This window comes from Anser brachyrhynchus, assembly GCF_964034855.1.
Source record: "Anser brachyrhynchus genome assembly, chromosome: 1".
Classification (NCBI taxonomy): Eukaryota; Metazoa; Chordata; class Aves; order Anseriformes; family Anatidae; genus Anser; species Anser brachyrhynchus.
In genome coordinates, this window is record NC_137694.1 from 147,190,074 (window position 1) to 147,262,162 (window position 72,089).

The window sequence follows — 72,089 nt, forward strand, 5'->3', positions numbered from 1 at the left end:
AAATAGCAAGCTGCATTTGGGGCCAATATGGAACTGGGAGGTGTCGGAATCAAAAGTGAGGACAGGGAAATATTACAGCAGGACCTGGAAAGTGTGCAAAGCCTGCGTGGGCAAAGAAAAGCCACGAAGTTCAAGCTGGGGAAGGAGCAATCCAACATACCTGGGGAAAATAATCACAGGCATGCCATGAAGGAGGTACTCAGACAGGACCTGTCCCCTCCGCCTGTCCCTTGGGACGGTGCCCCAGCCATCCTCCTGCCACAGTCCCCTGCTGCCCCTGGGACTGCTGTTATTTGGACATCGCTGGTCCCAGAGCGTCAGGAGGCCGCCGGTGTCAGAGCAAGAACGTGCCGACCTACTCGAGCCCCAGCACAAAGCATTTTGTCACACCCAGAGGAACAACTGTGCAGAATGAAATAGAATTCACTGTTTTATTTCACTGGGGTTTGTTCAGAAAGGAGAAGAAAACACCTTCACATTGCTAAGAATCATTTTGTGCTTTATTTGACTGAAATACGAAGCTCTTTCCCATAAGGAAACTGTAGGAAATTGCCAGCAGGTAGTTTGTTCCTCTCCAGGTAAATTAGATGTCAGCGGGGAAGTCTCTCCTCCTGCAACAGCTGGCGAGGAGTTATTTCTTCCACTGTCCCTACCATTTGCTTTAGAGGGACTGCTCCCATCCTATGCCCACCCTAAAGAGGACCAGACATCACTCCTCCGGCCCTACAAGAAGTCGTCACATCGGAAATCCCAGGGACTTCTTTCTCCTAAGGAGGGAGTCTTCTGATGTATGTGTTGTCTTACTTGGTTACATCTGCACCTCTAACCTCTACCTTTCACACCTGGCCTGAGAAAACATTACAGAATATCGCAGGAGGAAGCAGTGAGCATCTGCACAGTGCCTGGCAGAGCCAGCGCATCCTCCTGCTCTGGTGTTGACAGTAAGTGCAAGAGGACAGAGCCATCAGCTGTGGAGTTTTTACTTCAAAGAATGTTTTATGATGTAAACCACTGAATATATTACTAAAGAACATTCCTTCACACTTAGGTAAGGCACATTTTTAGATTTTTGAGGCTGAGAATCATCACAAGGAGATTTACTGAGCAAGTAGTTAACTTGGAAGAGGAAGGATGTGCTGTTACGTCTGGTATTAAAATAAAACGTGCACGATATGAAAATACACTGGTCTAAATAAAAACAACAGCAACAAACCTCTCATATTTGACAGCTAAGACAGAAAAATCTCAAAAGTCTTCCCTCTTGAAGATCTAGGTTTTAAAACACACTGTATGAAACTCGTCACATTTGGAAGGTCGAGATCCTGCCGTGCCATGCCTTCCCCAAAGGCTCTCATCTTCACCTTTTCTGGCTGCTCTGTGCCCTTTGGGTTTCTCAAACCAAAGACCTCATGATGTAGCCTTTCACATTATGTGTTGCTGAATTCTTTGTGCAATTATGATCTTACATGGACTTCGGATTGCACAGGGATTTTCCATCCCACTTGCTTCTGGGAAATAAAATCCTGACAGTCCTTTTTTTTTTTTTCTTTTTTCCTCTCTCTATAAAGTGAGATTCACACAGCTTTTCTTTGCCTGTGGGTTCGGTTTTTACACTTAAACATCATTTTTGGCTTACAGCAGGACAGAGCTCCAGAAGCTGGCAGTCTTTAAAGCATGGTTATTTAGCACCCCTCTCTGGCAACTTGTATAAAATCGACTAAAATGGGCTTTAAAATACAGAGAGAAGAAATAAATTTAAAAATGTATTAAATACACGATTGAGAACAACCACAATGTATCTTTCCTTTTTAATTTCCCAGAAAATTGTAGTATTCTTTAAAAATGGTCTTTCATGCAAATGGTCTTTCATGCAAAGAGTTGTGGTGTTTCCAAAAACACCATCTCTGGTCTCTCTCCCCCCCCCCCCCCCCCCTTTTTTTTTTTCTCTGAGCAGCTACCTCAAAATGTTTTATTTGAAAAATGCTTTAGTAATGTTTTAGGGCACTACCAAGTCAAACTCACCCATCCATCCACAGTCTCCCAAGCTGCACAAGGCAGTTTCTAAAAACTGAAACTAACACTTCTGCATGGAGGTCCTCTCTGTCAGGGAGCAGTGAATGTACTGCTTCAGGTGTGATGTCCTCAGAAACGACTTTTATTTTAGTGCATTTTATAATTTTTTAAAGCTGCAAATCTTTTTTAAAGAAGAACACAGGATTCTATGTTGTTTTTTTTAAACACCCAGTCAAGGCAAATTTTAAAACGTGGTTTTTAACAATGGGCATACTGGGCTGTAATTCTTTTACTGGCATGCTTATACTGACAGCAACCTGACCCAACTGTTTGCAGCCACTGTTCATTCACAGCTTGCAATGCAGTACCTTTATTTATTGATACAATAAGCTCTGTCAACACGCACACTCCATTATATCATCCACTAAAACTCTTGAGGATCACTCCTGACCTCAAAGGCAAAGTGCCACGTATTCAAAACATATTACTGGCATGAAAGGCCTTATTGGGGAAATCTACTGTTTCATCTACCACAGTTACATCTCGCTTACAGGAACATTAGCAGCAGTGCCCACAGGTTATTATGCTTTGTAGTTTCTGTGATCATATTTCCAGCAACTGGATTCATAAACTGAGCTGTTTCCAGCCCCACCAGAGTATTAGGATAATATTTCCTTGTATGCCAGGATTAATAACAGAGCACTGATTTTGCTGATAATCTTTAAAATTTGGCTTCCTGAATTGTAGCATCCCAAAGAGTCTTGGTACGTCTCACATTTTCCCTAAGGTTGTTTTCAGGTAATGAACCCAGGCCAGAGCCAGACTTACGAGGGAGCTGCACGCCTTTGGAACCGCTCCTCCTCCTCTGCCAGCGGTGCCCCTGGGTCACAGGATGCCATCGGAGGTTTAGATTGGATACTGGGAAGAATTTCTTCATGGAGAGAGTGGTCAAGCGTTAGAACAGGCTGCCCGGGGAGGTGGTGGAGTCCCCCTTCCTGGAGGTATTTAAGAGACGTGGGGACATGGCACTAAGGGACACGGTTAAGCAGTGGGACTTGGTAGGTCATGTTGATTATTGGACTTGGTGATCTTGAAGGTCTTTTCCAACCTCGGTGATTCTACAATTCTGTGATGTGCAGCCTTCCCAGCAGGGGGAATTCGGGGTGCAGTTTGTTCACAGGACTTATTTTTGTCCTGGTGACTCCCAAGCCTCACAGCAGTCACAAGAACACGTGTCCTCCCAAACAGCACCTTCAATCAGCAACCTAAGAAAACCCTGCTTTGTGAGGAACTAGAGGAAACACATTCACAAAAAAAATCAGTGTGAAGAATTTTAAAGCCAGCTCTTTGCACTGCCTAACTTGGAGCAAGGATTTAAAATTCCTCACCTTTCAGATAAGGAACTTGTCCACCAGGCCAGGAAACACTGAGGTATGTCTTTCTCATCTCCTGCTGAAATAGTTGCATTTAGTATGAACAATTGCATCCGTATTGTAGCATGCGCAAAACGTGACATTAACTTAAACTTGGTCATTTTTTTCTTTCAGGATCAATGCATACTTAATCACCTAAATAAAGCTGGAAAATGGCAGCAAGATGGACCAACAATTCAGGATAAATTACATACAAGTCAGTGGCAGTCTTCTCCAGTGAGGACAGACACAGATGCTTCAGGCCCACACCATAGACCACGATGCTCCAGGAGTTCCAGTACAGTTTTGGAGACATTAAACTTGTACTTTAGCACCTCTCAAACCTAAGTGACTGGGAAATCTAGAAGCAACAGCATAAAAAACAGCATAAAAGCTATGATGGATTTATTTCTGTGGCTTGTTTACATTGAGGGTGTGCAAATGTGATAATAATAATTAAAAAAAAAAACTAATTATGCTTAAAAATCGAAGCCCTATCCACTGTGGGTTTCATCTTCTATCTGTAAATGTAAGTAGTACCTTCCCACTTTTGAATATATTTTGTGCAAATAAATGTATCAAAGATTGAGAAGCACTCAGAAATACTCTGACTTGCCCATGATTTTTTTTTTCCCCTGAGAAGCTAATATTAGCAAAAAAGCTTCTGTAACTTCAGAAGCAAAACAAACACGCCAATCTCAAACTCCATCCAGACAGGCAGTGAAGTTATTTCTCACATATATACATTTGCATTGTGCATTTGTACATTTTAAATTATTAGGGGTATAGAATGATTTGACCGTGGGGCAAAGCTTGGATGTCATTCATCGCCTGTGAACACGGCCATAAAACAGCATCTGTGTTTCGTATTCCTCAGTACAGTCCATCAGTCTCGCCTGCTGCGTTTCTAGATGGCAGCTAGTAAGAATCCCTCGCTGGGGTTTGTAAGCCAGACGAGCGTTTAACAGAATGACGGGGGGCTAACACGCACTGGAGAGGAGGTCGTGACATAGTTCGGCATTTCTCACCTCTCCAGCTGTTCGCACACCCCATCAGGACAGCTCAGCTGGTTCTCCCAACCTGCACCGGGACCATCATGTTTCCCCAGAAAAGCAAGAACCTCTGCGCTGCCAAGTCCCGAAGACTGCAGATCCAATTCCTCAGGAGCACAGAACTGCCGTAATTACACTGATTCTGTGGGGAAGGCATCCCTGCCCACGGCAGGGGGTTGGAACTGGGTGATCTTTGAGGTCCCTCCCAACCCAAACCTTTCTGTGGTTCTGTGACTGCTTCAGAATGCATACCTACCTGTTCCTGAGCTATGGGGATAGCCTTCTGCCAGCCTGCCAAAGTTCTAGCTGATAAACAGGAGATTTATGATTCCCTCTCACAACACCACCAGAAGCCGAAACTCTCGGAGCCGCAGAAGTGCAGGACTTCAAGTTCTAAAAAATCACGAGAAACACTATGTGACCAGGAACCCGCTCAGTCTCTTCTTGATGGAAAGCATCAGCCCCTCCGAAAGCATGCAGACTGACGGGGGGATAAGGCTTTCCTACTGCCAACACAAGGGAACACAGAAGTTGCCAGCAGGCATCGAGACCAAGCATTACATACTACAGTGGTCTCTTCATATTGATCAGGGATCTCAAATCCTGGGGACCACTCTTTTCAATCCACTTTAATACGTACTTCATCAGGTTACCTACAAGGATGTTATGGGAGACAGCACTGAAAGGCTTGCTGAAGCTGAAATAAATAACACTCACAGCTCTTACTTCGCCCACTGATTTTGTTGTAGAAGGCTGTCAGGCCAGTCAAGCATGATTTCCCCTTTGTGAATCCATGCTGACTAGTCCTAGTCCCAATCACCCTTAAATATCTTCTGTGACAGCGACGGGACACAGCTTGGGCTTTTCTAGCTGTGCAGATGACATAGGGGATGACAGTCTGAGCAATTAAAACAACCGGGATCTTCAGCAATTTGTAAATGCTTTGGTACAACAGAAAGCTTTCAAATCAGGAACATGTAGAAAATAAGCCCCCCCCCACACACACACACACAGAAAAAAAAAAATATATATATATATATAAACATACACACAACTGAAGGCTAAGATGTGACTGGGGTGAATTAAAATACCTTTGACACTTGAGGGAAATCCCGAAGATCCAGGAGCAGAACTCAGCATTCCCGGACCTTAGTTCAATGCTTGCTTTGTCTCTAGCTACACAAAATAGAGGTCATAGTAAATGTATCAAAACGAAGTTACAAGATTATAAAACACACCAGAAAATGCTTATTTTCAGCACTTTAATCCTCTCTGGTTAAGTACATGCTTAATTTGCTAGTCATAGCTGACAAAAATGGAAGCCGCGTCCTTCGAGCGCACCCTAGTGAAAATAGTGCTGAATCCCTTTTTCTGGTTTAAAATCCTGAAAGCATCTCTACCTTGCAGCACTTTGCTACTTTGATAGAAGGGTCTGGATTAAAAAACATATACAGGAAAATAAGCAGAGACAGATGCCTCAGTACCTTATACAAATCCTAATGGGTAATTTGCCTGGCTGAATTACACTAAATTATTTTCTGCAGTGATTGACTGAATGTGAACTGTGTAAGTCTTCCACAATGGTCTTGAAAAGCAGTCATTTTTCTTTTATTGTCCTTTCTATACAGAAATGATGTTGCTACTATTATGGAAAAGGTTCTTGTTTCCATAATTTAGAATGATCCAGTAAAGTCCACGGCATGCTTAATTTTGGAAGAGCTGTATATTTCTATTTCCACAGCACGACTCGAAACGTTTCTGTCATCAAATATGTTGGCAATGCTACCCTGTTAGCAGAAGATTAAGATAAAAACATTAATGCGTCCTGCCTGTCTTTTCATAGTAGTTATTTAAAGATATAGTTAAGAACAAATACACCATAGATATGTCGAAAGGATCAAAAAAGGAAAAGGTTTTGCAAGGGAACAGATGTCAGAGTAGCCACTACAGAATCCGTAACAATAGAGGCCTTTTATTAAGGTCTTGAAAGCATTTCATCTGCAAGATGAACATCTCAGAAGTGTTCAATTAAAAAGCACATAGCTAACACAAGCTATAGTGAAACATTTTTTTATTTTTATTATTTACTACCACTATTCTCCTTTTTCAGGAGATACTGCTAGCTGTTCCTTTGTAATTCCTTGAACTCCATTTGACCGTCAGGTTGTCATGTGCACTTGCATGCTTATCTGGTATCTAATCTTCAGGGTAACTTACGTAAAATGATTATGGACTTTCCTGCACCTACAGATGACACTCCACAGCTTCAATGGATCTCAGGAAAAAAAAAAAAACTCCATTAGCTCTCAGATCATCCTGTGCTACAACTGAACTAACAAACTCCATCTCTCTCCTGTTGCAGAGCCCCGTGCAGGTGCCTGCACCACTTCTGTTTTGCTGCCGAGTCCTGCAGGGCCCACGTGGACCCCCCAAGCTAACACGTGCACGCCAGTATAAACCAATCCTGACCACGGTGTGGTATCATACAGCATCACTCAGAGTTCCCAGCCGTCACAGCACAGCATATCCTCCAGTACTGGCCAGGCGCAGAGCTAGTGAGGGCAAACTGCTTAACCATCTCCAACTTCGTCCCCAGCTAAGGGGCCCCATTTCAGCCAGCTAAGTCCACCTTTCGATGCAGTTTTGCAATGCTCATGAAGAGACGTGCTTCTAATCAGACAGACGCAAGCGGCCAAGTCAGTGGCACAAAACCAAACAAAAAGTACAATCTGTCATCATGCTAAATTTGCTCAGGAAGGAGCGATCAGGCAACAAACGCACGGCCAGTTTTCTTCTCACGAAAGAAGTGTCAGATGCTGGCTTAGTTCCTCTTAACCTTTCCCTCCTATGTTACAGGCTGCTTTGGCTGTGGAACTGACTGAATTAGCTGTTTGAGCCTTTCCTGGCCAATTAAGGGTTTACATACCATATATTCCTTCCCATTGCTATGGAACTGAAGAAAAACCATCTTATGGGCAACACTCTGTGAATAAAATAGACAAATCCTGGTCTAAAGTACAGTGGTATATGGCAAGTCATACTGCCTTTCCAACACAGCATTCACACTCACCTAGTTCTTCCAATCGATAAATGACTTAAGGTACTTTAAACAGATGCAATACATTTATGCTTTTCCAGATGAATGTGGAATCCGACTCCTCAGTTTTAATAACAAGGGAGGGAGAGGAAGATAAACAACACAAGCGCTTAAGCAAAGTATTTTATTTCTATCAACTTAGCACTTCATTTTTTAGAAGTCATACAAAACACCTTCAGAGAATGTCACCTCTTAGAGAACGTTTCCGATGAGTTGTAACTACTGAAAATACAAAAACATTTGAAACTTGTTTTAACCTGAAGCTCTTGAAGTTGTTTTTGTAAAGTTTCATCTCTGCTGTAACTGAGCACCAGTCACAAGCAACAAGAAGTTGTAGGTACTTTCCAAATTGTTAGTAATGTCAGATAAAATATCGTGCAACAGTGCAGCATTGCAAAAATATCTCAGTAAGTTTTGATTACAAAGGTTATATCGGAAAAATAGGACAGTGCTTGTACATAAAAGCCTATAAATAAACCAGTCAGCAAAATCAGTAAATGGTTGCGCTATGTCAGCAGTTGTATTAAATAATATTTAGTAGACTGATCTACCAAACCTTATGAAATAATAATTCTTTAGAAAATAATTCTTTAGAAAGGTTATAGTAGATATATTCACTGAATACTTTTGTAATACAGCATTCATATTATGAATGGAACTCTTCATGGCATGCGCATTTTCTTTGGTACAACGCACTTAAAATGAATGCAGGTTGGCCACGTACGTAAAGTAAGTGCACATCGAGGCAGACACATCCTATAAAGTCCACAGTGACATTGACAGTAATTGCCACACTGTATGCGTGTGGATCATGTTTAAAAATTCTCTTGTAACCTGTGGCAACGAGATTCTCCAATTCCTTTATTAAGAAACTGCAACTCCTCCACCTCCAAAAGCACGCTGTGAATCATAGCTTCCTCAAGAGAAATTATCAGTATTGCTTCTTCTATCAGCAGCATTACATAAAGCCAGAACTGAAAAACAAAACCAAGCATATGAACTCTACCATCCTCTGAAGAAATAAAGCTAAAACAGAGAAAACAAATCTGGAAATCTTCTCAACTTGAGAGTTAATCGCAACAGTACACATATTGACTTATGTTACCAATCATTCCACTTTCATATATAACTCCATTTTCTCCTATGAAGACATGCTGAGAGAGCTGGGGGTGTTCAGCCTGAAGATGAGAAGGCTCCAGGGAGACCTCATTGCACCTTTTCATTACTTCAATGGGGCTTATAAAAAAGATGAAGAGCATCTTTTCGCTCAGGCACATAATGACAGGACAAGGGGGAATGGTTTTAAACTAAAAGAGGGGAGATTTAGATTAGATGTTAGGAGGAAATTCCTCACTCAGGGTGGTGAGGCCCTGGCACAGGCTGCCCAGAGAAGCTGTGGCTGCCCCATCCCTGGAGGTGCTCAAGGCCAGGCTGGATGGGGCTTTGGGCAGCCTGGTCTGGTGGGAGGTGTCCCTGCCCATGGCAGGGGGGTGGAAAAAGGTTATCTTTAAGATTCTTTCCAACCCACCCAAGCCCTTCTATGATTCTATGAAAAAGGAGTCTAGGAAAAGGAACTTAGTAACAACTTAGTAATATTACTCAAAATTAGAAAAAAGTGGGGGTGGGGGGGCAAAACCAAAAGCAGGCTGCTAGCAGACATCCCAAAAATCCCAAAGCTGTCCTGTTGATATTTGTGGCAGTAGGTGCTTCTATGTAGCTTCTGAAGTTTTTCATAATCTAACAGTTATGCATGACTTGTGTACAATAAAATCTGCTTTCAACTGCAACAAGACATTAACCAACCCAATTTTATCTGCAGTAAAGTTGTAACCTATCAGGATCAAAAAATAATAAATTAACTGACAACATCTCTTGTTTTTGTTACTTTATTTAATGTCTATTTATGAAGATGAGCATGTTGTTCTGGAGACTACCTTCAAATGTCTTTCTAAAATTTCAATTTGTTCAAGCTTTTATTTTTTGGTGGAGAGGGAAGAAACATCAATACGCTCTGAAAGTGAGATGTGCATCAGGTCATACTCCGCACTTGGTGTAATTTTACAGCCAATTTTATCAAGCTCTCCTCTCAGAAGTCTGCAATAGGAAGACACATCTAGCGTTATGGGACAACAGCAATTGGACAGCTTCATAAAACTAACATATGCTACATTCAAAACCTGAGCGCTGCGATCAAATACTATTTCTGGAATTCCCTGGGTGAAATTTCTCTCCCTAACTTCTCCCTCTCGCTCTGTTCGTGAACATTCACAGTTTCTTCATTTCTGATATCAAAGCACAGGAGTTCAAGTCGAAAACCTTGTTCCCTTAATGGGGGGAAAGAAAAAAAAAAGAAAACTCATAGAATATACAGCAATTACTCTAAATGTTAATCTTAGAGCCAGAGATCCAAGCATGATAGTATTTTACACACTTCTATCTTCTTAGCGCATAACACTTGTATCTTTTCTAAAAGATTACTAAAAGTCGTGTTATAAAAGTGAAACGTAAAGCATTTTTTATTGCCATTTCTGATGACTAGCATCAGCACTTACTTTTTGCGGTCCTTGTCTCTCTTCAGACTAACAACAGGAGTAGAGACAAATGCTTGTGTTTGGAGTAATTCAGCATTAGCTTTCTTCTTATTAAACATAGCCATGTCATCTTCTAGAGCTTTTTTCTTCCTCTCTAATTTCAGTTTCTCTTCTTGATGCATTAGCATAAGATGATCAAATTTAGTCTGTATCTATTTAAAGAAAGCACAAAAAATGCATTTCGAATTCGTAGCACAAGGTGGGGCTATCACAAAACAAATGCACAGCAATTAAACAATAAAAGCTACCTCAGCTTGCACTGAAAATCACACAAAATTGCAGTTCTTTCCCGAAACTAAGAAGACTAAAAATCAACAATCCAGAAGAATAATATTCATATCAGATTGTTCTCCTGGATTCCAAGTGACTGCATACAAAGTAAGGGGTGAAAACCACGAAATGCACTAAGTGTTAGATTTACTATGAGATATACCTTTATTAGATCAAAAATAAGGAGTTCTTTAGATAGGAAACAATCATCAACAAAATTATTAAATGAGGATGGGTCAGGCAAAATCTGCTTCCCTATAACCAGATGGACAAGAAACCATACATGCTTTAGTTACGCAGGTATGTATTTTAAAATGTGTATTAATTGCATGTATATATTAATATGTACACACACGATAAGTCTAGCTGGGAGAGTTACTTGTGAGCTGTCAGCAGTTAACTGCTTTTCTGCAGCAATAACTCTTTGTTCTTTTGATGTGTTAATGGATCCTACACTTGGGATGTACTGGATCAGCTTAAATATACTGTGTAGCTGTGCATGATAACCAAAGGGTGCTGCATGCCTCACTTCCTCACCCCCCATCTACCCCCCACACTCACCTAAAATCCTGCTTTGGTATCCTTGTGACCAGCTGGATCAAGATGCTGATATGGCTGAAAACTGTAACCCTACCAAAATACCCCTGGATTTCAATTGTGTCATATCTCCGATCCAGCTGAATAGATTGAACATTTACAATCTACATGCACAGCTGCAGACTCAAGTGAACTGTAGTGCCTGCTGAAGTACAACGTTTTTGCCCCTAAATTACATAAATATAGAAGTGGTGTAACTCAGCCTAAGCTAAGATATTCTGGTACAAAAAGCAGGGAGATTTATTTCCATCTTGAGCAAAGAAGGAACTAAGAAATAACTATAACTAATACTATAAATGTATCAGTTTGCCTATCCTATATAGCAGAGCTGTCAGATTTTATAAACGTATGTGTGTATGTATCCTTTCGTTATTTATTTAATTACAACAGTTAATCAGATGCATTGCTGTACCGGGTCTGGCTGGGATGGAGTTAGCTTTCCCCACAGCAAACATAAGGTCCTAAGCAGTCCTAAGCTTAGTTCTAGCACTCAGGAGCAGTGATGCTGCACGTTGTCGCTACAAGTTTCTTCTAAATGAAGGACATGAAAGCAATCTCAGGTACAACAGAAACTCCTGTTTTTCTTTCACTTCCATACACACATACATGCTTCTGGGAGAGCAAGCAGCGAGAGTATACGACAAACGTTCTTTAGAAGTGACTGCATTATCACTTTCTCGCATCAGGAACTGGGAAAACTAATATCCATAATTCAATGGCAGCACGCAGAGCTCACAGAAACTGCGTGGTAGAAAGCATACAAGGGAAAATACGAAAGGTTATCACAGACAATGTTTAAGACCTAGCTGTGCCTATTTGGAACACAGCCAAATATTATTCCAACTGGATAGCCTCGTACTCAGAAGGATTGAGCCTGATTCTTTTCCTCCACCCGGAGCACAGGGGATTTAGCAGGTTTAGAAAACAAAATGCTCCTCGTATTTAAAATGTGCATCTGAACATCTTGCAAAGAAGTGCTGCATCTTTGCTGGGAGACTGAGGTACGGAAAAGAACATTAATAAACAAACAGATTTCCAATTTCAATTAAACCACTGTTTGAATATAAATACATATGACCACGACAGAGTCTGGCAGAAAGTAGATCAGAAGATCCTGTTTTGCTGGTGCAGTTTGACAGAGCTACATCTTCAATAACATATTCAAGAAATGTTCCACATTCACAAATCCCAGGTATTTGACATTAGACAGGGATCTAGAAGTTGTAATATAAATTTTTTCATTCCCCGCTAAATCTCTTAAGGTAATTGGAAGCAGATTTAAAAACAAAACAAACAAACGCTTTCAAACCTCTCAACGTGCAGGTCAAGAATATATTAAGTAACTCAACCTGGAGGTCATGCAAGCACACATGCCCTACTACTTGAGATGAAAAACAACCCATGTGATTTTTTTCCTGAGATCTTGGTTTTACAGTGAAATGATTCCATAAAGCATACATTTAGATTACCAACACACTGACCTTACACCCAAAGTAAGGTACATAAATTGATTAGTATCTTCCAAAGCACTAAATAAGACACTTGCCCCTATTTTCAAAACATTCCAAAATCTACCACAATTTATCAATTTACTATTGTATTTTAACACTCAGACGACAGCTGTTATGATACTCTTCTCTGCTTAAAACCTCACCATGAAACTCATTTCTACCACAATGTAGAAAAAAATTGCAATTGCATGGCACAATAGTGACTAGGCCACGGTTAACCACTGTGAATTGCCAAAATGTGATTTTTAGAGGCCCCAGTATGCAGCCTATTCTTCCAGCACCTATGCCTGCAAAGCACCTACTGTACTGATACACATAACCATTATATTCATCACTCTTTTACGTCATCGTATTTCTTCCTACTCTACTGACTTGGTCCCAGCTATCCACCAAAACTTACAGATCGTAAGTTCTCTCACCCCAAAAGAGACTGATTAGACTAGCAAATAAGTGGCAATCTGCTAATCTAATCTGTGTAACCAACCTACTTTTGATTTTAAGTATTACTGCCACCTAAATATTATAAAATTATGAAGATCAACTAGTGATTTTGCTAAGAACAAATCACAGCAAACAAACTTGAGGCAGATAGGCATGCTTACTTGTTGCTCTGCTTCTTTCAATATTGTTTCTTTCTCCTTCACTCTCTGCACAAAGTGTTGTCTCATCTCCTCCTCCTTTCTTTGCAGCTCAAGGTAGAACTCATGTCTCTTTGCCTCATAGGCTTCCTGCAGACTGAAGTCCAAAAATGTTAGCAAGTCTCTGGCATGCTTCTTTATTCGATCTGGAAAACTAACAACTGGGAACATTATTTAAACAATTTATATCCATACGAAATAATAACTATCACAGTTCTCCACATAAAAATTCATAAACAAACTTCAGTAGAAAGTTTCTTTCAGTAGAAACCTTCTAAATTTTGATTTAAGTAAACATCCCTACATAAAATTATTTAAGCTAACAGATCCAGGGCACTTTATATTACAAAGTAAATAAAGCGAGTTAGGAAACTCGTGTTCTAAAAGACTGGAGTGTTATAACTTTCTGCCTCCAACCTGAATAACCTTTTTCTTGAAGTTACTTATTAATAAAGGCACTAAAATTGCCAGAAAAATCCCCCCAAACTTCTGCAAAATTAAAACCTCAGTCTTAACATGGGATGTTACAAAAACAACGCATCTGGAGCATTAACACAACAAACTGGTTATTCACCCATCATATTATGCACTTGTCTAGCCGTATGCTGGGCATTTTGTCCAGAAGGATGCTGTCAGAAACTGTACCAAAAACTCTGCTGAATTCCAAAAAGATTACATCAACTGGCTTCCCTTGGTCAACTAGATGGGTAACCTCATCCTAAAAGGAAAAGAGGTTCGTTAAACAGGACTTTCCCCTCACGAAGCTGTGCTGGCTGTGACCAATTACTATGTTGTCTTTCAAGTGTTTTTCAATAACTCCCGGAATAATGTTCTCCATAATTTTAACAGGCACTGAAGTGAGACTGACAGGCTTGTGATTACCAGGATCTTCTTTCCTGCTTGTCTTGAAAACTGGGACAACATCTGCCAGCTTCTAGTCAACTGGGGCCTCTCCAGATTCCCAAGACCATTGAAAAATAATTGAGAGGTCTCACAAAGACATCAGTGGGTATTTTCAGTATCTTATGCCTTCCCATTTTTTTCTAAACTTACTCTACTAGACGTTCCAACATGCAAGACAATTTTCTTTCCTTTGAAAAACAGGCACTTGAAATTAAGAAACTTATTTTGTATCAAAGCATATCATAGCACATTAAAAGGTGCTGATAATTTATACAAATACTACCACAGATTTGGTATTTTTGAGGTGCACACCACAACTTTCTATCAGCACTGTGGAGAAAGGAAAGTTGTTCTTCTCAGGGAAAAAGCAATACAGCCTGTGTACAGATGTAATTCATACCCCAAAGAGCCGGCTACATTTGAAAAGCATACCTATTGAGTGATGCAAGTCTTCCAACAAAACATTTACCACACAACTTCTTTAAATCATGATTCCACAAAAGCAGAACTGGTGGATCAGAGTTGTGATTGTTGTTATCACAAAACCAAAAGGATCTCCCCAGTGTCCTGTAGGGCTTATAAAAGCATCAAAACTTTGATAATATTCTCTCTTTATTCTGGGGCTATTCTTGTACACCATTCAACACTTCCTGAAAACTGACTGGTCAGCCTTTCTCAGTTATCATGAGTTGCTATTCCTTTGCCAGGAATCTCATGTCTTTCATTCTGATGTAAATATATAATATATATATATATATATACACATACATAGTATATACTTATATATTTTATATATACAAATATAAAATAAAACAGCTTTATATTATTAATATATTAATTTGAATTTAAATGCATTATACACACACTTTTGAACCCATTTTTAAGTCTCATTCTTAATTTTTTACTATTTTTATTGAAAGGGTTCTTAAATGGAAGGACTTATGAAACAGGACATCTAAAAACTTAATAATTTGGAGCAACAGTAAGATGAAATATCTCTTATTTATTTAAACTTATGATGACCGGGCAATTTCCCAATCCCGAAGTTACATAGTTTTATTAAAAATATAAACAAAGAGAGAAATCATCTTGAAATAGCACATGCAGACTTAATGTTTTCTACGATTACAAAGTCAAAGCACTTTTCCTATCCTACATTATCTGAGCCACACATTGCAACTAAACAAGTTCAGAAGAACAACTTTCTGTTTTGTTTTTTAAATCAGCTGTGAACTAATTTAGGTCATCCTGAAATTGTATCTACCACTTGAAACAAGGGCATGGTTTTCACACAGGTATATTAATTCACGCTATCTTTGAGTTTAGACAGCATATGCACTAACAATAAAGCCACTGAACAGTGGATATTCAAATGCTAAGTCTCACTATGTGCCAGTTCTGCTAGCAAACAGACTGCCTTCTGCAATAAAGAAAAAAAGAAAAAGGAAAAAAAAATAAAGCAAAAGCTAGACTAAAGTAACATGCTGCAATTGCACCTTTATTTCAGTATGTGCACATTTTTAGACTCAGTCTAAGCTAGCTTATCAGGTAAAATCAGCAAAGGAGCTGCCACGATATTAGTAACATACTAACATTGCAGACTCTAGATTTACTAAATAATCAAATTACACGTTTAAAGAATATGAGAAACAAAAACGTACTTTTAAATCCCCCTCCCCCTCAACTGACTTGTTTTGGAAATCACAAAGGAAATAAAAGCGCTTTCTGTGTTTGACATGTCAGCAACATGATCATCTAAAGAGTCTTTGGTTTTAGCAGCAGGGATGGGAGGTGGAAATAGTTCACCAGACTGTAAGCCAACAGGATCTTTTCAACGTTACCGCATACACTACCTGCAGTAAAACACTTTTCAGTTTACCTGAAGATTGTTCTCACTGTTTCTCATATAGCACATTACAGCAAACAAATTCATGTATTCTCTCACTCTTCTTGGTTGGACCCCTGTAATTTTATACCCCATTCCCTGTTTGCGAAGAAAGCATACGCCTTACTAATCCATTACATAGCTCGTAACAGCACTATCACCTACCTTTCTACAGAAGCAAAGCTGTGACATACAGTTTTCCTATCTGTGTAAGACTTAGAACATGAAAGCCTAAAAATAAAGATGCAAATCAGACATGTTCTGTTCATAAATAAAGACTCTAACCGAAGTGAATTCAGCTCTTGGTGGAACACAGCTGTTGTGTGCTTTGTGAACTTTGGATAACAGCGATACTCAAGTAATATTTTACAGTTTGTTCATTTAAATTTAAAATAATTGTCAGTTTTGAAAAATACACTTGGAACTTTTTGTGTAGGGTTCCAGTATCAGTTAAAGTATACCAGAAAAAAAAAATTAAGTTTAATTTAGTGGCAGGTACTGTTAGCAGTCCCTTGACTCAGTAGATGACTTATGTTGATACAAAGCAACACTTAGGACGTGGTAGATCTAAATATTACTGTTTTCCCAATAGGGGCTTGAAAAGCATGTATTTTAGATGGGGTTCAGTCTTGCCATAAGGAAGATAAAATATTTAGCTCAAATGCAAACATCAACAGTTGGTCAGATGAACTCCATTCCCAAACTTCTTGAGGAAGAAGTCTAATGGCCTTTCAGATATAGTGGTTTCAATTTTTAGAATCACAGAATCATTAAGGTTGGAAAAGCCCTCCAAGATCATCTGGTCCAAGCATCCCCCTACCACCAGTATCACCCACTAAACCACGTCCCTAAGTACCACCTAGAAAATACAGCTAGAGTCGTATCAACCCTCCTCTGCACATGAACTCGCTCATGTTATTGAATCCTTCCTGTTTTTCTCTCATCATCCTCAAAATAGACTGACAATCAACATGTTTTTGCTGGGGAACTGGAAGGTCCAAATATTCCAGTTTTAGGGAGGAGTAAAGCACAGAAGAGATGGTTGCTCACATACTGAGAAATTGAGACATTTAAAATGGACAGATTGTACTTTTGAACACAGAAAAACAACTAAAACAGAAAATAATTAATATCAGAGAATCCAAACACACAAGCATACAGTCTGAATATCAATCATGGGCTTTTTTCAATAGACCCATGCGTATCATTTTTCTTCTTTAAAAACCAGCACGTCCCTTAGGTGACAACACAGTTTAGATTAAAAACTGGATTTACAAAATGTCCAAATTCAAAACAGTAATAAGCCTCTCCTCCCTTGCAAACATCTAAGCTTACTAGGCATGTATATTCACACACACACCTTTCTTTATATTCCAACATGATCACAGAAACACAAATCTTCTTAAATATTAAAAGATGATAATAGAAGAAATTCCTAGATTTTACATCCATCAAGTAATGCACAAAATACTTAAATTGTCCCCCAAATATTCAGCTATCCATTAACTTCATTACACAAATTTAGCAGTAACATGCTTTCCAAGCTCCTTGCTGACTGTCTGCTTTTCATGGATCAGAAACCAAATTATATCTCCATGACTATGTTTAGTCTTAGATGGGATGCACCATATGATGGATTGTTAATTTTTAAGATGGTTTACCATATATTGTAATTTAATCTGATATGGTAAATACGTGACTGTAATTCTTATGACCTTTTGGAATAATACCCACTAAATGACTGAACTCTTCATTAAAAAAAAAGAAGTTTTGCATATTGTTTTTGCAAGGTGTATGAATTAAGATTCATTAAGCTCCCAAGTACCCGTTAGTTTCAGCTACACTAGTTATTGTTATCCAATTTGAATATATAATGGTTTGAAAAAATCCCAGTATAAGCAAGGTGTTCTGAAAACCGCAAAATTAATAGCTTACATTCTGGTGGATGATATTTTACATTCTACTATTCCCTCAATTATTCTAAAGACTGAAGTCCTACCTACATCTTTACACCTTTTTAACTATACAGTTAGAATCCCTTCAGACTTCCTAAGTATCGTTTACTTATTGTGAGTACCCTCACGGATCTTTTACGTGCAGTATCCTTAGGTACTTCCAAATCACCCATAACCCTCTCATAGAATTACAATACGGCCAAGTTCCCAAGAATTACAGAAGACAGTACTTGGTTCATTCAGATGTAAGAATTCACTGGTAACTAATGCACACTGGCTGGCCAACATCTGGTAAGAGCCGAGGTCTTCTGTTTTTCCTGCAGTGAGAGTATCAATTGGATAATCCCCTGGAAGCATCCAACACTAGCATCCAACTGAAGCTGGAAAACGGACAGCGGGTTCAGAAGTTATTAGGGAGAGACTGACAAATTCATAGGGCAAACTTTAATTTCCCTGGAATCTGGTTAACAAATAAGTTAATTTTTAGAATGCAGTTGCAAATAAACAAAAAGTTAGTATGACACAAATTCACAAAAAAAAAAATAGAATTATGGAATTGTTATTTTTAAGAGTGTACACAAGACAGTCATTTCAGACTGCTCCTGACTTTATTTTCCCTCCTCCCACCTAAAAATAAAGGTGTAAATATATTTTCAGTTGCATCCTGAAAACATCTTTTTCCACATCTTCCATGAAAATATGATATACATCTGGACATAAAAGACTTCAAGCATCCCATAAAACGTAAAGCTTGGCAACTTTTTTTTTTCCACATGTAAGAGCTAAAACCTTTACAGATGTCTGTCTGTAACTTATCTCGTAAGGTACCTGAAAATCCGAGAATTACTGGTTTTGCTTTGCACTGGCATACAGTTTTGGATGAATAAATTACTATTTTACTTTTAAATCCAAAAGAGTTGTACAGAAACTCCACAAGTAGTTTTTTCACAATATGCAAAAAGGTAGGGCATGTTAGCTACTCAAATGCTACAAGCACCAGTGCTGCCAAAACAGCCAATTTCTCAAGTCTAGCAGAAGTTTTCTGAATTAACATAAAACAACCCAATCAGATGACCAAATTTAACATGTAAGCAGCTACACCGCAGGCATAAAATACAACTTTTCAACATGCATTTAGACCATTATTTATACAAGAGACGTGGAATTCTAAAAATCAGTTATGTACTGCTATGTGTATTAACTAGACTTTAAAACTAAAGCTCTTAGAATCCATGCATGTACCTTGTAAATACATTTGAGGACAAATAAGATGAATAGAATTCAACAGTACATATTTGCTTACAAGAACATGATAGTCTCTATTCAGAAAGATATTTAAATTCACACGTCAGCAAAATGGGAACCACTGAACTTCCTCTATGGAAAGAGACATTTTCTATCACAGCACTGAGGATACCACACCTGAAGGTTTCATTGGTAGCTCCATAAAGCACCTTATCAATAAGGCTAGGTTAGTCTGCTAATTACACCACATACAGATCCTCTGCATTCTCTTCCTTTTCTTGGTATCATAAAGCTTCTCTCCCAGAAGACCAAATGCCTTCTCTTTCAGACTTCAATGCCATACATCCCAGATCCAGTCCCACTTGTTTCTTCCTGTCTCAGTAAGTCTGGGAAAAAGTTATTTTTTCTAGATTCTTATGCAATATTTATTCTCATCCTTCCAAAACAATGAAATTTTCAACAGGCATGATATACCAAAACTAATTTCTTAAGAGCACTGTTTTGCCCCATCATTCTCAATAAACTGATGTATAGCGAGCCCTATGTAAAAAACAACACAAGAGAGGGAACACAGCTTTTCTCTAACTCCGTGAAGGAATTTATTTCTAAATCAACTTCTGATGTGTAAAATACTATGACATTCTGATACAAACCTGCCACTTTATACTGTAAGCAAAGTGGCAACTGTTTACGGGTGTCGCAAAGACAATTTTTGAATTTGTGGCATAAAATATACTTTAATGTACATGTTAATTTTTATAATTTAAGAATGCTTATCTTGAAATGGCTGTGCACTGTGAAATTCAAATTCAGAAAAGCAAAAGGTACCACAGTCAATACCGCTATAAACACATCTATATAAAGGCTTTCCCTGGATAAAGCAAGTAAGAAGCAGCTGTTAGTGTATGTTCCTAAACCCAAAAAAATGTCTATGGTCAATTTCAGTGGGCTTTAAATCTCAGTCACCTTCGGTCCTCTATTCACGAAAAGGATTTGTTCCCTTAAGTCCAATGTCTTCCTTGACCACATTACTCTTATTTATTATTCTTTGAACAATGTATAAATTAGATCTAGTCAAAGCAGAAGAAATGCTGCAACACACAGTTATAGTAATTGCAACTGCTTTACAACTTCTGCATGAAGTACAGGTGAAAGCAAAGAATTTAAGCCACTAAAAACAGTGATTTGGAGGGAAGCTATCTATTTTTACCAGAACAGAATGGGTAAAGACAGTCTGGATCACTAAGTAAAACAAGTAAAAAAACCTGTTGGTTCAAAGCACTAGAAACTGTTTTTAATGCAAATCCATATTTTGTTTTCATGTCTTGTTTAAGTGGGTATTTTCCAAAATAACTATGCAGTAATACCACTTTGCTAAATCATGAACACTTTGAAGACTTCTGAAGCATCAGTTTTTCCCTATCAGCATGTTAACAACTGGCATACTTGCAAAATACAGTCCTACATATAAAATCACCAAAGGAAGTTGGAAAAGGAAAAGGGAGATGACAAATTGAAATAATGATTAAACAAACTGGATATAGAAATTGTAAATACTTCCTACAGAAAAAAAGCTTTACTACATGAAAAAAAACAAGTGTCTCTAACCCCTAATCCTCTTAATAACGTCCTATAGGCTAGCAAGAAATTTCTTGACCTGAAAAGGCTAGACACTTGTTATTACAGCAGATAATGTGGGAAGTCAACGGTGTAACCAATGATTTTGCAAACGTTTTTGGTTCACTTCCTTTTGAGTCCAACCAAACCATTGTTCAGAATCAGACATTAAGAGAAAAAGTAAAACAGCATTCTAATGTATAATGAAAATATTTTAAAAGGCATAAGGTGTACGTACCTGAGGAAAATGAACATCCTCCATGCTGAAAATTAAATCCTCACGTTTTTTATAACAGACATATTTCAGAAGTACAACTAGCTCATACGTCTGTAAAAGCAATGCTTATATAATCCCATATCCTGCTCCATGAAGATAACTGAATGAACATGTATGTACTCACTCTGATTAAAAAATAAATACATAAAAATTCTCTTTCTTAGAAGAACTGTATGAACCTTGTGTGTATGAACCTCTTAGAAGAACAAGTATGAACCTTGTTCTGTATTGCATTGATACAGTCAAATGCGAAGTGAATGAAAGCTGAAAGCCAGTGCTGTACACGAAAATCCTTTACCTTACTGGTTTGTTCTCAGGGCCAATGTCTCTGAAGCCCATCTCTTCCAGTCTGCAGCGCCTGTACAGCTCATAATGGCGTGCATGAGTCTGCTCTCTTAAGTCTTCCATATTTGTGCAAATAAGCATCTCACGAAGCTTCACAAAGTCACAGTGGTTCTCATTTTCCACTAATCAGTTACAAGAGGGAAATTTAATTATTATACACAAGTATATAAATGATCAATATATATTTTAAATAGTATTGAGATCCTTTTGTTTACTAGCTATACTTCCAGGAAAAGGTATCTGTATTTGTTGTACCTCTTAGACTTCCCTGTAATTTCTGATATAGACATTGAAGCACTAACTGTAAATACCAGTAAACATGTTCTAACATGTCCTGACTTCCCATTTGAATTGAACAAAAATCAATTTCTTTCTTTTTTTGCTCTTCTGTTCTGACAATCATGAAACTTTAAAATTTGGTAGCGCTGGAGGCACTGCCACAATACTAACCTACATAAATCTTACATATACCACCTCACAGCTTGATTCCAGGGATGCATCAGTGTTGAAACTACCAGTTACTGCAAACCTCAAATATTAATTACTAAATTCCCTGAACTGTTTACCCAAAATACAATCTATATGACATGAGTGGCTAATAATAGCCACTTTTAAAATTAGTGAATTCTATAATTTAAAAATAAAAAAATAAAAACATAAAAATACCTTTGAGAATTCAGTTACCTTGTACGATGCCCCAAGGGTATTGACGAGCTTTCACCATTTTGTTTCCAATTTTCACCTCTTCCGTACTTCCTACTACAGCAAATGGCAAGTGACCCTGTAAAAGTCACACCAACACGGCCTTGTCTCTCCACGTTCTTATGTAAGAACTGAAAAGCAAACACTTCAAAAATAACCTGGGGGGGTGGGGGGAACAACACACAACACCGTTTCAGAAAAAGGCAGAAAGGCAGTTTTGAGCCAAACCCTACTTTGAAGGGATCTTCTTTGCTAGGCAAACCACTCATTCAAAAGTCAATTTACAATGACAAAGCCAGGAGAAGCCACTGACAGACCAGACGGCTGTGCTGCCACTGAGAGGAACCCGTCAGGCTGGAGAAATGGGCTGACAGGAACCTGGTGAAGTTTAACCAAAGGAAATGCCAAGTCCTGCTCCTCAGGAGGAACAACCCCATGCTCCAGCAGATGTTGAGAGCTGACTGACTGGAAAGCCTCTCGACAGAAACAGACATGGGGATCCTGGTGGACAACAGGTGGAACCTGATCCGGCATGTTTGCCCTCACAGCAAAGTAGGCCAACATCATCCTGGGCTGAATCAGGAAGAGCATCACCAGTACATAAATGTCTCTGCCACTCTTATTTGTACACAACCAGAGCTTGAATCAGCGGTATCAGCTTGGAGACAATCACAGGTCTGGACCTGAGATGCTGTTACTGCTATGGGCTCTGCCAAGTGACCAGAAATACAGGACTGGGTGCTGCCTGTCTGGGTGCTGACCCACTACAACTGACCAAATAAAGATTTATCACTAACTGGGAACAAATCTTTAGAAAAGCATGACATTGCCTAAGTAACAGAAAACAACCTCTGCCCACAGAAGACTCTGTTTCTGAATGATGTTCAGAGTCCCTGGCACAAAGCATGGAGGCTGGGGCTGCAGAGCCAAATACTTCCACATATCGGTTCCTCCTCCATGATTTCAAAATCAAGTACACGCTGGGATAAGATACAAACATATGCAGATGAACAGCAGATACAGATAAGAGTGCTTAAAATACTCAAGTCTAGCTTTACAAGCTTAGTTTAACCTGGCAGGTACCACTGGGACAATCTGAAAGCACAGCAGTAAAAAAGACAGAAGGATATCTGACTTAGTAATTCCCAAAGAAAATTTGTCCTTATTTGGAAGGACAGCAACAGATAAAAGTAAAAAGCAAATGAGAAAAAAAAAAAAAAAAAAGATTTGCAATCATAAAGACCAGAGAAAACTGGAGAAGTGAGGCACTTTAATATCTTCCGTAACAGATGTAAGAACGTTCGCTATGGAAAAGAGCAAATCCAATCTGTCCACTTATGTTAGTAATTATGTTTTAATTATCCAGAAACTAGGAAAAGTATTTCTGAGGGAGATCCTCTTTTCTGTTGCTGAGCCAGGAAAGAAAAAGCCTCCTAAACATGCAGCATCAACAGCAGAGGGACAAGAAGACTGGGATGAGGGAGGGCAAAGGAAGCCCAAAAACACAGGAGGTTTTTAAGGAGAGAGAAGATAAAAATCCAACTTGCTGCAAATACAAACCCATAAGCCTCAGAATAATCGTGGAAGAATGGGCATGAATCAGCACCAGAGAGTGATGCTTTAATACTGAAATATTAACGTCATTGCCATTTACTTACATTCATAACGGTATTAACTTGAGAAACGGTTTCGTCATCAGTTGGAAACTGGTATATCTGGACATCGTTGCTAACTAATTCACTCATGAGTTTGTTTTTGAACTTCTGCAGTTCTGTTTTCGAAATGCTGTCTGCTTTGCTTATAATTGGTATAATGTTCACCTGTTAATGACACAAATTATACGGAATGTGTAAGACTTCAGTTTTGAGATGACAACTTTTATGAATGTAATTGTTTGGTGATAAACTCTTCAAAACTTTCCTCTCAGTCTAAACTTTCCCATCAATATCTGATGAGTTTCAACAATAACAAGGAAAGCTTCACAAACCATTAAAAAAAAGTATTCATTGGCATCATCTTAACAAAATAATAACATATTATTTAATCTATTTCCTCATAAGTGACTCTGAGAAAAGAAGAAGGAAGGAGAACTCATACAGTGTAGTACTCAAAGATAAGATCAGCAATGTCTACCTACTACTGAAATGATATTAAGTATTTATATCTCTGTTAAAAATAGTTATTTTTTTTAGTTCATAGCACTGGGGGACGTAGTTTGGGTGTAATATGAAAGCTGACAGTTTAAATGCACACAGAAAAGGAAGCTGAGCGCCAGGCTCTGCCAACCCTTCAGCCTCTTCCCTGGGCTCATTCATTTCAGGTACAACACCCTGTTCATCTCGCCCCTGTCCCCCATAGCTCTTACCTTAGTCTCTAATACAGCACTGAGTTTCACAAGCATCTGCTGAGGGCAGGAATGACTGAGATGGAATGACTGAGTCTTGCCTACAAGTTTTTACAGTAATTATTCAGAATTCAGCATGCAATCCTACTGCTGTAAATTGCCCTATTTGCTAAAATAGTTATGACAGTAACTCAGTATTTTTAAGAATAATTTGGCATCTATTATCTTCCTATCATCACTTCCAAAACACGCACTTTTCCTAACAAGATACAAAGAATTGAAGTCAACGTCCAAAATTCTGATGGAACAATACAAACAATCCTTCCAGATTTCAGAAGATTTGAGAGCTGTGCATAGTCCCTTGATTATAGATTTAAAAAGAAAAAAAAAAGAAGAAACTCCCCCCAGTATACACGAACACATTCTTTTCATTGTTCTGACTATTCTGTCTGAATGGAAATTCCTAAGCATGGAATTTCAAGTCCCAATTCAGTATTTTTTTCTGAGACTGTAAGACAGAAAGACTTCAAAAAAAGACTGAACTGTGTCGAGAGGAGAGGGAAAAAGTAACAAACACTAAATCAAACAACCCTCCTAGAAACATAGCCGATTATGCTCAGAAGTGCTTGCAGAGCAGATATGTGTAAGGCCTAGCATGTCAATATTTCAGGAATATTTCAGGAAAACAAATCTTCTGCTCTCCCCCCAACTCTGCACAAAACAAATGGTATTTCAATTTCAGAAAAAAATCTCTCAAAATCAGTATCAATAAAACTAACATTGTTTTTCTTAAACTAGAAGTTTCTCATCCTCACCCATTTTATCTTCATGCCCCTAGGGCTCTTCCCTTCCCAGTTTCTTCTAGTGCAAATACCTTATTTACAATTAAAAAGCTCAATCCAGGTGAGCCAATTCTGAGATTCAGTGTTTTTGAAATAAGTCATCTCAATGTCTTAAGCAAAATGTCAGAAAGAAGAAAGCATACCAACAAAGTATGACTTCTAAGACTACCTGATGATAGCCCTTAATTGCACAGCATATGCAGCCTAAGCACATATGCTGTAAAACATCCAAAATCAAAATGCTTTATTTTTAATTTTTGATGACTGAATTAACTTCAGGTTGTATAAATGACCTAATACACCTAAGAGAAACTTAGAGCTCCAACTAAATTAGTCAAGGTATATCGATTTAGGTTTTCCACTGTGTAGCTTTAAAAATGGATGGGAGAGAATCCTTGAACTGAAATTAACCTTGACTCTGTCTTCTCAGCACAAACCACTCACAACTAGGAGAGACTGGCTGGACAAAGTAAAGCAGAGGAAGACTGCTGTGGAGGCAAGTAACAAAAGAAAGCAGGATCACCGCAAACTGATTCCAGCTATCAATATTGATGTTAAATCACACCTGTCATTAAAATTTAAAAGCAGTACTACTCTGACTTTAGATAAGCAACAGAAATGGTTATTTTTTCTTAATCTGTTAAGAAAGATTTATTTCTGCTTGTAGCACTTAAGGTTTTCTTGATTACTAGTATCTCAGTACTTTCATCCAAGAACAACATTAATTGAAAGCACACACCTGTACTAACAGGAGGCTTAAAGGGTTTTGATTTGGACCACATCCAGATGTGTCCCAAGCGCCAGTGCTCCCTTCTACGCCTGCTGCTCACTTGGACACCAAGTGACTCCTTCCAGCTTTCTCCACCGTTACAACTCCCACTGCTAACAAAACTGAATTTTGCTAGAAAGCTATAAGCCATTAATATAAAAATCACTTTAACCCTACATTAAAAAAAAAAAGTCTACATCTGCAACTAAAGCAGCAGTCCTGATCTTCCCCATGCCTGCAGCTGCTCCCTTCCAGGCAGAACTAAAATTAGTGCAGCTGTCCAAGGAGCCAGACACTTTTCAGCTTGATCAGTTCCCTAACCAAGCAAAAATCTTTAGCTTTCAGTTTAAATCAGTTCCTTCATCCAGGGAACTGGCTGCTGAAAGCACTTAAGCATGCACACCGTGAAGAAGTAACTGATACTACTTCATTCAATGGCAATGCAGACCCCTGTTTAACTAAAATGACCATACAAAGTCACCAGGATAAAGGTTAAATTTTACCCATGCACTTAACTTCCCTGTTTGCTAGAACCAAATTTAGCCTTTTTTGACCATCACACTGTCTGAAATATAAATTATCACTTTTTTTCCCCGTATCAAGACAATATGCTATTATTCTAAATTAGGATTTCACGTAACACCTTACATGAATGTTAAGGCATCTACTGTCCCTTTATGCTACAGAGAATGAATAAAATACTTATACTTGAAATTAGTATTGGTTGGTACCTTGCAGATTCATTTAAGTATATTGGTAGGTGTCTTCAGGTTAAGAGGTACACTTAAGGCTCACATATACAAACAGTAAAAACGGAGTAAAATTACAGCACAAACGAAAAGGCAATAGGAACAGAAAAAACTCTTAAGTTTTCCAATTTCATAACATTTCAACAGTTAATAGATAATTTCTGTCTTCTACCAAATGATATAATACTTCTTAAGATGGCTTAAATATTTAGTTTCATCCAATTCATACAAGCGGGAAGAATTATAAGAATTTTGAAAGCACAAGTAAACACACTAGAAAATACTATTTTAAAGTTTTCCAAATAAATCAAGATGTAAGTTTAAAACATTAATGCAGTGTACTGTAGAAAAAAATCAGGGTGGCAAGGTGCTCTGCTCACGGCATTTGCCTATTCAGTTATATTTAATAAAGCTCTTCACAGTGCTGTAAAGCTTTTTATATGCCAAATTTTCAGCAGCCCCAAAATTCGACAGTGTACTAAAACCAAACTTTATTAGAAAGATTACAGCAGTCATGGATGATACCCTGTCCAATCACTGTAAGATGTTAACAGTTTGGTAAAAGAACAATTAACAAATTTATTTTCTTTTTTAAACCATGCTGTTTCTTTTTTTCAAACTTGTCCTGAAGAGGATGTCTCTCTCTGTCTTTTTGATTTGTAAATAACTAGGTGATGAACCTCAAACTGTCTGCTGAACTAATTGGTTTGGAACTTAAGGTACACCAGTACCAAAAAAACACCCTAAAACCAAACACGCAGATATAGAACTAAGATGTGGTAACACATCTACAAGCTGCAAGATGATTCAAAAAATATGACAAATCCTTACAACTGCTTCAGAAGTCTTACCTTGCTGTCTAGACTTTTCATGGTTAACAAATCTAGAGTTTTTAAGGAATGGCCTGTAGGTGAGATGAAATAGAGGCAGGCATGGATGCGAGTATCATGGTAGCTAAATAAAGAACGTTTAATTTTCAGTTCCTCCTGGAGATAGGCTTCAAATTGGGCATCTATATAATCCACTATTGGCTGGTAGCTGCAAGAAATAAAATAAAATTTAGCAATCAGATATTACTTACTCCTAAACTGAGCAAGGCTAAGAAAGGAATTCATCTTGTATTCTTTTGTGGATTTTCACTTTACAATTCAACAGCATGCCTATATATCTATATAATATATCAGAAAATTAAATGTACTGAGTGATCCTAATTTCTGAGAGACTACTCAAAAATTAATTGTGTGCCTAATATATTATCTATATTCTCTAGCTACTACTAGTGAAAAAAAAGCTATGTAAAGTTACTTTTGCTTATTATCAATCTTACCAAGTGATGTATTATAAACTTCATCAATCAAGCTGTGCAACTGCAGAACTCTTAGGTACAGGAAAGGTACAAGAAACTTTAGACACAATACAAGAAAAGAAAGAACATGCAATTACCAGTACCAAGAAATAGGACTTCCAGTATCTTCTGAAGATGAAGTACTGTACATGAGAGAGCTCTTAATAAACAAAAATTGAAAAGGAGGAATGTGAGAGAAGAATGAAAATCTGATTTGCAATATAAGTACAGTTTAAGTAAACTTTATCCTATTTAAAACATGATTGTAATCTGCTTTCAAAAAGAAAGCGTTGCTGGACATACAAGCAGCATGCCCTCACTTCTGCTGCTACAAAAAGTTTGTAAACCAGAACAAATGTGATCAAAATTCAAAAGTAGTTGTGGTATCCAAAATTAATAAAGAAGGGTTAAAAGGCAGCTTCCTGCAATATAACACACATCAACACCAGTATCTATGCTAGTATCTACTTACATCACATTCATCCAAGTCTCTAGCAGTAGCTATTTTCCTTACCATATCATAGGATAGAGATCTCATGACAATCATAACATGGCTCTCTAACTTTCACCTATAATAACCACTGTTTAGGCACTCATATAGCACAAAGGACTGCTAGAATTCATTACAAATAAGGTGAAAGAAACAAAATTTGCTGAGGTGCAGTTCAATATTTTAAAATCTTCAATTCATAAAAGCAGAGACTCAAAAACAAGTTCTGAAAAAAAATAGCATTGTACTTCCATATTTTTTAGTTAAGCTGTTCAACATAAAAACACCTTCAGGATTCCATGTAACGTTCCTTACAGTCTGACGTCTTTAATACGCTCCAATAATTTTTATAAAACACTATAATCTGCATAATGTGCCGTACCTCATAGCCTATTTGGTTGTTTAAATAGTAGCCCTGTAGGCCTTCTCCCTTCCACCCCAAAAGAAATTCTAGTCATTATTGCACGTTTTATTTACACATATTTATAAAATATATCATAAAGAGGGGGCAGAGTTCAGCTGATTTCTCAAACTGTTTCCTAGACAAGAAGAAAAACATGCCTGCTTTGGTGCACAGAGAAAACAGTTAACCAAGTATTTGAATGTACTTAAGAAAAATATTTACTACAAAGCAAGGAGAAAACTCACACTGGAATTGAAGACCAAGACTTCTGCTCACCATGGAAACAAGACAACACTTACCTATCTTCTTTGTTTATCTGGTCACCAAAGCCCACGGTATTTACAACGGTTAGTTTCAAACGAACATTGCTTTCCTGGAGTTCGTATGTCTGAGCTCTAAGTCTTACGTTTGGCTGAAAATGAGTTGACACAGGGTCATCAAAACTGGTGTTAAACAGACTGTCTATTAAGGTCGACTTCCCAGTTCCAGTTTCTCCTAGAGTTAAACAGAAGGGGTGAGGTAGAAATTTTGCACATCAAATGCCTGCTAAGTATATAAAGTGTTATTGCAACAGCTTGACAAATTTATCAAAAAATTGACAACTAATTTCTTTGAACAGAACAGTTGCCTGCATTCCCTCTTTTACAATGAGCACTAAGTATCTTTTGTTAAATTTTTATCCGACAGGCAGAGGATAGGTACTACTTACCTACTGACGAGGAATAAGCAGAATGACCCCGACACTTTAGTTTTTTTAAAAGTGCAAACAAATATCCATCTGAATTCAAAACGCTAAGCAGTTGTGAAACCACAGGGTTGAACATCCGGTTTTTATGAAGACAGGTGAAATACCAGAACAAGCACTTGGTTAAGTACAGAAATATGTCAGTATCACCACCTTGGATTTTAGGACTTCCTGATCTAAAACTCTGTTACGGTAAAAACTGAGTGTAGCCCAGTTTACTCAAAAGAATCCAAGAAGCTGCCCATAAATCAGTAAGTGGATGGTTTCTATTTTTAACATTCTGGGTCTTCACATTGTTTATGAAAATACTAACTATAAAAACAAAGGATTGATACAAATGACCAAAGTTGGGGCAAGGGTGGAATTATAGCTCATGTTTAATATTAAAGAAAAAAATGAATATTGCAAATGAATTTAAATTTCAGTCGCTTCCTTAGGAGAGAGATAGATAGTTTACAACCAAAACCTTAAAAACCCCATACATTACTTACCGATACAAAGAATGTTGAAGCAGAAGCCCTGCTTGATGGATTTGTTAACCAGCTGATCAGGTAAACTATCAAAACCAACATGACCAGACAAGGATAAGGATCGACAGCCATCATTTTGCTATTAAATAAAATAAAATATTGAAAAATGTATTAGCAAAGTGAGCTGCAAAGCAATTAGTAAGGGCAACAAAAGAACTCTGATATCAAGCTAGAACTCATTCCTTATAATTTACAAGGAACCAAGAAAAGCAAAAGTCCAGGAAAAAAAAAAAGTAAAATCAGCTTTATCCTGTGACTTGAGAAAATACTCAGACCTACTTCACATGGTGGCTATTTGCAGTGTAAAAATGAAGACAATGTTATAGAAACAAACAAACAAACAAACAAACAAACATGAATGAAATAAAGCAGATAAGCCCAGCTAAAAATGTAAACTGAAAGCCATAAACAGAGTAATAGGTCATAGGTGATTTGCTCTTAGAAATGAAGAAAAAAGCATTTTAAAACGACTTAGTAGGCAGATTTCAAAAAAGGGACCATAATCACAGGAAGGCATATGTTAACTACATTCTGCGTAGCTGGAACGGCAATTATTATTTATATAAAATAATACCTTACCTACACACCAGAACCCTAATATATATTATTAGAAATGTCTAGAGGAGCACAGTCAGTTTAAAATGTTAGGAATCCTGCATCACAACGCCAAGGCATTGCCCATATAAAAAGCATGTAAGATTAAAAGGAAGTATCTTGGTTCATACACACAAACTGTGTTTTTAAAGAAACATTCCATATCAAATATGTAAAAAGCGACAGGTCCATGCCGTTCTGTCTCTTCTGTTTCCAATCCACATGCCATTAGCGGTTCCTGGGAACATGTACATAGCCAACAGCAGAAACATTTTCATTTAATACTTACAAGCCCCTCAAAAGTGCCACCTTTTATAATAGGTATGCATCAAAAGTTTCAAACTTCTTGTTCCTAAAGGATGTGGACATCGCAGCAAATAGTTACCCTCTTGTTTTGCACAGGGCTTCTCGTCTGGGACAACTGAGTGCACTAGCTCTGATTTCAGACCGATATGGCCAGATAACTCCATTTAGACTAATACAATGATGAAAAATATGGGTAAGCAAAGTGTGAGATTTAAAGAGAAAAAAAATAAACATTCATTCAAAGCATGTCTGAACATGAAATTCCACAACGTATTCTACTATAATGAAATTACTATTAAAAGGGGCAGAGAAATGTTGATGACTGCAGCATCTTAATCATTTAAAGACAAGTGTCCAAGACAAGCCAAGAACATACAGAGTGACAGACAGGGAGCAACTACACTTACACAGTCTAACACTCAAATAACCTCTGTCACCACCAAAATAAGCTCTCCTAAAGCAAACCATTAGGTCTCCACACCCAAAGAAAGCACAAGAGGCTCAGCATAACTGTAGAAGGGAGGCCTTTCATCTGCGGTCACTAGCCCAAATCCAAATTCTGCCGGGCTACCCTCAAAATCACTGCCTAATCATTTGTTACTCTCAAAAAAAAAAAAAAAAAGAAAAAAAAAGCAGGAAAATTTGACTTTCATTCAAGTCCATTTGAATTTCCATGGGCAAACCAACAAAACCCACAACCTTACTGACCATTTCTGAAGGTCATTAGAAATACTGCATCACCCACAATACACGAGGACAGGATTAAAAATTGTGTAGACTGAGAAAACCAGTATTACAGCTGTGCCTGCTGTACTGGCTAGGTGGGAAAACAGATGGCAGGAGTCCTCATAGCCATTGCCTCCATAAATTTCATTTTCAAAAGGAAGAAAGAGATTAATTGCAATCTAGCAATTCTGCACAAATGTATCGTTTTCCGGGAATGAAACTAAAAAATAATTAGTTATTCCACTATTATATTGGTTGTTTATCAGAAAATTTGACAAACATTTCTGCGAAACAGAGGACAAAGGGAAATAATAAAGATGCAAAACAAGGTGCCTTCTCTGTGCTGAGCTTAGAAAACTATGGCTGTGTTTATAACAACAATATGGCTGTATCACTATTTAAAAAATCATATCAGAAGTCTAAGATGGTTAATTTATTTGTATTTCCGAGTTCCTCCCTAAGATAATTCTTATGGATATGTATTTCAGTCAGGAAAGTGAGTAACAATTTTTGCAACAGGTAGTGATGCATTTGTCAAGATATTCTGAGACATCTAAAATTCAGTATTTTAAAAATACCATTTTTCATCTTTCTTCACTACACGTAAGTTAATTTAATGACACCACACAGGAGTGACAATGAAAACTGTTTTTCTGGAAACGTAAACATACAGAAATATATTGCAAGTACTGTGTCGTTTCAGACGAAACCTTGACACCAGACAGAAAAGCCCTGGTAAGCTGTAAAAGCGGATTACAGCACCCGGAGCTTAGAAGAACTTCCCCGACACAACAGCAGAGTTTTAGACTGTCTCCAGCCCTGGCCTAGGGGAGGGAGGCAAGTCAGCCATGTCATCTTCACTCCGTACACGGGGCGAAGCTGTTAGCTGGGATGATAAAGTAAGGCCACAAGAACACGAAGCTCATTCACCCCACTTGCAGCACCTTAATGACGAGATCACTCTTCCCACTTCTTTCAGCCAGAGGTAATGACTTGGTAAACCAACAAACCACCGCCAACACCTCCACCCCAAACCTCGCGCATCCCCAACTCTGTATGGCCTGACAACGAGAACGTCAGCAGGAGAAGGTACATAACCAGCTACGTAACTGCAGGAATTTCAAGCAGGGGAGAGTATTACTTATATCCGTCATGAGAACGTGCTTAAACGTCTTGCTCTAGTGTTCACATTTTAATGAGAAGATTGACAAGCTGAAGGAGGATCAGAAAAGGAAAAGTCACGGTCTATGAAAATCACTTCTGCAGACAGGCAGTAAGACGCATAGCCTATTTAAGCCATTCCAAAAAAGTGGGCAGAGTTGACTTGATTATAATGCCTACAATGAGGATATTTCTGGCAGGATGCACACACACAAAAAAATCACTATATTAATAGTAAAATTTGAAGAAAAGCTAGAAACAAAGATTCAGATTCTATTTCTATTTCAAAATGTTTACTTTTTTAGGGATTTTAACTGCTCCTAAAGTGTTCACATAGCTGTCCTAAGACAACTGATTTTCCAGGAACCAGTTTCACCAAAAATGTCCCAGTAAAAGCTTTTAATTTAGACTGTTAAACTTCCAAGAAATACTGTGTAGTTCCATTAAGCCAAAGCCTCAGCCACACCGATATAGAAGACTGTATCCTTGCACGGTTATACGTCCCTTCTCCACGTGGCAAACATGACAGCATTAAGGCCTACGGTCCTGATTTGCAGACCTGCCTCCCCCCAAGCTCTTATTAAAAAAATAAATAAATAAAAACTGGGTCTCGGACTATATATAAGTCTCCTAAATAAGCCTCCTGCAGAACCAGACTCGCAACCCAAGCAAATAATCATCAGCAAAGACCACTGAAAAGCACCCTCTGAAGCTTGAGGGAAAATAGAAGTAGATGCCGGCCAGCCGGGCCCGTAACACCACACAGGCGGACGGCACGTGGAGGCAGAAGACAACATCAGCGTGCCCACGGGCACCCCAGACACAGCTCTTTCAGTGCCCCGTGTTCCCCACTACAACAAACAGCTGTGGGCATTCATTAAACTAGGGAATCGCACTACTCCAGTATAATCAACTATTCCCCTAACATCGTTATGTTTAACCCAATAAATATTAATGTCACTACTGCCTCGAAATGGAGGGGTTTTTTTCCTACTCAAAATTATTTTCCATTTTTGGGTGGTCAAAACCTAAAATGTAGATGCATGGTGCACGCATGCATACCGATGATATCTCGCTATTCAGATACATGCACGAAGAAGAGAACTGATGGGATGAGTAGAGGGAACTGAAAGGAAACCTTGGCAAAATAACACAGAAGGAAGGGAACCAAAAACATATGGGAGGCAGAAAAATACAGAAGGAAAAGTCTATGAAGATGCAGAATAAGAAAGGAAATACATTAAAATCATGTAGAATTAATACATTGGCCTATTCTATAAAACAAAAAGCGACACACAGGAATCAAGTATGAAACAACACATTCCAAAAACATTCCATAGGAAATAAAGAAGTAATGGCCAAAAGACGCTTCAATGAAAACTCATTTGACAAATTTAACTCAAAGTTATCAAGTAATTTATTCAATATGACAGAAACTGTAGCCAGTTTTTAGGGATTGGTCCAAAACACCACGAGCTCAGAATTCTTCCAGCAGCTCTTGCAAATGACTTTTTACATGGTATTCTGGTGTACCTACAATTTTCTTTTTCTAACCCACTTCAACACACAAGACAGCTTATGTTGCCTTAAATCATAGGTTGCCACAGTATTTCCTTGATGCACACATATATAATATGTCTGATTCTATATATATGTATGTATATATGGAAATATCTTAGAAGGAACCTTAAAGAAAAAAAAAAAAAGTGACATTTTTGCCCTAAGCTTCTGTCTGAAAAGACTTGAGGCAGTACTGAATCTCCACGAATGCCCTGAAATCCCCCAGGCCAGGTAGAGGAAAAAGTTGTAGCCCCCTCAGCAGAGAACAGGAGGCACAGCGTGCAGGCTGTTACTGGAGAGAACTGCTGGACTGTATTTTAAGGTATTTAGGAACAAACAAGCAAAAATGCAGAAATACCTTGCTCATTTTTCAGTTATGAGGAGGTGATTTCACAGACAGCAACGTATGCATTTGCAAACACCACAAAGGCCTCTCTTCACCAGCACATGATCGAGTAACCTGAAAATCCAGCACATGCCGTACCTGTTCCTCCTTTGCTGGAGGTAAGGAGAAAAACAAAGAAAGCGACCGAAATCTGCCGATGCCCTCTGAGATGACCGCAATAAGGCAAAATACTTAGCACTGACACCGTGACTGCTGTCACTTCTGAAGATTTATGCTGGTCTGGCTGTGCTGGCTCAACTGGGCGTGCTGCAGCTGTAGCACTGGGTTTCTCTCCCGGAGAGCAGCAATTCAGTCTGCACAAGAGCCACAGCCCTCGACCGCAGCCACCCTGATGCAGACCTTCCTTGTCCGCATGAGAAAGAAATGCTGGTCCTGGATGTGAGAATGGCAGCTGCTATCTGCAGGCATCTGACTGCAGCGAGGCCTTTTTTTTCGCCTCCTTTTTAATTAGTCAATGGCAAGCATTGTGTGCTGTTGTACGGCAGCAATAGCTGCCAGAACTTTCCCAGAAGTCAAAATTTCAAGAATTGGAAGTACTGAATGCTTGCATCTCAGACTTTGTGTAGCCTGATTGTAAATAGATTTACAGGGTAAGGTCATGCTGCATTCTGCGAGTGATTTTGCATTTCTTTTGTGAAAGGACTGAAAACAAAATCCTTCCCACAATACAGTAAGAAATGCTTTAACAATTACACAGCGTGTGTTAAACTAGAAAATCTTAATTTGATGTCACTCTCCGTTACTTATAAAGCTAGGACTAAATCACTCGCCTCCATTACAGACCTATCTTACACCTCTGGTTTTAGTTTTCTCTTCTGTGAAGCCTTCCATCTCCATGTGTCCCTCAGCAGATCTAGTGGACCCTCAAGCCCCACTCTCACTCACTTTGGCTGGTTTACCGCCTCTCTCCGCACTCTTCATGCAAACATTAATCAACAAAAACATTTTGTAATGTTTCTTAAACTTCGGCTCTTAGGCTTTTCTTCTTTCCGGTCTCCTGCAAGAGCCAGCCCATGAAGCAGTGACTCTCAATGTCGCTATATATATGTACGCATGGAAAGAGAAAGCTACCATAAAATTAATGCATCGCACTACATCGTACCGCCACTCCAGAGGGTTTATCCATGCCTTAAAGACAGCATCTGTGAAATGCACCTCTCCAAGCAGGAGCTCGGATGTAAAACAATCTATACTGAACAGCCAAGTCCTGGCCAAGCGGGGGAAGATGAACGAAGAAGCCCTTTCATTCCCCTGCTGAAGGTTAGCTGGAGCTCGGTGGATGGCTCTGACAATAGCAGGATAAATAATTCTTTCAGCACCAGGCACAAGGGTAGACCTGGTCCTCGTCCGGCCCCCGCTCCCACGTCGCCCCACACGTTGTGTCGCGGAGAGCCAGGGCGAGAAACCAGCCGGGATGAGAGCTGCTCCAAGGAATGAAAACTTCCAAGGAGCGGGGGCCGTTCTCCATTTCTCCAGCTCCCACACAGGCTGTGCCGCGTACCCGAGGCGCAGCAGCACAGCACCGGGACGAAGCCAAGAACCACCCCAGACAGGTACTTCACCTGCCCACCACCAGAAAACGCAAGACCCGCTGGAAACCACTCTTCCTCCCCTGAACAACCCAAGTGCCCCTGCCCTTAGCGATACCTAGAACCGTTCTGCGCTGTCACCAGGCGTGCAGCACGGCAGCAGGCTCCATGCATAAATAAGCCCGTGTGTCTCGCCCAAAACGGGGACCGATGCTGCAGCCCCTGGAAGCCCCGGGGCCGCCAGCTGTGCCACCACCGAGGTCCTTCAGCCCGCTTCCAGCCCTCTCCCCCCGGCAAATTCCGGCCGCGAAGCGGCGTGTCAGGGCTGCTCCCCCCCGGGCACCGCGGCGGGGACTTACCGGCTGCCGGCCGGCACGGGGGGCGGCCATGGCCGCCGGGGGGGGACGGAGGGAAGGGCGGCGAGGCGAGAGGGAGGGAAGGAGGGAATGAGGGAGGCAGGGAAGGAGGGTAACCCCCTGCCGGGGCCGGGGCCGGGGCCGAGGGCGGGCGGCGCCCAACGGGCGGAGCGGCGGCCGGGGGGCGGAGGGGGAGAGCGGGCGGCTCCGTGGGGGAGCCCGCCCCGGTCCCTCCCGGCCGGAGGAGGGGCTCGGGCCGCCGGGGCTCCGCCGCGCCCTCAGCAGCAGCAGCAGCGGGAGGAGAAGGAGAAAGAGGAGAAGGATGGCGGTGGGGCGGCGGTGAGATGGCGGAGCCCGGCGAGCTGCGCCAGGAGGCGGTGGTGCGGTTCCTGCGGGAGCGGGGCGGGCGGGCGCGCAACGCGGAGCTGCTGGAGCATTTCGGCGGCTGGCTCAGCCCCGCCGAGCCCGGCCACCGCGCCGCCGCCCGGCAGCGCTTCAAGGAACTGGTCAACGCCGTGGCCACCGTCCGACCGGAGCCCGGCACCGGCGTCAAGTACGTGCACCTCCGCCGCCGCTTCTGCGAGCCGCAGCCCCCCGAGGGCGGCTCCGGCCGGCAGAGCCCGCCGCCCTCCCCGCGGGCAGGCGCCGGGCAGCCGCCGCCGCCTCCTCCTCCTCCTCCTCCTGCCGCTGCTCCTGCACCGGCGAGGGGGGATGAGGGGGAGGAGGAGGAGGCGGCGGGGGGCTCCCCCGGGGCGGCGGGGGGCTCCCCGGGGGGCCGCAGGAGCCTGCGGGAGGCGCCGCGGGGCGGCTCGCCCCAGCTGAAGCGCGGCGCCCTGCCCGCCGCAGCCCGCGGCCGCGACTCGGACAGCGGCTCGGTGGCCTCGTCGTCGGCCGAGGAGGAGGGGAGCGCGGCGGGGTCCGTGGCGCTGGACCCGCTGGAGCACGCGTGGATGCTGTCGGCCTCGGACGGGCGGTGGGAGAGCCTGGAGGGGCTGCTGAGCTGCGAGCCGGCGCTGTGCTGCAAGAGGGACTTCATCACCGGCTTCACGGCGCTGCACTGGGCGGCCAAGCACGGGCGGCAGGAGCTGCTGGCCACCCTGGTCAACTTCGCCCAGAGGCACCGGCTGCCCGTGGACATCAACGCCCGCACCAGCGGCGGGCACACGGCGCTGCACATCGCCGCCATGCACGGCCACACCGAGGTGGTGAAGCTCCTGGTGGGCGCCTACGACGCCGACGTGGACATCCGCGACTACAGCGGGCGCAAGGCCGCGCAGTACCTGCAGCAGGGCACCTCCGGGGACATGCGGAGCCTCGTGGGGGCACTGGACGAGGAGGAGGAAGAGGAGGACGAAGGGGCTGCCGGCAACGGGAGCGGGCGCTGGAGGCTCTCCAAGGTGTTGCCCTCCAACCTCATGAGCTACCGGCTCTCCCACCACCACCATCACCACAGCGCCGGGGAGGAAGCCGAGGGCACCGACGGGGCAGCGGTGCCAGGCAAGGGCAAGGAGATGACCAGGAAAGCCTCCGGCAGCGGGCGGATGAAGCCCCGGCTTAATAAGATCCGCTTCAGGACTCAGATCATCCACAACACGCCCTCCTTCCGCGGTGACACCGAGGAGGAAGAGCACGAGGAGAAATCCCTGAAAGCGTCGTTCAAGCTCAGGCCGAAGTCCAACGTCTTTGGATAGGGCCGGGGAGCAGGAGGTCGGGGAGGTGGGCGCACGGACCAGCGCGCCCCGGGGTGTAGCGTGGAAGGGGAGGCAGCTGCAGGCGAGGGCTCCTCTGGACTCGTGTGCTCTGCGGAGATGGGTCCCGAGCATCTTGCTTTAACCCTCAGTGCGGCGGGCCGGCAGGGCTCGGGTGGCTGCCAAGGAGGCAGCTGCCTCGACTGGGCCCTCGGTGCTGAAACGAGAGGCAGTCGGGTGCGTTGAGAAACGCTGGGGTGTCTGAAAGCTGTGCTCCTTTCTCTCTAAAGGCAGACTTCTGGATCAGAAACCTGTGTCTGTAAATCTAGGATTAGCGAGTTGACCGGGGGAAAGAAAAATGCAAATGCTCTACTCTTATATTATCAGCTGGTACTATAAACTCTCTACAACTTGCTGTGTAAGAACACCACCTCAGTAATACGCAAGTATATTTTAAGTTTCTTTTTAACAGCAATACCACCTGGCACAGCACAGACTTGGATACCTGAAGTGAGACCGTAGATAAGTTTCCTGTCAGAATCCAAGTTTCAGTCCAGCAAAGACCTGAGCCTGTGTTAACTTTGTGCGCTGAGAATTGCCTGATTTAACATTGTGAATATCAAAGGAAAAAAAAAAAAACATTACACTGCAAGCAATGAACAAAGTTAACCATGTGCTGAGGTCTCTGCTGCCTGAGGTACTACTGAACTTGCTCATCACTGTTGTAATACTGATAGAAAATAACATGAGCGAAGAGTCTTTTATATAGTTGGTATCTCATGTTTTGTCTTAGGCAAAGCAGTTTTGTTTTAATCACTGTGAATTCTCAAGTGCCAGACCTAGCGCAGTTCCGTTTATTCAGTCTGGTCAAGTCTTGTTAATGTTTGTGTAACTGACTGCATTTAAAATCAGAAAATTGTGTTGTATGTGTTACATGTGAAACTCATTTTCTGTTAGAAAAAAGCACAGACACCATTGCATGCAATCTTCCTGAAGCTGATGTGGTCCCGTAATGTAATAGGTACAGGTCTGTGTTTGCTAGAAACTTAGGTGCCAATCCCTTCAACTTACTTTGTGGAAAAATAGAAGGTAGGGAGAAAAAGGGGGAGAAGGGGTATAAGGTGAATAACCAGAACTCTGAAGCTTTATCCCCACTTACAATGCTCATTAAAAGCCAAATAATGACATATTTTAGTTAAGTGGCAGCAATGGTGTTTGAGTTCTTTTAAACTTGCATTTCTAGAGAAGTAATAACTAAGGCTTTGAACATCGTGTCTGTCTGCTAAAGCTTTCCGAAACCTTGAATTTTGTTTCTCTGCTTTAAAGGTAGCAATTCCAGTGAAATCTAGGAGGCGCTCCTTAAGAATGAGGTATTGAGCTGACCCTGAATCCTGAATGCTGCTCAAGGTAGAAGTCACCTGTGCTTAGATGTTAAGGTACTGCCAATTTCAAGGCAACGCTTGTCAGAGCATGTTTCAGGTTGGCTTCCTCAGAATGTTTGTGCGTGTCTGTCAGGTAAGGAATGGAAAGTAGGTAGACTTTGACTTGTTACAGTCCAAATCTGAGACACTGATTAAGTGCGTGCCACAACCTCTAGAACACTTCACAGGGAAACTGCTGCTGGGAGTTGTGCACTTTGAAGGTAACAGCTGTCTGTAGCTGTTGCTGGTGGTTTACTTTATTTTAGAGACAGAGGAAGGGAGTGGTAGCAATTCATCAGTTTCAGGCTTCCCATGTACATGGATTACCAGTATCTGCACTTTGTGTCAAAACCTAATAAATGACAGTATTTGATAGGCATGCAAGCAACACTTAACTGTTTCTGGGAAAAGTTACATGGAACAAAAACTGAATCTGGAGAGGTGCTGGTCATTACTTTCATGCAAAAAGACTAAAAATTATACAGAGGTTCAGCTTTAGTTTATAAATTATAGCTATAATATAGATTTCATGTGCCTTCATTTTAGGTTGGTTGCTACAAATATGATGGATATAGTCAGTTTTGCAAAGCACTTGGTCTTTATATCTGTGGGACAGGACCAAAAATTTTTCCGCAGCCCTTCCTGTTTAAGCTGTCAACTCATAGAACAATTGGGTGTCTGAAAGGGGAAAAAAAAGTCATAGGTATTATTCTTCAGAGCTAATTCTTCTGTAACAGAGAGGAGAATTAAACACTTAAATTTTAAACTTCTTTCACTACAGAAGATAAATAGCTTTCTAGGCTTCTGCAAAAAGGTTTTCAATTGGACATGAGTCCTCTTCAACGTGGCGTCTCTGAATTGAGCACATTCCATTCAACTACTTCCAAATCTTATTACGGTAACTTTCTGCTTTTAGAGTTTATAATCCTTTCATGTGAACTGTTGGTTCAAGTGTTTATCTCTTCATATGCAGATAGCAAAGAATTGCACAGAATTACTGAGACTTAGATAGCTGTTGGGGTTTGGGGAAATGAGTCGAGGACTTCCACGCCTTGGGATTTGGAATATAAAACCCTTTGGATTTTAAAAGACTACCTGGAACGTAGTTTTATCTTGCGTAATACAGTAGAACTTGGTAATTACTAAGAGAATTTGGCAAATGGTAAAAAGACACATCATTGTAACTCATTGTTTGAACTGTCAAAGTGAAACTGTTGGTCCACTCATATGGTCTCATCAACTAGTGAGACTTCACTTTAAATGGTCCAAAGGTCTTCGCAAGGTGGGGTGCTATGACACCAAGTCCAAACCCTAAAAAAAATGGTACTGTTGGTGTTAGAGATATTTTTGACAAATGGCTGTATAACCACTAGTGTATATTTGCGCTATGGGACTAAAGCACTTTGATTTCACATTATGACTTGTCACATTCCACACAGTTACTTTTTATAACATGAGCTAAAACTGAAGTTTTCGTTTGGAGATAGGAAAGACTTGATGCCCCGTTTAAGAATATAGGTATAGGTCTAAAGGTACTCTTTAGTCAAATATTTTTGGATACACTGCCTAGAAAGATGTGAATTTGAAATAAAGTTGTATGGTACAGAAAACTGGAGCACTTACTGGTGTCTTTTTAATAGTACACTTGAAGTTCCTGAATGTGTTTGTTTACTTTCTGTGATAGTGTGTAAGGCAGCAAGACTGTAATGTAAACAGTTGATATCTTTTATTGTATCTTACGCTTGAAATATTTTAGAGGCCTGGAAGCCCGTCAGTTTTTATTAATACAGCTTTTTATGGGTGTCTTTCTCAATGGTTATGAGTTAAGAATCTGTAAATTTTAGTTTTACTGAAATAAAAAGAGCCCATGAATTGTTCATGCTTGGATCTGCTTTTGTATGCTACGTACTTAGGGGCTGCTTGCATGTTGGCTGGTAAAGATATGCATTGTTTTGGATTTTCTTCTATCATAAAGATGTCTGATATTGGCTAACACTACAGAAAGAAGAAGACAGGAAAAAGATAGTGGAGTTGCCTGAAAGGCAGTAATGTTTCTCCTTAGCAGTTGCTCTCCTATAATTCCTGTCAAAGTAAATGAAGACACAACAGGGTTTCTGTAGAGAAGTATGTCTAAATAAGGGCCTGGGAGAGTGGCGTTGCTTGACTTAAAATAGCGCCCTGACCTTATTTCTGTGCAATTAAAAATCTCTGACTCTGAGAAGACTTAATACTAGTTTTTGCCACTATGTAAAGGTCAATACCTGATTAAAAAAGGTTTAGGATTAAGGCTTTTTGTAATGTCTGAACTACAACCAGCAGCTTCTCTGTAGGGAAGTATCACTGCAGTGCTGTACGGATTTTGGTATACCTAAATATCCTTTGAACTTGCTGCCTTATTAAAACGTATTTTAAGACTGGTGGACCTCATGCTGCCAGTAAATCCTTTGAGAGCCGTCCAAATGTATGGTCAGACTGAAAAAAGGCTCCGCTGTTGCTGAGGATTATAGGTTGATGAGGATGCGAGCAGCTCCAAGCCGGGCAACCCCAGATCAGTGGTTTGGAGACAAGAGTGAGAGGAAGACGGAGGGGAAGTGTTCTCGGGAGCTCAGGGGAGAATGGGGGCATGCGGGAAGCAGCCGAGGTTGTGGGGACAGAGCAAGGACGTGAGCTTTGCTGGTCATGCAATGGCTTGACTAGTTGGTCAGAAAGCTCTCTAATAAACATATATCCCTTGTGTTACAGAGTAATGCTTGGGAGAGACGACTTGCTGAGAGCTCAAATGTAAATTAATGTCTCATGTTAAGTATTTTTGTTGGTCCTCTTACCGTTATTTCCTAGCGTAGCTAGTACTGTTTGCAAGAAGTACAAACAACTCTTCTGTCAAGCGTAGCTACAGCTGTTGAGTCTCTGTACATCAGATTGGTCCCGCTTTAGATTTCTCACTGGGAGAGAAGCCCTTCAGTATTGCATTGTTATCTTCCTTTTCCATTGAGTAGAAAGGAAGAGTAAGGGGCCTGCAGTCCTGACTTACTGTGCCTCGAGTGGCCCAAGCTATATGGAATGCATGAGCCTGAAGACATTAGAACAAACTTTGGAGACTTCATCCAGAAAAAAAAGAAGTTTGGTTATGCATTTTGGTGCTTGGTTGGTTGGTTGTTTTTTCCCTCAAGTTGAGGGGGGAAAAAAGTATATATTGCTATTTTTTTTATGTCCCTGAGTGTTAAGTGGGGGAGGAAGAAGTCATAGATTAATATTAGGGTTTGGGAGAGCTGCTAGCTGTTCCATTTGGGTTAAATTATTAACAGTTTGAGGAGAAAACTGGAACATGACTTTGCATTTTCGGAGTTGTTACAGTGAAACATCTTATCTTCTCCTTTTGCAGCTATTCCAGAATTTATCTTGTATCACTCTTCAGTTTAGCCAAAATCAGTGCTGATGTGTCCTAATTATGCACATTACTGGAAAAACTGAGCCAAGCTACCAGGTTTTGTTTGTTTTTAATACAACTTTTGTCTATTTTAACAAAACTTTGTTTCATTAAAAGGCATTTTATGAACCTATAGTAGCAATGTCAAGCAGCAGCGCTAGTCAACAAAGCTGGGTCTCTGCATGTATCTGCGTCAATGGCGGTAAATCATTGAGGCTGTTGCTGTCAGTCCAAAGCAGACAGCCTTTAGTATGCACACTTACCAAGTCTTGTCCATGAAAAGTAAGTTTGGAAACTTAAATGTCTCTAACAACCATAATAATTCAGTTGGCTGGGTTGTTTCTAGACCTGGTCTTACATGTAGATGAAAGACTGGGAATTTCCTCGGTAGTTTTCCCCTGGAGCTAGAGGCCTTTCACTTTTGCTAGGTGTCTCTTGAGCTCTACTGGTTACTTCACTCTGTAATTCCCCAGAGCACCTGAGAAATTGGTGGTAGAGTGGGCAGGAGCAGTGGATTCCTCTTCTTGAAGCTGGAGGGATGGTTGTTCTTGGGTGGAGGTTTTTTGGGATGTGGGTTTTGTTTTGGTTTGTGGCTTTTATTTGTTTTCTTTTAGGAAAGAGATAAAGGATATCAGCAGTATTTGTTGGGGCACAGAGATCCCGTGAGACAGTTCATATTAAGGACGTGCTGTCCATGTTGTTACTTTGATTGCAGAACAACAAAACGAATGATGTAGGTTAAAAAGATGTCTTCTGTTCGCTGAACATAAACTTGTTTGAAATAATAAAACCTCAAAATTCCAGAAAATGTTTGTAACACTTGAATAAATAACAGCATTTATATTTTCTATTTATTTGCCTTTTTACCTATCACATACCATGTTACCACAGGTACATCTTACAGAAGTAACTGTGTTAACTTGGGAGCTTATAATTAAAGGGTTGCAGCGAAGTCCTGCTGGTTCAGCTGCCTCCTACAGCAGGACCGTTAGCTACCATTCTCACACTTCTGCCTCTTGAAGTTTCCCTTTCTGTGGCAGATGGGCTGGGTGGAACAGACTGCAGGCATCGCAGCTGCACGACGTGGGTTGTGGCAGTGGCGAATTTCAAGGCTTCTGAAGCTGCTAGAAGTACTTCCCTTGACGGGGATGGAAGCAGAGATGCTACATCACGTCATCTGCCTCTGACATTTACACAGGTATTACACTTGCATGTGAACAAATGGCTGGAAATGGATGTATTAGGCTTTTCTTTTTTAACCTGGGATTTTCTCACCTCCTAAAGGCTGCTCCAAGTTCCCGCAGCCATCTCACAGGATATCCACTGGCAATACAATTAGCCGTGTTAAAACTAGTATATTTTATGATGGGTCCTAAAGTGGGAGTTCTGCTTAGCCTGAGTGCCCACCCCATCCTCCTGTGCAGACAGGATACCTTTTGATAGCTGTCTAGATGAATTCAAATTTTGGAAAGCTTTGCCTCAACTCCTGTTAAAAATAGAAGACTGTGACTTTAAAGATGACTCATCATTCTGAAAGTTCACTTCCCTACACACCCTTCAAACCGAACGCCTGAGGTAAAGAAGAAGGGGAAAAAAAAAGTAACGCGTTTCAAGCATGCCAGCACACACAGTGACTAAGCAGTACAGGGCAACAGCTTCTTTTTTAATCCCTGAATGATTTTAGTGTTCCCCATTCCACAATAGCGTTCTTCAGGGGTCCTTTTCCTGTGCCAGGTTTAGATGCCACTGACCTCTATAGGAAGCACCCCTGGCTTTCATGGGTCAGTAACGATGAATTACCTACTCAGAAAATAGGGCTGTTATATTTTTAAAGTATATCGCCTTCCCTTGGCTGAAACAAGTGGCAGGAAGACTTTGGAGATGGGATTTCTTTTTTTCCCCAGTGATCTTTTTAAAAAGGAATTGATACCAAAAGGCATGGAGTTGTTAATGTCACCATGACTTTTTATGGTCCTTTATGGCCTTGTGAACATCTCACCTACTCTCTTGATTTGAGGTGGAGTGAAAAGACAAGGAAGTGATGCTAAGGGAGTGGAATCTGATTGACTGGGAGCAGAGGAAGCGTATTAGGCTGTCAAAACTTCTGTTGATAACATTGCTACTACTGGTTCTAGAGTAGTATTGCCAAATCACAACTGGTATCTCACAATAACAGGTACTGTCCAAACACAAGAGAAGATAGGGCTCCTGACCCTAGAATCTCTGTAGCCTACTCAAACAGGGATCAAATATGCAAAATAGATCAAATATCTATATATACATACAAAAAAAGAAAAGCCATACCACTTTTGGCTAGATGTTTTGCTGCTTTTCCCCTCACGCCTTACTATGACTCTCCTGGGAGCCAGTCAGTCAACCCTTTAACAAATCTTCTAGCACATTTGGAATTAATGAAATTTCAGATAGCATGAAGGGGATGTCATTAGCCTAAATCTCCAAACGAACATTCTTAAAACCTAATTTAAACAACACAGCTGAATTCAGCCTAAACTGGTTTAATATTTGAAGGAAGGAACTTAAGCCCAGTTTGGTCAAAGAATATACGTGAAAATCAACAGTGCATTTTCAGAGTATGACTGCAAGACTGGTGACAAGTCCTTCACTGACAGCTTGCACTTAGATCCCAGGCTTGACACTTAGCTGCCCCAGTAATGAGTGCTATGGAAAAGTCTATTTTGTGTGTACCTACACTAGCATTTAAAAAACAATTCAGGGAAAAAAAATATAGGTGTTGAAAACTTGACATCATGTTTCTTCTAGAAAGGATGAGGAAAATAAAGGAGATGCTGTTTGAATTTGCTCCTGTTTCCAAAATAGGAGAAGTAGGAACGGTAAATGATCTGTCAGTCCCCATTTTTCCCTTCTACAATGAGCTTCTAGAAAGCACACCCTGAAAGTTCCTCATTAACTTTGTTGTTATCGTTAATAGCGTGTATGTTCACATCTGATGGGGCTTTTATAACAACTCACCATAATTGTTTGGGTCACCTGTCAGTTTTGCTTATGCTTGGATACATTTACCTATCATTTTCATTTTCATTCAGTTTTTCTGTTGGCGCTGTACCTCATCGCCAGCATGGAACTAGGATGGCATTAAAAGTGCTTCAAAATTACAGTGAAGAAAGGGGTACTGGCAATTTTGAGAAAGGGGGGAATGAATACCTGTGTTTCAGGCTAGTTAGGAGGTCTCAGGAGGCACACAAAAGTTTCCACCCGATGGTCTACCTGTACAAACAGAAATGAGGACACTGAGATCAGCTCATTGTTTCACACCCTCCTAGTATTTTTGTTTTCATGAAGATCCCGTAGTTGCTGTGAGATCATCGCAAGGATCCCTTGACAAGCCACAAGGGAAAAGGAAGAGATGCTGAGATGGAGCAGCACTGCGGCAAGAAAGGCTCAGGCACCTGTGTTCTGCCACCAACACTGCCACTGCAAGTGATGCAGGACAGAAGAAGCTTTTGGCCTAGTCTGGTGATAGCTCATTATGTTTTTCCTCATCTGTTTTCTATGTGTTATAGAACAGTAGTCATGGCCACAGGGTAGGGATGTTGGATGTTTTGACTTTTGCTTTACTTACACTCACTCACTATTGAAATTTAGTCCAATTTTGTAGCATAATTTCAACCACATATCACCCTAGGATCTCACTAGCCTTGCTGCTTTTTGATTTGGGTAATGTGAGAAGGAAAGTGCCAACTGTTCTGGTATCCTTGGGTTCCTGTGTTTCATCATAACATCGGTGTTACCCTACCGATACCCAGCATCTCCAGATTCTCCCCAGGCACTACTGAATTGCTTTCACTTCACACTTAAGGATGTGAAATACTGCAGTAAAATATATCCCACCGAATGTTATAAGCCTGAGGAAATGAGAGGCACACAAGCGTGCAGGTTGTCTCAGTTAACACAGGAAGGGTGTGAACAACTAGGAAATGTAACTTGTACTTAGAAAAGAAGTAAGCTGTTGAATCAAATTCTCATTAGATATTCAATCCTAGAATCTTATATGCGGAATTCACATGGGATTCAAATGTTTGCTAATTTTAGCGTTTTTGAGTAACATCTTTAAATAGTCTCGGTTTCTTCACTCCCGTGAATCACTTTGCATTTGCTACAGTCGTCTCCTGCCTTCCCCCCCTCCACCCTGTGGCTTACGATGACAATGTGGCAATTCATGAATGAGTGGGTGACATTAAATGTCGCTGTTCATCCTAGCCAGTATTGATGTGAAAGGTCTATTTGTGTTTGCTGGCTAAATCCTGCCTCTAACAGAAGGGATTTATTAGTTCTGTTGTTAGAATAATTGTTTCTTTAATGACACAGTGATGATATATCTGATTGTGCACAGAAGCAGAAAAGACAGCTGATGGAATTACAGTGCAAATTACAAATTGCAGTTTCACAGGGAGATAATAGTAAATTTGGGGGTTTTTCTGGCTGAGAATTGCCCTGTATTACTCTAATTTATATATTTTGCTTCTAGTTCACATCCAGAGCTATGATTAATTAGAACTTCCTTATGATTAACCTTAGCCACATTTTCTTTGTGTCAAGTGCAGGAATACATTTGCTGTTGGCACGCGTTTGCTAACTCATATTTTATTAGCAGCAGCATTACCAACCTGATTGGGCAGGATCTATGCAACTAATACAGTTATCAAGAAGGTAAATGCCTCTATCGGATACTCTTTTTAATCATTTTATAGTGAAAGGAGGAAATAGGGACTTCTGAGAATAAGTTATTTTAACCCAATACAAATCTTTAAGGTGATTACTCAATAGAGCACCAGAGTTCTCCATCATTTGCATCATTTACACACCACAAACTACGTTGCTTCAAATTATGACGTAGCAGATCAGTTCCTAGTCCACAAATTAAAGAATAGCTTCAAGAAAGTACTCAGTAATCGATCCATTTCTTGCATTATGTTCTGATAGCTGCAAATTGAGCCAGACGTAACTTCAGAAGAGCCATATGAACTTATGAGCACCGTACCCCTGTGTGAGTAACCAGCTGCTTCCCCGCAGACTGCTGCAGAGCACCCCATGCCTCCAGGCTTAAGAGCCGCTATCAAAGAATTGAAAGTACCCTAGCTGATGTGGAAACATGAAAATACTCACGAAGGAAGTTTGATGTTTTGGGACCCCAGCCATCCAAAAAGCTCTAAAGGAGAAAACAGCACCTGTGGGTGGTTTTATATGAAATTTTTGGCTGATGCTGTGGTTCGATGCACCTGTGCAGGCCCACCTGGGCCTACACAGGAAAGACACCGATTGCACTTGTCCCATACCCACCCTACTCCCAAATGCATGCTCACACAGCCTCTGATACAGGATCATCTGCTTGTGCAGGGTGAGGCCCTTTAGCCTGCCAACCCCACTGGAAGCCAAGCCTCCACTGCAAATAAAAAATAATTTGAAATAAATTCGGGTCAGAACGAGGACTTCAGTGCTTGGGCAGTTTAACTCCACCTCAGGGCCTAGAGCAGCCAGGCAGGGATGTTATCAAAGCACCTTTTGACTTGGATGGTGGGAAATGAATAGATACCAAAAGACACAAAGGGCACAGGTTTCTTACTTGTTCTCCCCAAAATGTATTGTGAAGACCATGTGTGAAGATATGGAGTCTTTTATTTTGGGGGGAACAGGGCAGTGGGTTCTATATGGCTAGACAGAAGTCACTCTCTGTTTCTATTTGTGCAGTCATTCTCATCAGATCTCTTTTCAAATCTGCTCATCTTTCCTCTTCTCCTAGGAACTCTACAGATTTGTTCATTCACCTCATTTTGGGGTGTAATTTGGTCATTGGGAAACGATTGCGAGAAAGGAACACTGACCGAAAAACAGAAAAGATGACTGAGCAGAAATCAGACTCCTCCACAGTTTTTAGTCCAAGTGTTACGTCAAGCTCCAGTTCTCCCAAGAGGGATTGTCAAAGAATGGGAACCTGAGGCTCTGAATCCGTGGAGCTAACCTCCACACGTGAGATTTAAAAGAAACAATGGGCAGAAAGAAAACAGTGAAAATGTGAGTTGAGCGAACCACGTCTTCCTTAGCAAATGTTTGTGGTTTCGACAGGAAAAAAAATATGAAACCAGAAGTGGTGTGAAGTGTAAGAGAGCAATAAAAGAACTAAGTACAGGTACTCAAAAAGCTCCCTTTTAAATTGTTTGGAAAGACTCTTGCACAACTGGCTCCTGCTTTACCAGAATATGAATAACAACAGTAATCAGTCAGAGCTCCTTATCCTGCCAAGGTTTCTAGATTGTCATATCCCCTAAATGCTGGTTTGAATTTAAGAATTTGATTATTTATTTATTTTTTAATCACCATGGAAAGCATTCCATTCTTGAGCAATTTTATATGTGTAACAGTTTATCTGTAGTTCTTTTCCTTCATTCTTTTCTAATTAATTTGGTATTTAAAAAGGATCAGAGCTACAGTGCTGCTCAACAAGACTGTTGTCTACAATTAAATAGTTTATATTAAAATTTTCCAAGGAAAACATGGGGATTTCCTCATACTATTTCATGAAAGGTATGCAGCTAAATCTCCTTTACTGTTCTAGAAGTCCCAAATTTGTCATTTCTACAGAATCTAGATTTCGTATACACATTTGCAGTTTTAGGCTGTTCTCTGTGCAAGTTTTGCTTAGACTCCAGAAAGTCCCTTCCCATGCAAAGACCTCAGAGCCTCAGTTACAGCACGGCTGAGCAGCAGCAAGCGTTCAGCTGGCACAGCAGCACAAAAGGCAGGAAATGCAACAGGCATTTGTAGTGTTCCAGGATACAAGCTGTGTTACTTGAAAAAAAACCAACACTTTTTTTTTTTTCAGAAAAAAATGCAGTGTGCCAGCAGCAACCTGTACTGACATGGTGGCCTCTGAATGAGATTTTCAACTGTTTTCATGTTATTTATCTTTTTGAGCTTCTGTGGAAGAGACCAAGTTTGTATTTGAGGCTGGTTTGGTGACATCATGAGAAACAATGACAGTGTAGATTCACAGGAACAGGGAGGGGAGAAAAAGGCAGACCATTTGTGAGTAATTCTCGGTCCAAAGGTGTAGGTGTAATTTTTCTAATGCTGTTTACAGTATGCCTGCCCACTGCTCAACACCTACACTTCTAAGTTAAAGGGGTACATACTCTGTGCCCCCCAATGAGCCGTTTTTCTCTCGAAACTCAGAAGCTGTACGTGGAGAAAAAGACGATGAAGGATTGGGAATCCTGCAGAAAAATTATGGACCCTTATTATAAGCAGGGAATGGACCCCTTTGAGTTACAGGATTAAACAGGATCCTGCAGGTCCCACCTGCAGCCATATGACAACCTACGTGCTCCTGGCCACTATGTGAGGAGGTGCCAGCCTCCACCAGCCCTCACGCCCGGTGGGGAGCCCTCCAGCTCTTCCGAGCACTGGCTCCGGTGCTCATCGGGTGGAAAGAAGAGCCAGCTGAAATTGCTGTGCTGGCCGAAATGTAACCCTGCCAAAAAAATAAAAAAAAATGTAAGCGGCTTCTTCCACGTGAGAACTGGCTCATCAGTTCTAGTCCGAGAGCTGGAGATGGTTCAAGGGCAGGGACAAAGCCATGTGGCTGCAAGCAGGGCTGGCACGGTAAGGTTTGGATTGACGGAGAACATCTGGACAGCCCCTTCTGGGAGCAACAAACCACTGATGCTCTTCAGATGTACCGTGTAGCTGTGCAAACTCTTATGTTTGCAATTGTTCTTGGTACATCCAAAGCACCAGGTGGTGTAGTTATTTTAAACCTCTTTTACTGCTCTGCCCGGCTAAAGGCAGTTATCTCCTTTGTGGCTTCCAGAGTTTCCTCAATGCCAGAATTCACACAGGCATATTTTGCAAGTACAATTTCTGTGCCTAATATTTGCATCTGACTTATGCTGATGCAGTTTCCATCTAGCCCAGCCTTTTCTGCTCGTCAGGACTCCTCTCTCCTGCTGCCCAACTCACAGATTGCCTCTCCTGAGGCCACCAAGTGCTTCCAGTGCAGCACTCAGCGAACTGCAGCTCACGGAAGAGTGACCTGATGAAAATACGATTGTGTTTCTGAACATGGAAACGAACGGGTTGGTCCCTTAAGTGTGCTCAAAGAGCAATAAGAACAAGGAGGTCCGCCAAATCAGAACAAAGTGGAAGGAAGACATCCTAACCCCTTAAATATGCCTGCTTTTAAATGACAATGGAGCCTTGCTAGCCTGAACCTGCTGTGCCAGCAGAGCAGTTTTGCTGAATACTAGCCTCCTACTGCTTGGTGTGATTGCCACCAGAAAGATCGCTGTGCTTAATAGCCTTGCTCTAAAGTTATCGTTTATTTTCTTTGTCTGATGCCAAAATACTTTTTTTTTTTTCATCCACAGAGGACATAGTATATCTGGCGAGCAAATAAACACCACACTGCAGTCATATGCCCTTCCAAGTAATGACGCACTGCCAAAACACTCAGGTTGGAAAGTTTCTACTGAATTACGTACGGGGCTGAGGCTTTATTCTTACTGGTTCATTTATTCCACACACACCTTCATGGTCACACCTTCCTTGATTGTACTATCCCACTACAAGGCAGTAGAGTTCATGTGCAGATAAGGTTTTAGAGCTGAGATATCCTGCCCTTAAGAGTAGGAATCTCACTCATATTTTTGGCAGAAATTTCTTGTCCCTCCTCTACATTAGCAGAAGCAAAGAGCTGTTTGACAGCAGCCTTGCAAAGCCAGCAAATTCAACTTTCAGGAAGATCAGTTACCTACAAAGCAGAAGCAAGCTGAAGGATGGATTGAAAATCAAACACGAAGTGGTCCTGAAATTTGGGATGAGGCTGAAGGGTGAGCATCAGAGCTGTACCCAGGCTGCAATACCATCACGGTGACGTGGCATCCTACCAGAAGCGTCCAGAGCACTGGCTCGAGATCCCCAGCCCCTCTGCTGCTGGTGCAGTGGCTGGTGCTCCACGTGCTGGCCCAGAGGGATGCGGTGCACAGGATGGGGCTCCTGCTCTCTGGAGTTTGCCCTGAATCAAGGCTGTGTCAGGAGCCACTGACAGACAGAAAGAGGATCCTCCAAAAAGCGTGCTCTAATGGCTGCTCCTTAAATCCGTAGGTATGGGAACGCTAAATGGGTTATACTGTCATTAAGGATTTCTCCTCACTTTAACAGCCATATGGAGGTCACTTCCTCAGCAGATTGAAGTCGTTTCAGAACAAAAGGTTTTGGTATTTTTCCACCGGCTCAGGATGCCTCCATCTGTGCACAGTGTAGGCTGGGAGCCCCAGGCAGATTCATTTGCTCTGAGAGTCCTGCCAGCAAACCAGGGCTGGGGCCCCTCGGGACCTTCACTGGAGGAGATGGCCAGAAGGACCTGCAAGCACTGTCTCCTTATGGCTATTTGCATCCTCCCCCTGTCCTTTCTCTTCTTGTTCCTGCCTGGAAAGCAACTTACATGTGCAGATGAGGGAATTATTTCTCAGAGATACTTCTTTTACTAGCGCAAGAAGCTTCAGTAATGCCATAACGTTTTGTGACTTGAGATTGGGTTTTAATTGTCTGGTCAAAAAAAAAAAATCTTTTTGAAAGAAATTACTTGTGTCAGTTCCACTTTTTTGAAAATGAAATGCATTTCTTTTCAGCTTTCTGTTTCAATGTTTCCTCGAAGTTTACTTTCTAGTAACTTAAATGTGAATAAAAGTGCTCAAAGTAGAAAAATGATGCATTTAAGATCAAACCAAGTATTTAATTTATCCTCAAATTATTTTTCTCAAACCTTTTGATTTCACAGATTTCAATGGTTTCTGTTTCAATGCAAATCAAAATCTTTTTTTTTTTCTTTCATCTTTTTCTGAACTATCTACAATTCAAGATATCTATTATCTTTGCTATCCTACTTCCAGGTAACTTGAACAACCAATGCCTGGTTTCAGAGAAGACTTTTCATTACTGGTAATTTAACACAGAGATTCTTAACTTTCTGATTAAAGAAATGGAAATATTTGTGATCCTTCATCTCAATCATGAGCTGAATGCCAGCAGGCAGAAGATACCGCTTATGATGAGTTGTAAAGAAAGGATGGTTCCAGCATGTTCTATAAAGCTGAGCCAGAAAATAAAAGGACATGAGTGGAGATGAAGCCTCTTTAGAAATGCATTCATTTCAGAGCTGTCTTCAAAGCGTTTTCACTGTCAGTTAAGGAGTGCTGAGAATTTGTTGTCCAGAAATCCACAGGAGCCAAACTTCAGACATTCGGAGCCGTGGCATTCCATGTGGATTTAGTGTTTTGCTTCTTTACATTTTTCCATGAACTCAGTTGTTGTCACCGTTAAAGTCTGACTCTCTAGGGCAAATCCCTGCAGCTGTTCAAAAAAAAATCTGGTCACTGGGGACAGCACCGATATCTTCCTCATGTGGGTCCCTTCTCTTTTCACGTTCATCCCCATAGACTCCAGGACACTACCCCAGGAGCTGGTTCTGTCCTCTGCTGTTTTAAGGGGCCATTATTTGTGCACATGGGACATCAGTGTGTGTGCTGTAGGCACTGTGGCTCCGTACACGTGAGGACTGGCCTAGCACAGTTAAAAATAATTAAAAAAAAAGTTTATGGGAAATGTAATGGTAAAAAAAAATCGCTTTTCCAATACCCTGTACACCTAAATATCTAACGTGAAAAAGTAAAAGGGATTGTTATCTGAAAGAATTTTACATCTGGAAGTGATTTTGGAAGCCAGCACATATGCCACGGATTTAAAAAGAAGCTAAACAAAGTAGACAGATGGTCAGTCACCAAATTAGATGCAATCAGAATATGGAAAGATAATTTCTCACATTCCCTCTCCCCAGCTTCTCACATAGATACTGGACTTGGCAAGCTGTCACCCTCTCCTGTGAGCGCTTACAGTAGAGCTGGGAGCTCTGGCTGCTGCCAGGCCCAGCAGCAATTGTGGTTTTCCACAGGCCAAGTCCCTCAGAGACGTTTTCTGAGGAGCTGAGTGCTCCGGCCCCGCGTGGCTGCTGACATTCCCCTCCTGCGCCCGCGGTTTCACGGTGCAGTAAACACAGCGTCAGGGCTCACCGATCAAAGATCTCGCAGCTACACAATGCGAAGTGCTGACTTAGGCTTTGACACCCAGTCCAGTTCTCACGGCTAATTTGTTGTATCGACAGGTTTCTTTTTATAGTTTTATTTTCCAGTGGGACCGGGATCGTGTGCCCCGGGCTGATCCCCATGACCTCTGGCCTGGGATCTGGCATGCGCAAAGCCGGATTATGGCACCACGTTTTCCCCTGCACGTGTATATGTTAAGGCTGAGTGCCTTTGAGTAACAGACGTGCTGTTCTTGTTTGTCATTCGGCTTCCCCAGAAGGTTTTGGAGCACACTAGCTAATCCCAGCAGCACGGAGGAGGGAATGTAGTACCTGAGGCAGGACATAAAAGCCTCCCCCTGCATTTCCCCTCTCCTTTTTCTCATTTTCATTTCTCCCTGCTGTCCTAGGTGACTGCCTAACTTCACCCAAGCCAGAGGCTTAGCAGACCCCATGCTGGTGCTCTGTAATCTTAACGAAGGTGGATCAGGGAAAAACAGCGTCAGGTCAAGCACGTTGGCAACAGCAAAGGGAAAGAGGAGAGCAGGTGCTTTTGACAACTCCCCTAAACAGATTGCACCTGTGCTGTCTAACCACACCTTTTGCTATGCCTCCACTACCCACGTTAGCTTCTAAGATCACTATGTAAGAAATAGCAGAGGCTTTCCCAATACTATGAGGCTCTGAGAAACCTTAAGGCAGCATTTAACGCTGGTCCTGTGAAAGGTGAAACACAAGTTGGTGATCATTTGTCTGCGCTCGTCCCTCAGCTGGGACCCATGCCGCTAGTGAAGAAACCACGTTAATGTGTAACTAGCGTGTTTTCCCATGGGGCAGGACACAAAACTTCAATGCAGTGTAGCTGCTGAGGATACCGCTTCCCCCTGCCAGCGTGTCCCTCAGACACGAGCCCAGCACCACCCCTGCAGCTGTGGTTAACTCAGGTCAGAAGCAGTCTGTCTCAAAGGGAAAGATTTTGTCCTGCTGTGTTTTGACACTTCACTATTTCATTTCCTTCTGGGTGACATTTAAGCTGGCGGGGATTTCTTCATTTCCACGGCAAGACGAGGGCCCATGCTGTAGATCGACAACCACATGCTACGAGACAGTACCTTGAGAGATTATTTGTGGCCCATTTCCACAAGTTCTCCACAAATGAGCTGTAGGATCTGGCAGAAACTTTCCCCAAAGTTTTCCTTTAAGGGTTAGTTAATATTTTGCTCCCGTTTTAGTGATATTTTCGCAGATCCCTGTCTTCTCCCCTATAAAACTGCCCTGAGAGTTTCAGGTGTTTTCCTCTTTGATTACAGCAGTGCCAGTCCCCTAAAGTGTCTGGTGCCAGGTGAACATAATACCTCACAGCCATGAAATGACAAAAGCAATGAGCACAGATGTTAAAAAGACAAGTACTGCTCCTTGAGCTGATGTTAGAGGGTGCCTGCCCCAGTACAGAGTAACCTCCACCAAAACAGACCAAAATAGACCCTTGCAACCAGACAGGACTTTGGGCTCCTCGTAGCTCCTTCCACCTCTCAGATGATGAGATGGAGCCCCTGGTAGACAGCAGGAGCTATCAAATTGTTAAATTGTCAAATTGTTTTTTGAAGCTATCAAAACAGCATTTGGAAAGCTTATCAAAACCGCTTCCTACATGGAACATGGCACATGGTTCGATTTACTTGAGTATTGTCCTCCCCAAGATACTGCACGCTCTGTGAAACCTCCTCCAGATAAAAATAGATTGAAAAGATAGGAAATGTTTGTAGTGGTCCTAGTCATCGGGACGAAAGCCAGGAAAAAACAGATTGTCCCCTGTCTACTATTAACATAATTAAGGAGAAGTTTGACTCTGATCAGCTTGGGTCATCTCCCAGTCTGGCAGACTTCGAAGCTAGATTTCCTTTTCTTCGGGGATCTCATTGCAGGTTGGCTGGGACATTTCAATCCTGTGCCAAGAACACAACTACTGGCACCAGCACTTCTGTTAGAGTAGCAGCCATAGGTTTATGGATCTTAACTGTGCTATCCAACCAGTTTGAATAGTGAAGACCTAAGTCTTAGAGGTAGGCTTGATGCCACTGCCACAATTCCTTGTCCTGCTAGCAAGCATTGGTGATGTGTAGGTCACAGCTTTAGCTTTTCCCCCATCCTATATTGACTGCAAAATTCAGTGATAAAAGTCAGATATTTGGTTGCCCTATCTAAGGACTTGATATCAGCCATCTAGCCAAATCAATCTCTTTTTTTTTTTGTCAAAACAGAAATGAAAAAAAAAAGGGGGGGGGGGGGGGGGAAGGGGAGAAGTAACAGCTGTCAACAGGTACCAAACACCTCTGCTGAATCTCCTCAGATTTGCACAAGAGGATTACTGTATTCTGAGCTGCATAAAGAACATCACTGCACGGGCATAAACCAGTCCCCACAGGCCTGCTTGCCACTCTTTTACTCATCCACTCCCAGCGCTTTATGTAGGCAAATCCTGGTGCTCACGAAAGCGGCTGTCTTGGCCAACTCCGTGTTTGCAAAACATGCTGGCTTCATCACAAGAAGGGCACCTGGGAAGGGCTACCACCAGATTTGCCAGCTTTGTGTCAACACAGGAAGGCCGCAGAAAAGGCTTTTACTACATACCTTGCACAGGCAAGTTCACACAGCAAACATGACAGGGAAGATTGATCACCCCTTGAAACAATTCCCCTTGCTAAAGCGTTATGGCCAGTACACAAGCAGCGTCAAGGGGCCTTGCCACCTGAGCTTCACATTCACAAATACTTTACCTTAGGTCTGGGGCCAGCCCTTTACTCCTACAGCTGGGGTGAGATGAGGAAAACATGACAGAAAGTTGCAGGCTTTTTAAAGCAAGAAGCTCAAAGTCTGCTGCATGGAGGCACTTATTAAATAGTTCGGTTAAATAATTTGATTTGGTCTGGCTTCAGCTGCCACTTTTCCTCCTCGACCCTTCTCTATTTCAAGCCACCTGAGCAGGCTGCATCTGGGCCAGCGGAGCTGGGCAGGGGGAAGGACACGGTGCGGCTCCATGCAAGAAGCTGAGTGAAGCCTTTCCTCTCCCCAAAGAGGGTCTGAGATCTGCCCTAGGGAGAAAAAAAAGGGAATTTCAGCTGAAACAGCTACCAAAGGATGGTGCTCAATGTGTGACAGGGCACCTTTCACCTATTTGGCTGCCTGGCTCCTAGTGACGGGTCCGTGGCACAAACCCAGAACTGACTCAGAGCTGCTCCGAGGAGTTTGTTGGTTGGTGAAAAGACGAGAGAGGCTGGAAGCTGGGAGGTTTGCAGATAGGTTGCTGGCCTCAAAAACAGGTATGGGAACCACTCACCTTGCTATCAAACAGGAGGGAGAAAATGCTTACCTTCATCCTTCCCCTTTGCCACACAGTAAAGTGAAAAACCACCCAAGCAGCTGGAGAAGTTTTAGTAAAAAGATATGTAAAAGCTTGCTGCTTTCTGCGGAGAAGACTCTGCTGGGACTCTGGCTGCCTGACTCCAAGGAAAAGGTGTGTGGTTACTGCTGACACTGATTGCTCAGCTGTTTACGGCAGAGAAGAGGTGGTTGCCATCCCACAAAGGGAAAGCTGAAATCTTAATGCTGTCAATAAGAAATTAGAGGAAGGAATTGTTTTACCACACAAGTCGAGTGGTAAAACGGGAAGGAAATTACCAACTTCAGCACTGATGCTGAATCCCAGTTTTATTGCTAAAACTAAGCAGAGCGGCATGCAGGCGTTTCTAGCCAGTGACTGAGTCACTTCAGGAGTCACAGTTTTGCTGGTACATGCCCATAGCAAACATCCAAGGTCTGATGGTGACTGCCAGCCCACGTATCAAACGGTAGAGGAGGACTTGATCCAGTTGTGTCATACTGAGAGTGCTAGCTAATTAAAAATGGAAACTTACCCCCAGATCTGTGGTGATAACATCAGATGAGGGGATTGTTGGCATTAGGTTGTTTCTTTCTCAGCATCCCATCCCTTCCAGATGGGAATTATTTGTACTTGGATATGTGCTAAGTCTTTAATTAGAGTGCTCAGAGATTTATAGTTGAAAAGATCTACACAAGGCAAAAATAGTAACAATTATTATTCCTTTGGTGATCTTTTCCATTACCAGCTGTTTAAAAATATGTATAATATGCTAAGTATGAGGCCTTATTGCTTCCTTTGTTTAACTCTGTATTACTTAATTTTTTTTGCAGTATATATATTTTTATTTTGTTTGCTTTAGCTCCTTGGCTGCCTCATCATGAGCTAGACCCTATTAGAATAAGTGATACACAGAAAAGGAGGAGATGGGCATTGCCCCAGTTCTTTACAGTTTGATGGCAGCATAAAAGACAAGAGAGAGTGATTAAAGGGCTGAGACAAAGCTGGGCAGTGCAATTGGCAGCAGTGTCATTAGCCTACTGTGACTGCTGCTGGTGGCATGGCAAAGAGGGATTTTAAGGAAGAAGAGCTGTGAGGAGGATCAGGAGGGTGCTTTGATGGTGCTTTTCCTGTGGGGAACGGCTTTCTAAGAGAATGGGGAAACGTCTCAGTCCTTCTCTTCAAGGTGCTTCGTGGCACAGCCCAGGACCACTCAGGCAAGGGCTACAGGTCACATTTGCAGTGCAGAAGAGACACGGCTTGTGAAATGCTGTTTAGTTGCCCTTCACACAGAACGAAATCATACAAACTGAGAGGTATCTTGAAAAGCCTTTTGTTTCCACTGCTCCTCAACTTTTTTTTGTCAAAGGAAGCTTGTTTGTATAGCAATTCCACAAAGATTTGCATTTATAATGATAAAGAAAGGGCCAAAACCTGAAGGACTGTCTCTTATTGTTACTTTTTTGTTAGTGTTGTTGTTAGTTCATATGTGCAAGTAGCTGCATTGTCCAGTTTTTAAGGATATTTCTCTGCAGTCATTCCCTGGATCACTTTCTCATGCTTCATGGAGCAGATCACAGGCTGGGGAGCACTGATGTTACCTATCCCCATGCCTGGAAATGGGATCATCTGTCCTTAAAATAGTTTGAGAGGTTACCCATCTGAGGGCCTGCTCCCACCTACAGTGACAGAGCGAGAAGATGGCAAGGAGTGGGACGACGATGAGCTCAGGCGAGCTCTGCTCAGCCGAACCACAGCTGATGGCTAACCACCTCCAGAAGCAAGCAGCATGGCAACAGACCAGGATGGAAGCATTTGCAGAAGAGACAGGCCTTTCACACATGAAAGTGTTTGTGCACTGATCGTTCAAACAGTTTCCCTCTCACGGTAGTTTTCTGTTCCATGCAATTGTGCAGCAGGGAACGACATATGAGGTTATTTGCTGCTTTTTATTAGGAAGAATGGGATTCAGGTTACAAAAGTCGAGAGGTACTACGTTCAAACTCAGTCACAACCAATGCAAAAGGAAATGTAATGAAACATGTCAGAGACTTCATGTGTTTTCTTAGAAGACTGAAGCATTTTTGGCCATATTTTCTGTGAGACAAATATGGTGAGTTATTGCCACCTCTTCATTTTGAGAATTTTTACATTGCATATGTCCTAAATTGTACACACTAATTCCTTCTAAAGAACATTGTATTCTTTCCATAATGCATCCTGTGACTCAGACACAGAAAATCTGTCGCTGAAGCCTGTTGTCTATATAACCTGCCAGTATACTGGAAATTAGTACCACCGAGAAGTAGAACAAACAACCTTAAAGGGGAAGAATATCCCTCCTTTCTTAAGAATGGAAAGCTTGATAATGAGCAAACATTGTTTAACAGGCTTTGCTTATTCATAAGAAAAGACAAAGAGGACATCCAGGAGAGCTGCAACCAGCACAAAGGATTCCAGCTTCTTGAAGGTCAGACTGACATACTGGTTTGCTTAGCCACAAGGCAAAGGCTTGTGAAGTGGATCTATTGTCAGGAACTCCCACAACATATCAAATACCACTGGTTCATTAGTGTTACTAAACAGACACAATGAGAAAATATTCTTTCTCCCTTTTAAAGAGACTTGTACCTTTTAGAGATTCCGGCACAGACAAAATCCACCATTTTCAGTGAAGGTGAAGACTTCTGAAGAGAAGTAAGAGGTCTCTTCCCCTTTACTGGAGAGCACAGGTGACGGTTATCTAAGGGCATGTACAGTTATGATGCCATTATCAAGGACATTTTAATCTCTGGCTTTTAATTCCTTTTAAATAACTGTGTTTGTTTTAGTGTGACACCATCCTGCAAACAGCAATTAGGCTGAGTGCCTCTTTTGTCTGCCTGTCCCACCCTGCACAGTCCATGCGGTGCCTTAGAGTCCCTCTTGCTTGTATCCTGTCAGCTCAGCACCTCTCAGTTTCTTTCTCATCCTCGTCTGTGTCCCCAGCAGAGTCTAAATGGATGTAATAAATGCTGTGGGAAAACAGGACATGTCTCATGGTCGTTACTGGTGGAAGAAGAACTCGGGAATTTTTTTGGTGAGACGAGAATTTTAACCAAACCCTACGTTATATACATGGTAAACATCAAAGGACTTAGAATAACATACTAAACATTTTGTTCGCTTGGGTATAACATGTCATCTTCAGGCATGTTTCTGGAGCAGATTGGGCCGCAACGCCGATGCATGAGAAAAGGCTTTGGAGGGAAAGAGAGCCTTTCAACAAAATGAATAAAGACAAAGAAGGACTGAAAATTCACACGCACAGCTAATCAGCCTGCTCAGTGGTACATAAAGAGGCTGGGGGGGCAAGGAGCTTGGCAGGAGCCTGGGCTAGCCAGAAGTGAAGATCAAAGTGTAGTGTTCCCCGCGATGCAGGTCAGCATGAGGCCTTGCCACGAGGCCTGGCCACGAGGCCTTACCATCTGGCCCTGAAATACTGACAAATGGCTGGGTCATGTTTTCATACGGATTTAACTGACATGCCGCTACCAGAGCTAAACCATAAAAACTGTATTTCTTGCTGGAGGGAATGTTAACCCTCACTGGCTGAAAAAAAACATACTTTTTGGTTCTTGAGGGAAACTCCCAGGTCTAATCCTTAAGGTCTGCCTAACTCCTGGGACAGTAGTTGTCAAATATGTGGCGCATTTAAGAAGTACTTCACCTCGTCAGGGAATGTGCTAGCAGAGAAAGACAACCTCAGTGAAACCACATAGAAGAGGTTACTCTCTGGAGGAAAAGCTGGTGATGTATTACAGCGGCAAGGAACAGTGCTGCAGACGTGATATAAAATATGGTGCGTCCTACAAAAGCAACTCTGAGTCCCTGGAATAACTCAAAGCACCTAGCTCTACTGCTGATAACTCATGTACCCATCGCATTTGTTAACAGGCAGATGACAGGCCATAAAGCTACACACATAGTCTTGCATCAATCATGGTGTGATAAGCGTGGACAAGTTACATATGGGTGACAGAGAGTGACGCTGGGGCTGGGAAAAAAATCAAACAAAAATGCAGAGAGAGTTCACAACATGAATCTCTTCTTATGCCACCAGAGGAATACAAGAAACACCGGCTTTCCTGAGCCACTTTAAAAGATACAGCTAACTTCTGTCTCCCTTCTATTTCTTTATGTCAATGGAGATGATATAATAAGGATAATGCCTCTCCAGTCATAATCAATGCTGAACAAACTTCCTCTTGGAAGCAGCAAAGCTGTATACTTTCCAGATTTATTTCTGAATGTAGAGGGGTGGATGCATGCGTCTTGCTCAAGCACAGTTTCATAGGAGCTCAATGAACCGATCCAAAAACAGTTGCTTAGGCTTCCTGTAAGGAGGTGGATGTCTGAAACAAGAGGGATGACACATCTTCTGGAGATGCCCACATACGGCTGCTGTTCCCTGGCTGCGGGGGGAGCCCAGGCCCTGCTGTGGGATGATGCAGCCAGCACACAGGTGGCCGTGGTGGGAAGGGGGATCCCACGGGGGGCAGCTGATCTCTGTGGGGTGTGCGGTGCCCCCAGTGCTTTGAGCAGCCCACCCAAGTGCCAACACCTCCAATTCTGGGAGTTAAATGGAGGGCAGACTGCTTGGGGCAGCAACAGGCAAACTTTCAGCTGTGAAAAAGAAAAATAAAAAAGATGGGAGAGACACCGTACCAAACCCACTTGTGTTGGGATGGTGCTCATCTTCTCATCCCTGCTCTCAGCCCAGGCTTTGCTGCTGCCCCGGTGCCAGTCAGTGGGAAATGAATCACCACAGCAGCGTGATGAATCAGCAAACAGTAAACACGGTTCCTTGTGTTATCTAATGGTGATGCACTGAGGATGTGGTTGATTAGAGAGTCACCCTCTCCCTGGCAGACTTTCTCAGATGGTTTGCTAACCGGCAGGGTGAAGCTGATGACCTGACAGCCAGAAACGTACGCACTCCCCTGCAGGTTACCTGTTATGCAGCAATAGCCACAAATATGTGAAAAATGTAAAAAATGCAAAAGATTAAAAAAGAATCCCACTCTTTTTTTTTTCTCTTTTCCCTTTGTGAAGGTTTGGAGACTGTGCTGTTAACTCCTCTGAGACCATGATGAGGCCACAGATACTCATGTCAAAGAGCTGTGGATGGGGGATGAAAGCCATCTGCTGCCAAGAGTGGCAGCAAACCCACATGCCATCTGAGTGCAAGCCATTTTTGTAAACACACGCAGCCACACAGGCTTGAGTCTTAGCTGTGAACAGTATCCTTGTTTTTGACTCTGCAACAGTACTTTCTTGATGTTCGTCTTTACAGGAAGGGCGTTTTTTTGTTCCTTTGCTTTTCTTTTTCCAATCACAAATATATTTTGTATGGGGAAAGAAAGGAACACAATTTAAGGAAACATAACTAAGCCCGATTATTATAGACATGGTTGATAGGTCTGGCCAGAAAAATACCTTGGTTTCAATTGTTTATAACTTTAAACAGATGGTCTGAAATTTTCCATTCTCTGACTTCAGTTTGATTTAATCAGAGGCTTCAGAGGGGGGTGAGCTTGTATCTTTTCATGTCAGCTGTGGGTCAGGCACTACAAAATAGCACTAAGGGACACAGTGTTGTTTTTTCGCGTTAAAAAATATGTAAAGGTTGCAATGTCACCATCCTCAGGAGGAAGGAATGACAGCTTGGCAGGAAATGTACTTTTGCCTGTTTCCAGGTTACAACTGTCTGAAAAAAATATGTGTTGCATATGTAAAGACCTGCTGGGGACTTTTATCTTTATTTTCTGGAAGCAAAATCCAGCTTAGAGCTGAGTAGGCCCTTCTCTATAACTTCAGTTCCCTCAGTCTCTTGGCCATCCTGGGTACAGGTGAGGAACTGAGACCTGGAAGTCTTTCTCTGCTATGTTTTGAGTCCCAGAAAGAAGCTGAGAAAAAGCCTTTCCCACAAGGCTTACCTTGGGTTACCTGGCTTTGATTAGAGAAAGTGCCAAACAATGTCAGCTGCTCCAAAAGCTGGGTCCTCAGCATCTCAAGCTGTCCATCCAAAATGGTTAACGCACACAACATGGACACTTCTGACACGGGTCTCAGTTCCTGTGTGTAATCTGGAGATGATGCCACCCTCATGGTTTGCATATAAGTCACGCAGAAAGTCTTCTGAGAAAATAATTGTCTCCTTAAAACAAGACGCGTGGGATGTTCAACAAATAGGGCTTGAGAACCTGCAAGGGAAAAAAAAATGCCTACCTGACAGTGAGTGCTATCCATGCAGGGACTGTCTGTGTTTGCAGTGAAAGGAAAAAGAGTCCTGGAAAAATGGAAAAAAAAAAAAAGCTATATGTAAGACATTTGACATCCAGGTCTGGTTATATTTTCCTCCTCCACCAAACTACCGTGGTCAGAAGTTTGAACCCCAGCATGTTACCCTGCACGGACAGACCGGTAGGTTTCCCACTCAGAAAGAAAAAAAAATAAAAAATCCAGGGGAACTCAGACGGGTTTTGGCCCAGTATCCATGATGTTTGACTGGGACAACTTTCAAATGGCCAAAGTACCATTGGCTTTGGTAGTTTGGGGTTATTGCCTTAGGGAGTGTTGACTCCATTTATAAAGGCACTCTGGTGTGATCTTGAGACTGTTTCTGTCCCAAGCCTTCTCTGCAGCCAGAGCAGACACAACTATCCCCTTTGTGACCCTTGGGAGTGCTGGTGAAAAGGGAGCCAGGCACCTTGCATGGAGGAAACTCATCCTCTGGCATATCCCTGTCTAACAGCAGTGGTGGCTCCCCGCTGATTCCAGCTGCTGCCAGTGCAGCAGGTAAGGAGCCTGAATTTGGGAGCGAAGAGACACAACACTCGAAGCAACAGCACTAGCTGTTCAGTGATAACCGCATCACGTGCACAAAAAGCGATGGCTGGGTTGCAACGTAAAGAGCAGTCTGAAATCTGCCAGGCGGCTGCATTGTAAGAGAGAGGGCTGGATCTGAAGCTCAGGAAAATCAGCAACACTATACCACTGCTTCCAGCAGTGCCTGTGCAGAAAAAAAAAAAAAAGAAATGCCAGAAAATGAGCTACAGCTTCTTACATCTCTGGAGTAACGATAGGCTGTTTGCTTTCCTTTTGTAAACTATTATGAAAACCGAAGCATATTGAACATGTCTTGACTTTTTTTTTTTTTTTTTAATCTGCCATTGGTGCTTGTGGCAGCAGACTGGAGTGATTGCAGTGATGAGCAGAGGAACCAGCTCCCTGGCTGCCGGCCAGCCAGCCTGCGTCCTCTCCAGTAACCAGCTTATAAACGACAGGGAAATGATGTAGTTCCGAAGAACAGCTGAGGTCAACTGCTGGAATCTGTTGTTTGGTGGGTTTTTAAATATTTTCCTCCAGGCCACGGACCAAAGCTGCCAAGATAGATGGAAGCACTTTTTAAGAAGAGGGCAGGCTGCGTGTTAAGGTGCTAGATGCCCAGCTCCCCGTGGTGTGGCAGCCAGGGGACAGCAGGAAGGGACGGGGACACTGGGCCAGGTTGTGCAACTGAGGCAGGAGCCATTCAGTATCAAAGCCAAATAAAGAAAGAAGGGCCAGTTTCCCAACTTCTTCAGATTCATAGGCAAAATCCCTCTGTAACATCTGCTCCTTCCAGATCTCATCCTCAAACCTATGAAATATCATGATTGCTGCTGATTGTATGGGATTCCTGGCAGTGACAAGGAAAATGACACCAAAAAGTTTTTTTGTCAAGTCGGAGGCAGAAAAGTAATTCAAATGCAAGCACCGTCTCCTTAGCTAATCCTACTCAAAAAATTGTTTCCTACTATGAGATAAAAATGCATGTTAAATCCTCTCCTGTTTAGAAGAAAGTCATTTTAGAAGCAGTCATTGGGTAGACTACCTCCAAACAGCATTTAAAGCATGGCAGAATCTTTGTTACATATCTGTTAGCTTCATTTACCACCAAAGTGAAAAGACGTTCGAGCATCACAGAGCAGCCAGCGTCGCTTCTAGTCACGGGAAGAAGTTTTCTCATCTGCAGGAACCCGAAGCTCTTGCTCCTCTTTTCTTGAGCAAGATTATCTGTGGGCAAGCCAGGACCGGCGAGTCACTGCTGGGTCACTGGGAGGCAGATCACACTTTGATGCCTCACTTCTCTTGCCCGTAACACGCTAGGGTGGTAGGACAAAAACCATGTGGGTTCATTGATTATCAGCCAGGGAAGTGTTTGTGATCAGTGTAAGCTCCTCACAGCACAGCCTCTAGCGCTCCCTGCAAGAGTTTTTGATTTGAGCCACAGTTGCTCCTTCAAACAAGAATTCATGCAGAGTTTGTTGGCTTAATGCCGAGTATGTTTGGAAGGAGGTGGGGGTTTTAACCATAACAGCTTGCTATGAGATAAAAAAGAAAAAACAGCAAAACAGGTTGAAGGCAGACTTGGTTTAAAATATGTTAGTGGCAATAAAAACATTCACATTTGTTCCAGTAAATTTAGCATCCAAAATGAAGCTTTAATGCTACCTCTATTTTGTTGTTGTTGTTCATGTTGAACTTGCATATTTTGAATGACAAATGTGAAGAAAGTACTTTGAGAAATCAACTTTCGATGTTAACACGCTTTAATTGTTAACAGTGACCTATCCTACCCCATCCCGTCCTGTCCTACCCTATCCCAGGTATGTTTTTACCATGCTCATCAGAGAGGAATGCGAATGCCTCCTAACCATGCATTAAATGGTACCTCTAGCAGCTGTCATACCTGGTTTGCTCTCTTCCCTTATCATCTCCCCAGGGCAAGATGTGTATCTGAAATGTTTTGGTAGAGGTGTTTTTTTAGACGTACATGCTGTTTCTATTAGATTAGACAGATTGAAGAGGTACACTTGATGCTCGCAGTGAATGACAACACGCTTTTGCAATTCCAAATGTCATCTTAGTTGTTTGCTGTATTTATTTTAACATTTGTTTTTCATGGTTTTTTTTGTTTGTTTGTTTGTTTGTTTTTGTGGCTTTACCCCCCCCCCCCCCATCCCTAACACGAGCTGCTTCATGCTTCTTTCCCAGAGTTCTCTAAAAACTATTTTTGTGACGATATATTAAAAAATTGCTAGCTCTCTACAAGTCATCCCTATCCCAATCCGAAGCCAATGTCCCCCTCATGACTTTCTGTCGAAAGCTGCTTTTTAATACAGGTTATTTCTCTGAGCTGGCTGATGCTGCCTCTGTGCAAACAAGCTGCTTCAGCAAAGGGAAAGGGTGAGCAGCTGGGCTGGGGGATGAAGTGGGAAATTCTTCAGCTGTTTTCGTTGCCAAACCTAACACATTGTGTACCTACACCATCCTCACATGGTCACCAGGCTCTAAAAAAAAATAAAAAATAAAAATAAAAAAGAATAACAAAAAAAGGGAACAAACAAACAAAACCCCCATCGTACAGCAGCCATGTCATATGCCCTCGAGCATGTGGGAGAGGAGGACAGCTGCCCTGAGCCTGGTCCTGTGATGAGGATTCTGCACGATAAGCCTTTACATGAGCTCCTGTGACAGCAGTATATCTGCTGCCCTGGGATGTGTGACCGAGAGCGTGTTTCCTGCACTGAGTTATTTGGTGTGAGGTTACCAGAAAAGGGGAAGTTCCCTGTGTTGCGCTGTTCCCTGTAACCAAATGTAGGATCAGAATCCAGGCCCCTAATTCCCAGAACTGAAAAGAGACAGAGGGAAAAACTCACGACCTTGCTGAAAGACATGAGGCTCAATTTCTTGTCCCACGCACTCTTTCTAAAATCTGGATCAAAGACTGCTGAAAAAGCTGTCCTGGGAGCACAGAGGTGGAAATTGCGGGGCTGTCTTGGACCAGGACAGCTGGTCCGTGCACCCCAGTGCAGCAGTGCCAGCGTGGGCTGCCTGCTATGCTGGATTCAGCCAGATGAGCCGTGCTGGTGTAAGCATTCAGTACCCACGCTCGGGGGCTGCGCTGCTTCCACTTCAACTTGTCTGATTGCACCGGTGCGAAAACTACAGACGAGCCTCAGCAGCCTCAAATCCCAGGGAATCGTTTTTTGACTCGGGGCCATGCCGAGAAAAGGCAAGACGGCGCTTGTTCAGTCAGCAGACGAAAGTTGTCATACTAGAAATACCATTACGGCAAGATTAGCGGCGTACGGGACTTGTAATGATCAGTTACCCTACCAGCACGTAAATAAAAGGACAAGCTGCTGACAAAAAGCCTTCATATATTCGTCGTAAATAAAAGTAAAGATGATGGCTGTTTTCCAAGCCAGGAGGAGGAATGTCAGTTTTTGTTTGACCTCTGGCACATCCCTTGGGATCGACTTTTTTTTTTTTTCCCTCGGGAGGATTATGGTAAAATTCCCATGGTGGCTCGCTACGGCTCTTTTATCAACATTTAGCCAAACATCTGCAGGATATCAGGCTTCAATATATACAGATTAAATCAGCTCTGGAAAAAGTATCAGTGCTCTCCTGCAAAGCATTAAAGGGGAGGCGTTCTTTATGAGCTTGGCAGAAGAGCACGAAGCACTGAATAAACTCTCGTAATTTAGGAAAGGGGAATCTGTGTGTTATTTGTGTTTAAAAATTAAAAATAAAAATAAAATAAATTTGAAAGTTGAATCTGAAGAGCAGCAAACTCTCGGTGCTGCCTGGGGAGGTTCTCAGATTGGACGGGCCCTTCGCCACAACCGGTGCCCAATGCATTGCATCGGCTCACGGCAGCTCTGATGTACGTGGGTAACCCCTGCAGCCCGAAGGCTGCAGTCACACGCAGGCTTTCAGCAAACCTGAGTATGACTTTCCAAACACCACACCCCAGAAAAAACACCTGCCATATCTCTGCAAGGTGTTCTCCACACAACCATAGTCTTCAAACCTGGAGTCCCTGCATTCCTGAAGGTACACAGCGGTGTGGATACAACCATAAGCACAAATTGTATGTTAATTTTTTAAGCTCTTTTAAAACTAAACAGACTCTCCAGAATTGCTTTCAATGAAACTATGTGTTTGAGGAGTTAGAGCACCATGTGGTTAATGCAGATGGCACAGATTTTGTTTAGCGAAGATCCTGTGCTTTTTAGGGGGTTGCCATTAGCTGGCCTGGCTACTATGATTTAGCTTTAGGAGCTTTAGGAGCTAAATCAGAGTTATAGAAGGGAATGAAAACGGGAAGGGTAATGATGGCAAGGCAAGGTGGAGCTCAGCTAACACCCTACCTGAAAGGTGCTGGCCTGCCAAAGAAGCAACACCCATAATAAGGGGACCTCTCCGAGGTCAAGAAGGAGGGCAACTGAACCAGAAGTGCCTTGCCAAAGCTTAACAGGGGAGACTAATTTTAAAGGGGAATTTTATGCATGGGCTTCACTCCATCCAGCTCCAATTCTGCACTCCATGTGCCCTGAATAAACAGCACTCCGTTTGGATGCGTCTGTGTTTGGATCACTGCAGCTGGGATTCGCTCCTCTTCCCTTCAGCCACTTACACATTTGGGTCGGGTCTTGGCTAGAGGCTTAAAACCTCGGCTGGTTTTAAGACAAATAAATGACAGTTTGGAGATAAACATTATACCATAAAAAATGTAAATGTTTATACCATAAAAAACACCATAAATACAGTGTTTTTTCCCCTTCTAGAGTATTTTTCCGTGGTTTTGCACAAACAGATAAGTGCTACCTGAGCCCTGTGTAACTTTGGTGTTGCCTGCAGTGAAGTTGTTAAATACACACTCGTCATCATTGTTTAAGCGGCTATGCCACCACAATTAAATGTGTAAAATGATTCATGCTCAGATTGGTTTATTAGGAAAGCACAACAGTTTCCAAACACAGGTTAGAGAGGCAGATGCATTTCAAATAAAAGTATAGTGCAATGTGCGGTGGGGAGAGCATAGAGTGGAATTAAAATATAAATACATATATATAAAGAAGTGCAAGATTCATTATTCTTAAGAAAGTCTCAAGGTTGTTTCTTGACTGGTTAACCATGAGGACCCACCAATGTGCCAGATGCTGCCCAAGCCCACATTGCTCACGCCGTCCGTCCATGCCACGTGTGCCACCGGTGACTCAGGGCAGGGACAAGAGAGTCAACCTGAAGGGCTAGAGCCAGAAATCCCATCTGGAAAAAAAAAAAAGGACTGATGAACTCAGCGTGCCTGCTGGTTTTCGGACTCTTCATGCACCACCTAATGCAGCCTAACTGAACTGCTGAAGTGCAGCAACAGTGACATTTCAGACCCGCCAAGCGCAGCAATAATAAATATGCCTTTGGACACCAGCGATTTGACTCCGTGCTCCACCCAAGAAATGGGAACGGCACCGTTTGTATTCATGATTATCCTTAGCTAAGTTGCCATGGAACAAAGCCCGGCTAATCCTAGTGGACTGATTTGGGAACAATCTCTAATCTTATTGCCTAATTCTTTATCACTCCCATTAGGTCAGTTTTTTATCCAAGCTGTAAGAGCGGTGATGTTTCCAAGCTGTCATCGCGCTGTGCTGACTGGTGGCAGCACAGCCCTCTAGCTAAGAGGAATAAAGGATGTCGTTTCTCTTTGAATCAGGGCGAGGAATTTTTCCTTCCCATAGTAGATGAAATCTCCCTTGAGTTTTCCTTGAATTCATAGGATTCAGTACACATGAATTCATTTGTTCCTCCGAGCCTGGAAATTGCGAACATTGTCAGAGAGACCTCCTCGTTTGCCAGCTAAATGAATGTTTCGGGGGATGTGCATGCAAGAAGACAGATGGGCTTTTGAAAGAGTTTGCTGGGTTTTATTTTCCTGTTGCCAGCTTCACAGCCACCTTGCATCTATCACCAGTCTGACCTCATTTATTTTTCCAATAACAATACACAACATTAATTCCAAATACTTCGCCACCCTCCTGGAAACGAGGCGATTCGTGCTAGCATCTCCTGGTGACTGCAGCACAGAAGGAGCCTGAGATAAATGGCCCCACGGTTCAAATAAATTCATGGGGTAAGAGGTCGTGCTGTGTCCTCTAGGATGGGTCCACAAGTGCACTGGGAGGCTCTCAAGGTGCCTCCTATCTCATACATGGTGACACAGCTCTTAAGAACAAGGTGCGTGCGCGCACGTGTGTGGGTGTGTAAGCACCGTGGTGTTATGAGAATTATTATTATCACAGGAATAAACTCGTGGCCAGGTAGTGGAAAGGAAAGGCTGGGAAAATGAATGCTGTTCCTGTTTGCAATTTGCTCCTTACAGCAACGCGCACACAAAGACCTCCTTGAATGAGACCCTGGAAAAGATCATGCGAGCTTCTTGCATGGAGCTAAGCTCGCCCTGATCAAAGCCCCCGTGATATTCCCCTTAAAATAAATAGCAACAGAAGGTCACCACGCCACTCTGTTGTCTGCTAGAGATTATGGGGAAGAAAGTCCTTTCATTTCAACCCTCCCCACTGAAACAAATTTCAGAAGGATATTAAAAACAGCACTGACAACAGAGGTATTTAAAGAGAAAGAGTTTTTTGATGAGACAGATGGCAACTGTAATTAACTTCAGCATTTTCTCCCATAAACCACATAGTTCAAACTCAATTAGCTGGCTTTTTTTTTTTTCTTTTTTAATTGAATAACCCCATTTGCACCTAATCAGCAGCCAGTTCATATCCAGACAGCTCCACAGCCAGCCCTGGGAGGGGATGCTGCCCAGGCCAGAAGCCACCAGCAGCTCGGGCACCCACTGCCTGCTTACCAGCGACCAAACCCCTGGGGCAGGCGCCGGAGCTCCCGTTCCTCCGCAGGAGCAAGGAGGACAGAAATTTTGCCTCGAGTGTGACAGTACACGTTGTCTTTGCAGCCTGCTCGGTCCTTGAGCCCTGTTGTGGAGGAGGTGCCCAGATCTGGGTGATGCCTGCAGCATCCTAGGGCAACAGAGGCACAGGGAGGTGTCCCCTGTCACGCTCTGAAGGGGAGATGACAACCTTGAGGAGCCCAAGGAACGGTGCTGGGGTGGCTGGGCCCCCCAGCAGAGCCACGCTCAGTGCCTGCGCTGCGTGTGCCTGTTGGAAGAGCCCTCCAAGTTCACCTGGTCCAACCACCCC

The 72,089-nt window shown here is 42.1% G+C and overlaps 2 protein-coding genes and 1 long non-coding RNA gene across 8 annotated transcripts; 1 reads left to right on the top strand and 2 right to left on the bottom strand.

The window, feature by feature from the left end:
• Positions 1–482: 482 nt before the first annotated feature.
• LOC308191238 lies at positions 483–7,423 on the bottom strand. Its single transcript, XR_013947837.1, has 3 exons — positions 7,404–7,423; positions 2,035–6,264; positions 483–1,863 (listed from the first exon to the last, which is right to left on the bottom strand). It is a non-coding gene; the product is annotated as an uncharacterized lncRNA (long non-coding RNA).
• A 265-nt stretch (positions 7,424–7,688) lies between these two features.
• Positions 7,689–37,142, bottom strand: SEPTIN10 (septin 10). 6 transcript variants are annotated; one of them, XM_080583423.1, is made up of 11 exons: positions 36,969–37,104; positions 35,033–35,172; positions 30,289–30,406; positions 29,352–29,547; positions 27,666–27,852; positions 23,769–23,930; positions 22,093–22,189; positions 21,362–21,530; positions 13,146–13,278; positions 10,127–10,317; positions 9,691–9,898 (listed from the first exon to the last, which is right to left on the bottom strand). In XM_080583423.1, the coding sequence occupies exons 2-11, from the start codon at positions 35,039–35,041 to the stop codon at positions 9,772–9,774; spliced, it is 1,389 nt and encodes a 462-aa protein (XP_080439549.1). In that variant the 5' UTR covers positions 35,042–35,172; positions 36,969–37,104; the 3' UTR covers positions 9,691–9,771. The 6 variants fall into 6 exon arrangements, with proteins under 6 accessions (XP_080439550.1, XP_080439548.1, XP_080439549.1 ...); XM_080583424.1 differs by lacking the exons at positions 9,691–9,898; positions 35,033–35,172 and adding an exon at positions 7,689–8,548 and having other exon boundaries at positions 36,969–37,142; XM_080583422.1 differs by lacking the exons at positions 9,691–9,898; positions 35,033–35,172 and adding an exon at positions 8,590–9,668 and having other exon boundaries at positions 36,969–37,142.
• A 38-nt stretch (positions 37,143–37,180) lies between these two features.
• Positions 37,181–41,951, top strand: SOWAHC (sosondowah ankyrin repeat domain family member C). The gene has a single exon (XM_080583473.1). It carries the CDS (start codon positions 37,310–37,312, stop codon positions 38,654–38,656), a length of 1,347 nt encoding a protein of 448 aa, XP_080439599.1. The 5' UTR covers positions 37,181–37,309; the 3' UTR covers positions 38,657–41,951.
• The last annotated feature ends 30,138 nt before the right edge of the window (positions 41,952–72,089 follow it).

Bases quoted from the DNA above. Each gene is read 5' to 3' on its own strand.
- SEPTIN10 (XM_080583421.1), bottom strand. From the start codon at position 36,998: ATGGCCGCCCCCCGTGCCGGCCGGCAGCCG. The intron at 10,318-13,145 runs GTAAGCATGCCT...TTCTTTAAATAG, and splicing joins TGAAAGAAGCAGAGCAACAA to ATACAGACTAAATTTGATCA. The intron at 9,899-10,126 runs GTAAGTGCTGAT...CCCCCCATTAAG, and splicing joins AGAGACAAGGACCGCAAAAA to GGAACAAGGTTTTCGACTTG.
- SOWAHC (XM_080583473.1), top strand. From the start codon at position 37,310: ATGGCGGAGCCCGGCGAGCTGCGCCAGGAGGCGGTGGTGCGGTTCCTG.